Source organism: Chiloscyllium plagiosum, unplaced genomic scaffold (genome assembly GCF_037043375.1).
Source record: "Chiloscyllium plagiosum isolate Xiang-an unplaced genomic scaffold, Cpla_swu_hap1 HiC_scaffold_20, whole genome shotgun sequence".
NCBI classification, from domain to species: domain Eukaryota; kingdom Metazoa; phylum Chordata; class Chondrichthyes; order Orectolobiformes; family Hemiscylliidae; genus Chiloscyllium; species Chiloscyllium plagiosum.
Window position 1 is genome coordinate 79,351,868 of NW_028270158.1, and position 72,089 is coordinate 79,423,956.

Genomic DNA, 72,089 nt, shown 5'->3' on the forward strand with positions numbered 1-72,089 from the left:
GAGAATGAGATGATAAAGAGCGAACAGAAAATGATAGTGTTCAGATGAACTCGAATATCACGAAATAAACTTTAAGAAATGTTACCGTTCACAGATAAATGGTCATCAGCAAAGTCACAAAAAGAGAAATTGCTGGAGAAACCCATTAGGTCTGACAGCATCTGGAAGCAGTAAAGAAGGTAACTTTTCTCCTTCTGAACTGTTTCGAATGAGAAACGCAATATTTGATCAGCCTTTACAGAAACTTCACAAATGTATAAGATTGTCTGTCTGAGCAAATTCTGGTCTATTTCGACCACTGGTTTTTCTGGCATGTTATTTGTGTTGATGTTGTGCTGTTGCTCTTCTACCCAATTGTGTCTGTCAGTTGCCTTCTGGACCGGGTGATACGTTGACATTGTGTATCAGGGAGAGCTTTCCAAAAGATTTTACAAAGAAAGGACTCAGTAAAAGTTATTTTTTTTCGCAATATCACCAACAAGCAGCAGTGCAAGCAATTCAGATCGCAGAGTGGCACAGCGGGAGTGTGTTGGGCCTTTAACCCAGAGAGGAGAAAGTGAGGACTGCAGGTGCTGGAGATCAGAGCTGAAAAATGTGTTGCTGGAAAAGCGCAGCACGTCAGGCAGCATCCAAGGAGCAGGAGAATCGACGTTTCGGGCATAAGCCCTTCTTCAGGAATGAGGACAGTGTGCCAAGCAGGCTAAGATAAAGAGTAGGGAGGAAGGACTTGGGGAGGGGCGTTGGGAATGCGATAAGTGGAAGGAGGTTAAGGTGAGGGTGATAGGCCAGAGACGGGGTGGGGCGGAGAGGTCGGGAAGAAGATTGCAGGTCAAGAAGGCGGTGCTGAGTCCGAGGGTAGGGACTGAAATAAGGAGTGGGGAGGGGAAATGAGCAAGCTCGAGCTATCACACTGCAAAGAACACTAGATGTAAGAAATCTAGAAAAGAAATAAAGAGGGAGAAGATTAAATATAAGGGTAAGCTGGCCAGTAATATAATAGAAGACTGCAACAGGTTCATTAGATATATAAAGCGGAAAAGAGTAAAAGTGGATATCGGGCCACTGGAAAATAACTCTGGAGAGATCGTAGTGGAAACAAGGAAATGGCTGAGGAACTCGTGTCAGCCTTCATGTTGGAAGACACTAGATATATCCCAAAAAATCAACAATGTTAGAGGGCTGACCTGAGTATGGTGGCAATAACCAAGGAGAAGGCGCTAGAAAAATTGAATGGCTGTAAGGTGGATAAATTACCTGGCATAGATTCACTACACACCAGAGTCTGAAGGGAAATTGCTGAATTGCTGAGGCAGTGGAGTCCTCCGTGGTGAATTCTTCAGAAATCTGTCGAATCAGGCAGGATCCCAGAGGACTGGAAAGTCGCTAACGAGACTCTGTTGTTTAAGAATTGAGTAAGGCACAAGATTGAATATTTCAGGCCGATTAACCGAACCTTGGTCACAGAATCGATTGTGAAGATTGAGATTTCTGAATGCTTGGAAGTGCAAGGTTTTATCAAGGGGACGTGATGTCTCAAAGCTTCTACAATTCTCTGAGGAACCACCGAGCAGCTTAGACCAATTGCAGTCAAGGCATGGACTTCAAGAAGGACCCAAAAAGGAGACCACTGAGTAAGATGAAAATCCTATGGAATAACAGACAAATTGCTAGTATGGATAGACGATTGGCTGTCAGGCAGAGAGCAGAGAGTGGGGTTAAAAGTGTTTTTTCTCAGAATGATTGCAGTTGACTGGTGGTGTCCTGCAAGTCTCAGTGTCAGTACCGCATCTTTTTACTTAATACATCAACAATCCAGATGAAGCAGTTTAGGGAATTCTGGCGATGTTTGCAGAAGATATATCTTTTAACCACTTAAATCACCTTGGAGGGAGTTGCGAATCCAGCTACCTCAGCTTGTAGAACAAGAGATTTTCAATTTCACCTCTCATGTTTCACACAATGTTCCTATGAAACTTTGCTTTTTGAACTGAACCTTGGTTCCTCATTCCAGCAGCAGGGTTATCACATTAAAAGACGTTCTCCTCTTCGTTTTGACTAATGTTGCAAAGGTGATTCAATATACTGAAAAATCAACATCCAACAACAGGAGTGGTGTCATTTGTCATTTTGCATGGCATAACGTGCACTGTTAGCAATTTTGGGAACAACAGCTGAATTGTTGTTTGCTTTAAAGTTTGGACACAGATAGGAAATGGAACTCCGTGGTGGATAAAAAGTAACACAACGAGCTAAATTTAAATTAATAAACAAAAATCGATATGGGAGCATGAGACAAAATTTGAAGTCAACGTATATTGATTTATTAAAATTGTTCAAATGGATTAAGGTGGCACATTATCAACTTCAAGATATTGAAATTAAATAAATATATGCTGTGAAAAACATAAATACGTGAACAATTCTCTTTTGCATTGTAATCCGTGCAATCTTGCTTGCTATATTTGATGATGAATAGAGTTTCTGCCATTTTGCATTCAAAACGATGTAATGTGACAAGCAAGCGAATAGATGCAATGGTTAACGTTAGTAAGATGTGTATTTAGAATTTCATGACTTCACATTTGGTCCATAGGTACAGGAAAACAAATTAATAAAATACGCTTCAATCCTTCACGGGCTACATGTAAACCCAACGTACTGGTGAACGTCTGCTATCTACATGACAGGGAAACAGCGTGCAGGAGTAATGTTGACGTATAGAGGGACCATGCGCAGAAAGATGAATGACAATAGAGGGATGATCAAATTTTTTCATTTACGAGTGGTAAAAAGTATGGCTTGGTGGAGAGAGTGGTGAATCTGGAGAATGTTCAGCAGGCTGTTGCAAACATGTTGCATAAGTCTCTTTCAAACCCTAATCAAGAACTTGTCTCTCCCTTACTCGAAGTATAGTGAGCGGGATCTCATTATCAATGTTGGGCCTTTGATAATGCCAGCCATCCTTCTGAGGGGCAAAGATGTGCGATGAGCATATAACGCCACCATTTTGGCAGCAAACGGTTTGGAAGAATCACAAACAACTGAATTGTTCAGAATAGTCAGATCTTCTAAACCTAACTGAAGATGTCTCACATCTTCTTGATTAGGCAGCACTGTAGGAAAGACTGAATGATAAAGTAACACATTTTGCGAGAGAAACAATGTCTTCTCGAGTGAAGTTAAAGTCCGATACAGTCTATGGATAAAAGGCAGGTACAGATTAACGTCTAGTGAACCTTCCTAAATATTGTACTCCCATTCCCTCTGCCATCCAGACGTATGTGTTCATTGATCTGCGGCTCTGTTAAGTCACAGCTGAAACTCAAGACTTTGAACAAACACTATCCTCAAATAAAGGATCAACCAATAGCAAAGAGGGACAATATTCAGCAGTTCAATTCGTGTGGCCATCGTGAACTAGCTCACAGGAGGAGAAAATGTTGTCAACTCTGTGTTCAAAATGATGGTCCCCCAAGAAAGCTTACCCCAAAGCGTAACAACTGTACCATAACCTTTTTTGAATCAACTAATAGGAAGAAGGTTTAAAAGTCTGCCTTATCCAAAACTATCAGAAGCGTGTCCAACTCTTACATTTTGCATGTTTGTGCAATATGTGTGAGCATCAGATGCTAAACAAAGAGAGAGAGAGATTAAATGATTTTGGAGTGAAGTTATAGAAATTTAGAAGTGGATGGCACACACGTCAGTTAAGTGTGTAACTTCGAAATTAATTTGGTGATAACGCCACAACAGGTATTATCGTTCCTTCCCTGAAGGATATTCATGGGCCAATTAGACAGCTTTCGGACTCAAATGTTTTATCTCCAGCAATTATAAGAGTGACAGACCTTACACTGAAATTTCTGGTTTGGCGGGACTTCCCTTGCACTTCTTTCTCTTTTCAGTCAAGTTCGCAGGATTTTCGAAGGGGACAATTTAACATCAGAAAATTCACATCGCAAAACATCACATCAGAATCTCATAGTTTCACACATTTTTGGTAACCTGAATATTTTTTGAATTTTAAACATGGAAATTAAAATCACCATTTACAGTGGGGAGAAACCTTCTTTTTTTCCCTGTGTGGACGAGACTCCGCCGATGGCCAGACACAAGTGCAGTTATATTCGAGAGCGTGGTGCTGGATAATCAAAGAGGTTAGACAGCATCCAGGAAACGGGAAAATCGACATTTCAGGCATATGCCCTTCACTTGGAAGGGATTGTGCCCGAAACGTCGATTCTCCTGCCCCTCCAATGCTGCCTGACCAGCCTTGTTTTTCCAGCACCCCACTCTTGACGCTGATCTGCCGTCTGCAGTCCTCACTTTCTCCACATGTTCTGTCGTAATTGGGTAAAAGTATGGAAATATATTGGTTGTGGAAAGCGAATCAATACTCCTCCGACCCGGGCACATATTGGTACAATCACACTGAACAGAGGCAGTTCACCTGTGCAGAACATGAGAAGGTTTTCAGTGACTTTTCCCACCTGATGGCAAATTAGGAAGTTCACACTGAGGACAGATCAGTCACTCAATTAGAATGTGGGAAAAGAAGCACTCAAGCAACACACTCACTAAAATATCAGCGAATTCACATTATCGAGAAATCATTCATGTGTTCTGAATGATGCAAGGGATTCACTCAGCCATCCACCTGCTGAAACACGAACAGGTTCACAGTGATGCAATACAATTCCCACGGCGGAATTGTGGGAAATAATTTAAATATACTGCAAAACTGGTCAGTCATCATAGTGTTCACACTGATGAGAAACCGTTTACACGCTTTCACTTGGTCTGGCTTCACCAACAAATCTCATCGGGGAGATGCCATTCAGCTGTCCCTAATACAGAAAGAAGTTGATACTTTCTTTCTAATCTGCGAAAGCACCAGCGTATTCACATCAGGGAGAAGTCATCACCTGCTCCAAGTGTGGGAAGGGCTTTTCTTTGTCATCAATCTGTTCAGACATAAACAACTTCACAAGTAATTACCGTGATTGAGTTTTGTTACTCGCAAACTGGATTGAATCCTGCTAACCTGGATCTGTCTCTGCTGCTGATTACTGCTTCCAGCCCAGCTATTGGGGCTCAAATTCTGGGCAATGAGAAATCAATCCGCTTTGTTTTAAAGTCACGCAGATCTTCGAGGCCAGAAAGAAAACCAGCTTGCTGGAGAAACTCGACAAGTCTGACACACCTGCGGGGAGAGAAGAGTAATAACTGTTTTGAGTCTGATCTGAATCTGCTTTGGCGCTGAAGTGGACTGGAAATAATTAGTATGTCGGAAAGGAGTAGGAAGAGGACGTGAACTATTGTTAACCTGTCCAGAGAACTCGTGGTGGTATGGTGATGTATAGATTTATAGGCCGTGCGAGTGTTATGTTTAAAAAGAGAAATTATGTTAGTTGAGTTGAGAGCATGGCTAATAACCAAGACACTGGTTAGCTGCCAGGTGGAATGGAGGGAGGGGGCATCAGTCGGGGGAAGATGTCGAGAGGGAGCGTTGGAGGAGAGGTTCGTGGGTAACGGAAACAGGGTAATTCCGAATAGAGGACAGAGTTCCTGGTGTTTAGTTGGTGAACTCAGTATTGAGACCTGAGGACTGTTGCTCCAGCTTGTACGTTAACTGTGAAAAATGCAGAGTTTTTTTGGTATCTCAGATGTCAAGTAGTCATTTTGAATTTCTCGCCCTGTCCCCGCCATCCTCATCTCCAACAACAAGAGCGAGGAGGTTTTCTGGTCGTGAAATAGAAGCGATCTGATTCAGCTGCCTCCCTCCCATCCACCCATGACTGAACAAATCTTTAAATTACCATTAAAACATACGAGGTCCTGTGAAAGGTACCAAGTCCAACAGCATATGTGGAGTAATATAATTCCAAAGAAAATTCATACTCAACTCAAAATGCTCACTCTGTTTCTCTATTCAGAGATTCTGTAACACCTGCCGATTGTATTTTAGATTTTCACTATTTGCAGCATGCTGCTGTCATTTGAGTCTCTAGAGTTTATTCTTTTCAACGTTCTGCTCATGTAACTTTACCCAGCCATGGAAGACCCCATCTCGTACAAATGTATTGATATAGCCTTCTTCTCATGAAACTGCCAATGGTTCAGTTCCCCCATGTTCACTGTATCTGCAATTGTCCTCTCTCCACCTTTTGGTACCGTCCTTCACTCTTCTATATTCGCGGTTAGCATCTATCCTCAGAAATAACCGCGTACTCTCTTGTCCACACAGACTACTTACCCATTTGCGACCCTCCTTTCCAGTACTTGTAAGTGGTGTCACCAAGGGTTAATCTTTGTTTTGTCCTGTTTCTCATCAACACGCTTCTACTGTTTGAATCAGCAAAAAGCAGTGAAGCTCATGTTCACATTTCTACTGAGAGGACCCAGACATGCGTCACCATCCTCGCTCTCCTTTGCGCTATTTCATGAATATCTTCTACGTCAAACTCACCCTGATATCCAAGACCTCCCCCAACCCGAAAACTGTCTAAAGCTGAATCATTTTGTTCACAATCTTGCTGTTGTATTTTATACCGGGATCAGTCAGTGTTCATATATTCCAAAGAGGAAAGGTGAGGACAGCAGTTGCTGAAGATCGGAGTGGAGCACATGGTGCTGGAAAATCACAACAGCGTAGGCTGCCTATGAGGAGCAGGAGTACCGACGTTTCGAGCATAAGCCTGCCCTCCTGATGAAGGGCTGTTGCCCACAACGTTGATCTTTCTGCTCCTTGGATGCCTCCTGACTTGCTGTGCATTTGCAGCACCACATTCTCGACACTGTCCCCAATAGCAGACACAGCCCAGATTGCCTTCTGGCTTACAGACACTATGGCTCTATTTTCTTCTACCCCCTTGATATGGAGGTCAGAGGGATTAGTGCAGTTCCAGCAATTTCCCCCAGTACAGTCACCCTTCCCTATGCATGTGATGCGAGGAATCGAGGGGTGAATACATCACATGCAGTATAATCCCACGGTCCCAACTCTCACTGACCCTGTGTTTGGGGGAATGAGGGATCGAGTCTCCATGTTGTATTTTTGTGTGGTCTTTACGTAACACGAGCCATTGACGGATTTCAATGACAGCACTTACCAAATGTAAACAAAATTGAGCACCAAATCGAGGATTGAGGGGAGCGGAGCGGATGCTGCTCTTACATGTTTCTGAAGTTAAACTTAGTTTCAAATATTAGGATCAGCATGACAAACATAAACTGCTCAGAGAACTTTTGAATCAAGGATCTTAAATTAGAATAGAACTCATGTCGAAAATTCCCGAATTGGTGTATTTGGCAGATAAGAAGCAAACAATGTTCAATGCAGCGAAGTAAGAACACTGAAAGGTAATCTAAAATAGGAGGTACAGTTCCAACGATGGTGCAGGAGTGGAAGAACGTGGGCGCATACGTATATCACTGAAGGTGACAGGGCAATTCGAGAAGTTCACAGGGACGTAGAGTTCAAGAGCAGGGGGTAATGTTGAACTTGTCCAAGATATTTGCAAGACCTCAGCTGGCATAGTTGTGGGCAGGCACTATACTATAGAAAAGATGTGAATACATTGGTTTGAATGCTGAAGTTTTTAGATTACATTATTTTATTTTTAGATTACATTACAGTGTGGAAACAGGCCCTTCGGCCCAACAAGTCCACACCGACCCGCCGAAGCGAAACCCACCCATACCCCTACATTTACCCCTTACCTAACACGACAGGCAATTTAGTATGGCCAATTCACCTGACCCTGCACATCTTTGGACTGTGGGAGGAAACCGGAGCACCCGGAGGAAACCCACGCAGACACAGGGAGAACGTGCAAACTCCACACAGTCAGCCGCCTGAGGCGGGAAGTGAACCCGGGTCTCAGGCGCTGTGAGGCAGCAGTGCTAACCACTGTGCCACCGTGCCGGCCAGTTATTTACAGGAAAGATGACATGAATGAGAAACTTCAGTTCCAGTAATAACATTAAACAGTCAGGAACTGTTTTTCTCAGACAGAAGAAAGCTGAGTGGAGATTGATGGGAATTTTAAATATCAAAAGCATGCTTAATAGGCTTGATAAGAAGAGGCTGTTTTCACTCATCAACGTAAAAAATGAGGAGGGATGGAATTAAAGTAACACGCAAAAGAAACAAGGGCGATATGAAAACAGTGTTTTGTCACAGAACGAATAGTAAAATATGGAATGTACTGCCTGGAATTGTGGAGGAGGCAAGTTCAATTGAGGCATTCCTAGAGGTTACTGCATGATTATTTGGATTCAATGGTACTGTAGAGAGATGTGAAGAAAAGGCAATTGGTTGTCACTAGAGAAGAGAGTCATGCAGGCATGATGGAACAAATCGCCTCTTAATGAGATTTAATAGTTCACTGACTGTGTAAAGTGAACCTAGAAATTAGAATGATATTGTGATATGCTCGAGCAGAACTGAAAAATAGTTGCTGGAACATCAGAAGAGGGAAATGCACTGAAACTAGTGAAATAGTACGACAGCGATTGTGAATCCTGAACAGTTCCAGACAGGAATTGATGAGTTCGAACAGTCTGGAATAAGTTGATTTTTTTTCTTCACATTTGGAAAATGTGGCGTTGGAAAAGCACAGCCAGTCAGGCAGCATCTGAGAAGCAGGAAAGTCGAAATTTCGAGCATAAGCTCATCATCATGTCTGATGAAGAGCTTATTCTCGAAATATCGACTCTCCTGCTCCTCGAATGCGGACACACTGGCTATGCCTTTCCAGCACCATGCGTTTTGAAAGTGATCTACAGTCCTCAATTTCTCCATTGTGTGTTTACAACTGAACAAGAGTGTAATACTAATTAGGACATTAATTATGAAACTGAAGTGCAGGTCGGCAAGAAAGTGCAGGTGCACTGTGTAATACAGTATTAAACAAGGGAAACAAAACAAGAAACTCCTGTCATCAAACTCATGACTAGAGATGAGCATAAATTAAGTTAAGAAAAAGCAAGAAGTGAGAAAATGAAACATTAGTCTCTCTTCGTTTCGCTGGAATCAGAGAATGTCAGGTAAAAAGTCTCAATGAATAGTGAGTCGCTATGCCTGCTGTCTACAAATCATGCGACATTGGAGTCTTTTGAACCAACACAGTTCAGAGTTCTCCTGTCTCTGCTCTGCCTCCCATATGTGAAAATAATCATTCATGTGTGCAGATACAGTAGCTCAGGCCTGAGGACAGACAAAATGAATGATTTGCGTGAGTGGTGAATATCGTCCCACCATATTCAGTGAAGCTCACAATATGTCTCAGGTCTTTCCCCCCACTGACATTGTGGTTTGAAAGAAAACAAGTGATAATTTTGAAATCATAAAAAGCCAAAGAGCTCTCATGGAGAATCCATGTGTGCTCTCAAACAGATTTCATAGCTGCTGCTGTAAGACCAAAGAGGGGAAAGACAAGGATGGTAATTATGGAGGCCATCTATTAATAATATAAGTGGGCTCCGATCTCTCCACCAATAACATCATGGATCCTTAACTTAACTCTAAGAATGACGTTCTTGACTAACCTGAGAAAAAAGGAGAAAGTGAGCACTGCAGATGCAGGAGATCAGAGACGAGAGTGTGGTACTGGAAAGTCACAGAAGGTCATGCAGCATCCGAGGAGGAGAAGAAGTGACGTTTCAGGCATAAGCCCTTCTTCATGAATCGCTGATCAGGAATAATCTCAGAAATTCCCATATATTTGAGTCAATTAACTGTGAAGCAGGCTGTAACGCACAAACATCAAATAATCATGAAATTGTTTTGTGCGGTCATCTACAAATTTTGGAACCAATTGACGTTAAGACTGTGGAACTGCTTCAATATCTTTCCACAGTCTGTTCATTGGAAAACAGTCACTCAGTGTCTATGTGTCAGTGACTTTCCAGTCGGGTGGCATGTAGCCTCAGTGGTTAGCATTGCTGCCACATAGCACAAAGGATCTTGAGCCAATTTTAACTGCAGGCGACTCTCCCTGTGGTGTTGTCACACAAAATGTTAGCATAACGTGAGATCTGCCAGAGTGTTGGAAGTTATCCATTGTTTTGGTAGAGGTTTGACGAAACAACAAAAATCTTGGGAAAATGATTTTACGTTTCTGTTCGGGAAAGAGTGGAGTGCCACATTGATCAGTCCTCAGGCCCCCATCGATTTAAAATCTACATCGATGCCTTGTACATCCAGATAGATGTACTATAGAGACATTTGCAGACAAGATTAAAAATAATTGGGAGAAGAAAATGCGATCCAAACATAAAGTTGCAAATTGATGTGGGTCCGTTGGGTGAATCAGCCAAAATTTGGCAGGTGAAGACTAACGTGGCTAACTCTGAGTTATTGGATCTGGTTGAAAGATTAGAACGGCAACTTACGATCGACGAGAAATGGGCAACACATTCAGTATACTTTGAAGCAGAGCGATCTCAGTGTTCTTGTGCATTAAACACTGAACGTTTGCACGCAGATAGAGCAGTTAGTCAGAAAGGCAAAGAAAATTGAGTATTTCTTGCTAAACGGGTAGAGTAAAAGTAGGGAAGTGTTGATGCAAAGGCAAACGGAATTAATCAGACAGCACCTGCAGAAATGTATATATGTACAATTCCTTTACTTCAGAAGGGATATATTTCGAGGCAGTTCAGAGAAGTTTCAGAGATTCGGAGCAGGCAGATGTACAGCACAGAAAGAGATCATTTGGTCCAATGCGTCTATGCCAACCAGATATCTTAAGCTGATCTCGACCCAATTAGCGACATTTGGCCAATATTCTTCTAAACCCTTCCTGTTTATAAACCCGTCCATTTGCCTTTTAATTTCTGTAATTATATCCACCTCTACAACTTTATCTGGTAGCTCGTTCCATGCACACAATGCCCTTTTTGTGAACAGGTTAGCCCCTCAGTTTCATTTTAAAATTTCCAACTCTCACTTTCAACATATGCCCTCCAGTGCTGGATTCACCAGCCACGAAAAAAAAGCCTTAGCTGTTCACATTATTCATGCCATACATGCATTTGCAAACCTCTGTAGGGTGACCCCTCAGCCACGTACCATTAACAGCTACATAAAAAAAAGCTCAGCATATTCAGGCTTTCTGTGTAGCTAAAGCCTGCAATGTCCGCCAAAATTCTTGACAATCTTTTCTGCATCCTCTCAAGTTATGAACTTCTTACTTGCAACACGTAGACCGGCATGAAACGCAATATTCTGACCATGACACCCCAACTTTCGTCCACTATTTTGTGACCAGTGGAGCGAAGAGTCCCAATTGCTTTCTTCACCACCCTGTCCACCTGCAACTCAAATTTCGTGGAAATATGTACCGGCACTCCAAGATCCCATTGTTTGGTAATGCATCCCATGTTCCTACCATTATCTGTAAACGTCCTGAACTGATTTGCCTTACCAAAACACCTCAAATGCATCTAAATTAGATTTCATCTGCAACGACTCGGCCCATTGGCCCATGTTATTAAGTTCCCGTTGTTCTCTCAGATAATCTTTTTCGCTGTGCTCTGCACCACCTATTTTGATGTCATCTGGAAACTTACTAACAATACCTCCAATCTTCACATCCATGTCATTTGTATAAGTTATGAAAGCGATTGATCCAGCACTATCCTTGTAACATAGGACTGGTTCCAGGCTGTGAGTCCAAATCCCAATCCTCCACAACCACCATCTCCATTCTGCCGACAAGATAATTATGTTTCCAATTTGATTGCTCCTTCTGGACCTCATGAGGTCTGAGGTAACTAATCGGTCAACCATGCAGAACCTTATTGATCACTTTGCTGAAATCAATACAGATAATGTCTATAACTATGCCGTTTCAAACAGAATTGTTACATTTTTAAATAAGTCCGTCAAGTTAAGAAGATGAGATTTCTTAAGGACAAAGCCATGCTGGCCATCCCCAATCAGTCTTTGCCTTTCAAAATGTATGACATTCCTATCTCTCAAATACCTCTCTGACAAGTTACACACCATTGGTGTTCGGCTCACCGGTTGAAGGTTCTGTACCTCTTCCTCACTACATATTCCAAATAATAGCATCAGATTAGCCAAAGTCCAGGCTTTTGGACGCTCACCAGTGTCTATTGCTTTAAAAAAAACTGCCTCACAAGAGCTCCCAACTATCTCCGAGCTTGAACTTGCAGAATTAGGATTCATTTTATCAGATAAATTTGGTAAATGCTTGGAACTGTTCTTTCCCAGCACCATTGTACGTCTACTCAACGTTAATTCAAAATCTGATGCTGATGAATCTTTGTTAACTTAAGGCATTCGGGGACAAGGGGCTCGGATGATTCTGACAGATCAAGATTTCCAAGTCTCAACAACTCTCTCTGATGGTCCAGAAACATCTGAGCTCATTGTTGAGTCCAAAGTTTAAGATTTCTGTGTAAAAATATGAGCTGATGTTCTGCTAGCTCTGAGTGAGGTTCATTGGAATAATGCTGGAGGTCGAGGATAAACAGGTCACAGTGAGAGTGCCAGGGATTTAAATGACAAGGATAGAGAAGGTGAAGCTCATTCCTGACGAAAGTCTTGTGCCTTAAACATCGATAATGTTGCTGCTGGGTAGCTGCCTGACCTCCTGCGCTTTTCCAGCTAACAATACCGACTCTGATCACCAGCATCTGCAGTCCTCACTTTCACCCAGCTGATTTCAATCCGACTGCGAAGCTTTTTACAAGAATGCTTATCTTGAAGGAATTCTCCTCCTTTATCTACAAGGAGATTCCTAATGAAGGGTTTATGCCCTAAACGTCGATACTGCTTCTCAGTGAATGTTCCCTGACCTACTATAATTTTCTATCATCTCTCTCACTCGACCAGAAGCTAAGGGTCAGTTGTAGAATAAATGTACTTTTTCTACAAAGTGATCTTCCTTTCCCTAATTGATTTTCCCAAGGTAGATCATGAGCCTTAAACATGGGCACTAAATTATAAGAAGTACAATTAAATCACGCATTTCTTTCATCTCAAAAATTACGGGGAAATGCCTTAGGAAATTCAATTATTCAGAGGGTGGGTTACATAAGTTTGTCAAAAATTGTTACACTTCAGGAATAATATCATACAAGTTAAAGAAAAAAACAATTGCCAAAATGGTAAATTCTGCCAGTTAGTTTTGTTTTATTATCAGCAGAAGAAAAGGTGCAACTCTCAATGAGACCTTGATTCAGTCATAGATGTGAATTGTAGTAAAATCTAACTCTGCAGTCACTGCAGAATATCAGTGGCGTCTCCCGGAGTCGCATGTTTGATTAACCTGCTTCACAAATGCTCTGACCAAACGAAGAGCCTCTCTCCAACGTGAAATCGTTGGTCAATATCCTGGGAAATATTGTTTTTTCCCATGTACCAGTTGCTGTTGCCCTTCTCGCAGTTGAGGATGTGGGAGATGGAAAGGCTACAAGAACAATCCAAACTACAGGCACATCACTGCATCCACAATGGGGACAGGCCGTTGTCCTGCTACTTGTGTTGTAGAAGATTAGCAATTCATCAGACCGAATGATTCACCAGTGGTTTCTCACTGGGGAGAAGCGGTACACTGTTCCATATGCGGAAATGAATTTCCTAAGTCATCCCACTTTCAGACGTGTCATCATGTTCATACTGATCTGCGACATTTTCAGTGCTCTAACTGTGAGAAGAGATTTGAAATTAAAAAATAAATCTGCTGACATCAGCGATATTGCGCTGGGGTGAGATCCTTCTACCGCTCTGTGTGTGGGAAATATTTCATGCAGTCACCGTCCTGCCTGATACACCAGAGAGTTCACATGTGGTCACAGGGGCTTGCTGCAGTGGCTGTTGTCATGATCGTCATGTTATGGATTGGACTCCTTCAATCTTACAGGCTAGGTTCATATGTATTGATTGTGAAATAGAAATACGAGTTGGTGCTTAGTATTATGGATAACTGTCGAACAGAATGGCAACTTTTATTTCAAACGCATTGATATTAATTTGTAACTCTTCGACCAGAGTGTTTAACATCACCAGGATGGAGATCAGGAAAGACAAATTGTGGATGGATCATACACGAAGAACAGAAATTCAACCTGGTCATACACTGACTGTGCCATCAGCATTTTATGAGGATAAAATGTATGATAGCCACGTGTGCACAATAGATTCTAAGGTTGTTCAAAGTCAAGCTGCGTGATGTGAAAGGGTTGAATGGCTAATACTGATAATCCAAATTCTCTGTGAATCAGTATCTGGTTTCTGTTCTGTAATCATCACCCTGTTCCAATCTCCATGTAACAACAGAGATGCGTCACAGGTGTATTTCTCGGCAAGAAGAGTAGATACAATCTGTAAATTCATAGATTCGTGCAAAGGTGTGCTTTGTTCTTTACAAGATGTCCAAATGGCATATGAGCAGAATTAGGCCAATTGGCCCATCACGTCTTATCCACGATTCCATGGTGGCTGATATGTTTCCCAACACTGTACTTTTGCCTTCCTATGATAGCTATTGACTTCCATAATAATCAATAAGTATCTGAGTCTGCACTGAGTATCCTGAATGACTTGATTTAGACAGCTTTCTGTCACAGTCAGTTCCACTGTTCTATCAGGCTCTGACTTGCTTTGTTAAGCATCATCTGCTGGTTGCAAAGGCCTCCTAATCTTCTGCCTTCCCCTGACCGTCACCAAATGTTATGCTTTATCTTTTGCTTTTTTGTTGCCCCCGAATTTTCTTGTTAGCCATGTTTTCCTCATCCTCCTGTTAGCATATTTCTTCTTCTGTGGTATGAATTTCTACAATGTGTCTTCAATTATTGCAGAAACCACTCCTATTTATGTTCCATTCTCTTCCATGCTAGGCGCCTCTTGCAATTAACTCTCGTCAGCGCCTCGCTCATGTCCATCCATTATGTCTGATGCAATAATTTCTCCCAAACCGCAAGATGATTTCTGCCATTTTATGGTAACTGCCCCTTCGGACTTCCTGCACCTTTATTTCCCAAATCAAATCAACCTCCTTAAAATCAGTCAATTCAGAATTGCGTGTTCCCTTGAGAGCTCGAATACAAGCTGCTCTGAAAATACCACCTCGTGCACATTCAACAAATTCTATTTCCTGTTACCTGATTAAGAACGTAATTTCCTCAATTCACATGCATTTTGAAGATCCTCAGAATTGTTGCAAAGATGACTCTGCCTGAATTGTCAAAATACAATTTGTAGCTTTAACATGGCAGTGATTATTTTTGTGAAAATTTTAACATGCTTTTGTGGCAATCCAGAGCATCCACCTTTAGCAACCGTCATAAACTACGTATACAGCACTTTAACAAGAAGAAATAACTGGTCAGTGACTGGGAATTCTACAATGAGTAACTTATCACCAAACCTGCGACATCGACCTTCTAGAAGAGCAATGGCATTAGATGCATGCAACCTCAGCACCTATAACTTTCACTGCAAAAATTCACAATCCTGAGTTCGAAATGCATTGTCATTCCTTCACTGACGCTGTGTTGAAATCCCTGGAACTCATTCCCGATCAGCATTGAGGGTGTCAATATGCTGCACGGACTTCAGAAAAACAGCACATCGTCACACTCTGCAGGCCAATTATGGATGTACACTAAATACTGGCTGAGCTATATTGCCCAAATCTGGTGAATAATTAAGAACACTTGACTACTCAATACACGTAAATCGTCAATTGAAGAGTTTAGTCGATCTGTGAACTGCTGGTACAATTGCAACAAATTTTTGCTGTCCAAATAAGACGGGATCTGCAGCTTGTTACGAGGAATTCCCAGTTTCACTGATGTGTGCGTGTCAGTTACCAATACTTTGCTGTAGTCCTTCTTTACCTTTCAATTTGGTCATCACTCCATCGCGAAATAAAGCAGCTTGCGACTTCCTCATTACTTGTTCAGTCAGCAAATGTTTTATAGACTTAATGTGCTACTCGAACATGTTTTGCAAATTTTTTTGCTTCTATTTGCAGTTTACTGGAAATCTGTCCCAAATGTCAAAATTGAGAATTCCAATTTCTAATAACCAGGCTATTGTAATTCTTAAGAACAGTGGGTTCAGGTTTACTCCATGTAGAACGTCTTTTCCTCACATTTAAACGTCTTGACTAGCTGCTCTTGATTGCCCAACTATGATTTCTGTATTGTATCACACTTGCCATCCATCACAGTATGACTAATCTGCGGGTAAAATATAATCAGGCTGTGTCAACTGAAGAGCCAGACTGCAGATTTAATGGAAAGCTCAATAAAAAAAAACACAGAATTGTTGCGGTGCTGAAGGAGCCCATCCCGCCCGTTGCATCTGCCTGGCTTTCGAAATCAGCAACATGTGTTGGTGTCATTCTCTTGCCTTCCAACTCAGCCTGCACATTGCTCCTGTTCTCAAGATTACCTGATCCAGTCTTGAAAATTTCATTAAGATCCTGCCAAAACACTTTCAGACATCGCATTCATAAGTATCTGCTGTCAGAACGTTTCTCTCAAATTACATGGATTCATTCCTTTACATTTTAGTCTAAAGTTATTCTATTTGGTTCTCAATCATCATATGAACAGAAAACGTTCCCCCATATCCTGTGTGTGGACCCCTCATGGTGTTGGATGTTTTTTAAAAAAATCTCCGTTCAGCCATGCCTTCTATAATGAAAACAAATCAAGTTTCTTCACAGTATCTGTGTAACGAGTTCCTCGTCCCTTGAATCATTCCTGTAAAAACAATCGTCAGTCTCTGTCATGAGGTCTCATTCGTCCTGAGTTATGGTACCTCGAACTGGACACAATATTCCATCTAAAGTCTTTGTGACTTATATAAGCTCAGCATAATCTCTTCTAATCTATGCCACTAATAGCAAAGTCTAGAATTTTGTTGGCTTCTCCAATGACTCTCTCTACCTGCCCTGCCAGATTTAACAGCTTGTGTAAATCTACATCCAGGTCTCTCTGCACATGCTGTCTTTACAGTAGTCAGCCGTTATTTTATACTTCGAACATTCGTTCTGAAATTCATCTGTTATCTATCCGACTAGATCTCCAGCTTGTCAGTGTCGTCATGGCTTCTGCAGTCAAAAACAGTCACACAGCATACAAGTAGAGTATCTGAACCAGCCAGTCTATTTCGACCATATTCCCAAACGGAACTCGTTTTGCTGCTTCTGCTTCTCCAGTACCCTTCCAAACATTTCCTGTTCATGAACTTATCGAAATGTCTACTAAACACTATAACTTTACCCGCATCCATCGCTTTCGCTCGAAACTGTACCTTCGCCCGCAAGCTCTACATTATTTTGGATAGCTGACATCTACTTAACAATTCCTGGGGTACCACAGACATTTATCAACGCAAAACATTGATCTGATTGATTCTCCCTGTACAGAATAACAAATGATAACCTGATGTTCCTAACTCACATTGCAGCAATTCAATGAGCAAGTGCAAAACACCGACTTAAGAAAGCACAGAAGCGGGTCATGCAGTTCTATAAATGGACTTTCCGACATTTTTCCATTCAACTGAATATTCCTTGCAATCTTGCATACTGTTTATTTTCAAATAATTGTCTAATGACCTTTATTGAAACTGCCAAATTCACAGTTCCATGCTTTGTCTTCCGGAGTTATCTGCTTACTTTATGAAGTCTCTTTCTTATCATATATTTCCTTGTATTGTAATTTATTTTAAATCTTATTCTCAACTTTTTTACTGGGGTTAATAGTTTCTCACTGCCCACACTGTATAGAACGATCCTGATTTTAAAAGGTTTTTTTTATTTATTCCTTCTCGATTTTAACATTCGTCCACTGCTGGAGACATGCATATTAAGGTGATTTCTACAAACTTCAAGCGCTCACCTTTTTTGCTCCTGTCCAGATGAAAATAACTTAAGACTGCAGTAGGGCCTTTGATGGATCTGGAGTCTTTTTGTGCGGAAGAGTTAACTTCAATTAAACATTGAAAAGAAATAAACAAAAGCTTCCAGTCACTGCTTCAATCTTCATTAATGATCTACTGCCTCCATCCCGTTCTTTTAACTCATTGAGATTTAGCGAGGTAGTCCACAATTTGGTGCTATGTTTGACTCAGACGAGAGCTTCTCATCTCCAGTCTCTGTCAAAACTAAGACCGCCTTTATCCACCTCTGTCACCGGGTGGCACGTGGCTTTGTAGTTAGCACTGCTGTCGGAAGTGACAATGATCCAGGTCCGATCACAGCCTCGGGCGACTACCTGTGTGGAGTTTGCACAATTTCCCCGTGTCTGCGTGGGTTTCCTCTGGGTGCTCTGGTTTCCTCCGACAGTCCAAAGATGTGCGGATCAGATGAGTTGGCCATTCTTAATTGCTCATTGCGTTAGGCGAATTAATCAGAGTGAAATGGGTCTCGGTGGGTTACTTTTTGGAGTGTCAGTGTGGGCTTATTGGGCCGAAGGACCTGATCTCACAATGTAAGTGATTTAACCTCATTGAAGTCCGCCCTCTCAGTGTATCTGCTGCAGAAACGCAGATTCATCCTTTCATAAACTCCGGACTTGACAGCTTATTTTCTGTCCTCAATGATCTTCCCCGTTTTACCTTCTAACCTTGTTGTTGTCTAAAACAGCGCGGTTGTTACATTCCAACTATTCTCATGCCTGTGCAAATGCCATGCAGATTACACTTTCGTCCATTCAAGCAGCATCTCGTTTTTAAAACCCTCATGCTTGTGGTCACATTTCTCCAATGGACCCTCCCAACTTAATCTCTGTAATGTTTCGATCTGATATATGTGGTCGTCTCTAATTCTGGCCTTTTACTAATTTCCTACTTTCATTGTTCCAACATTAGTGACTGCCCCTTAACTTGCCTCAGCCCTGAGGTCTGGAATTCCCTCTCTCTTTCTCACTTTCGTGTTTGATACCTATTTCTTTTCGAAAGTGTTTGATAATCGATCCTGCTCTGACCTCATGTCATCTCCATGCAAGGACTCGTTTACCTGCTCCCTCTGAAATGTGCAAGGCCTTTGTTTAAGGTCATGGGCAGTATGCAATTGAAAGTGTTGCTAAATGCATCCATGGCCTCCTGCATGAATTCCCCCAACAAACTGCCTTACTTATTTTTCCAGTCGGTACGTCAGCCGGATTTGTTCGCTCCCTGTGTCCTCACCAACAATGCTGGTAGCAGACAAGAGAAAAAACCTGCGAATGCTAGAATCTTAAATATACAGGCAGGAGGCTGGAAGAACACAGCAAGCCAGCCAGCATCAGCAGCTGGAGAAGTCGACGATTCACGTGTAATCCTTTTTCGGCACGGAGGGTGGATGTGGCGTGAGCTGCAAATAAATGGGTTTGGGGGGCACAGTTGGATAGGTGAATTCAGGTTGAGCGTATGATCTGGTTGGCCAATTGAGGAATGAATCCAGTTGTCGGCAGGGACAGTGGGATGGATGGAGACTGAGTTAGAGGAAGAGGAAGGAAATTATTTGAAATTGGCGAAGTCCATGCGGAGTCCTCCATGCAGCAGGCTACTAGCGCGAAGATGAGGTGTTCTTCCTCAATTTGCATTGTGTTTCGTTTTGGCAATAGAGTAGGCCAAGGATTGTCATTGGAAATGGAGTCATGGGGGATCTGAAATGGGCGGTGACTGGAAGGTCTTGTCGCCCCCTGCGGAACTGGCTGCGACACTCGTCGATCTGTTCCCTAAGAGTACATTCAGTCTCCCCATGTACAGAATACCTCACCGGAGCACCTATTGCAATAAACTAGGTTGGGAAAGTGTCAAATGAACATCTGTATCACATGTAAGGACTGCTTGGGGCTCTGGATTGAGTTGATAGGGGAACATAGCGGGTTTAACATCTTTGATATTTGCAGGGAAATATACATTGGAGTTCAGGGATGTCTCTGAGGAGCGTTGTGCCAACCACAGACTGTCAAAGAGAACGGTCCTTCCGGAATGCGGGGTGGGGAGGGGAAGGGTTTAATTGAAGTTGGTGCAAGCGTGAAAGAATGATGCGTTGGATGTGGAGACTTGTGGGGTGGTAGCTGATGACTGAGGTGAATGTCTTTATTGAATTGGGAAAGGTGGGGTTCAGAGCAATGGAACAGGGAACAGAGGTGTGGTGGAGGGCTGACTGGATGACAGGAAGCAAGAAAACAATGTTGTTCAAAATATGTGGACATCTGGGATGTTCAGGAGTGCAATGTCTCCTTGTTCACACAGGTGTAGCGAGGGAAGAGGAATTTGGAGATTCAGGTGTAGCTTTTGCAGGTACAGAGTGGAAAGAGCTGCACTTCAGGTAATTATGCGAGTGTGTAAATTTGCAGAAAACGTCCGTTGGGAGAATGTCGCAGGAGATGGAAATGATAAGATCAACAAGGTTGAGTGAGGTGTCTGAAATGGACCAAGTGAATTTGGGTGCGGGTTGGAAATTGTGGGCGAAGTCAATGAACTGCTCCGATTCACGCTCAGTCCAGAGTACTTCACTGATGCAGTCATCGATGCACTGGCAGAAGAGGTGGGGCACAGTTCCTGTGCAGGTACTCAAGAGGGACTGCTCAATATAGGCAACAAAGAGACAGTCATAGCTGGAACCCATCCGGGCTTCCATGGCAACCACCTTGTTTTGAGCAAATTTTCGTCAGTTTAAGGACAAGTTACTGAGGATAGGATCAGTTCAGCGAGGCTGGGGAGGGTATTAGTGGAGGTGGAATGAATGGTTCTAATGGAGAGGATGAACCAGAGGGCCTGGATGCTATCCTTGTGAGGCATGGAAGTGTAAAAGGACTGCACGTCCATAGCGTATATAAAGCACTGGGGCAAGGGTACTGGAAGTTGCTGAATAGATGGAGAGTGTGGTTGGTATCACATATGTAGGTGGGAAGTGCCTGAGCCAAGAGGGACAGAATGGAGTCTAGGTGAGACGAGATGAATCTCGTGGGCATAAGCACGCCGAGACGGGAGGTCGGCCAGATTATTTGGGATTTTTAATCTTCGACAACAGATAAAACCGGGGAGTACATGGTTGGGGGATTATGAGCTTGAAGGCACAAGAGGGGTCATCACCAGGAGCAATGAGGGCATGGATCGTGCTTTCCCTTCTGGTCTGATAGGTTCTGGTGAGGTTGCATGTGAATGGGGCTGGGATGTGGTGTTGGAGAGATAGCGTTCAGCATTTGCGACAGAGGTGTCCATTCCCAAGATTCCCAAAAACGCGCCATATTTTTCAGCTCGTTTAAATAAGAACTGGTAGTTGTTCTGGAACAAATAGATTGCTGCGTGTTCAGAGGCGATGAGGTTGGAGTAGCTGAGTGTGTGGAGAAATTGGAGAGGCCCACATCACATTGTTAGTCTTCACTGAAGGGTTCTAGAGCGGTACAACGTCTTCAGGTGGCGGCCAGCAATGTGGCAACATTTGAGGTGTGCTCTCCCAATACGCGTGCAGCTGTTAACTTGAAGCAAGTTTTCTGAAGAAAACTTATAGTTAGCTCCCGCTCTGAGTTTCTTATACATGGTCTGAGTGTGACCCTGATGATTTCTGAAGCTTCCCATTGAAACTAACCGCCTGCTCCATCTTACTCACTAATTCAGCCGTCTGTGTCTCTGCCACCCTGAGCACCGTGTCTCACTTCACATCCATATGACGCAAGATCAGCTGTGTCTTGATTCTGACCATAAGGAAGAGGCAACATTAGGAAGAGGAAGCACAAAATGCAATGGCTGCTCCTTCAACTAAACAGAGTTCGTCTTGGGCGTGGCATGGGCTGTCTGATCACGTGGCCTCTGTGCTGTGACAATGCAGCTGCAATAACATGGATCTGAAATGCTTTACTGCACTGTAACTTCGATCTCTTTTACTCTGTTGTAAAGACAATATATTACTTCTAATTTATTTTAAACACTGTATGTAAGTTACTACTTTCACTTTTATTCCTCTTTTTTATCTGAGATGTGCAGCTTTAAATCCACCAATTCCAAACTTAGATGCAGCACCCGTGTGAAACTTCCTTTGTTATACGCCCTCATCGCTTCCCAGGCAGTGCTAATAACCTAAACATCTCTCGAAATAAAGAGATTTTCCCCCACATCTCACTCTTAGTTCTCTTGTTGCCAATCTTGAAACTGTGATATTCAAATATCCACTTGTGCTTTATTCGCATCAGTGTCGTTACACAGTGTACACGCCATTCAGCTGCTCCCAATGTGGGAAGGAATTAACTCGGTCGCCCATCTTCTTATAATCATTGAATTCTCACTGGGATGAAAGCTTTTAAATATCATGATTACAAAAAGTCTTTCAAAAGTTCTAAGGAAATGATATGCATTAAAAATGTTCACATGATCGTCAAACTTTTAAATGTTCTGACTGTGGGATATTTTATTTAAAAGTCCAGAAATGTGATGTCTCATCAATATGTTCAGACTGACAAGATGACGTTCAGGTGTTCTCTCTGTTGAGGTAGTCTGTGAGTATTAAAACCTTGGTCCCACTATCAAAGACAGTCTCTTCCGAGACTCAACAAATGGATCAGAAGAGCAGCCTCGACATTCGTCAGGCGAACAAAGACACCCTGCGAGAACAGAAAGATGATGATGCACACTAAAGTCGCATTCTACTGGACCTGCGGCATCAGCGCACCACTTTAATGCAGCGAGAACTGGAGCCTGTATTCCAGACAAGATCGTAGTCTCAACACCTTCCACCTTTGCAGCCAGTGAGGCATCCTGGATTGAGTGAATCAGTAACATGCGCCCAGAAACCCAGCCTCTTCACCCTGCTCGACCAACTCTCCATTGGTTGGTCCACGTACTCTGCATATCCGACGGGAGGATCCCTAAAGATCGAGAACATAGCGCATAGATCTATACTGTACAGGAGCGATGTTGTGCTGTGCATGGCCCCAAATCAAACGACTCAATAAGCACGTCTGCCTGCCCTTGGTCCATGCCACCCCCATTCCTTGAATTTTCATGCACTTGCACTTTTAAACAACCCTGTGTATCTGCCTCCAACACCCCACCTCAGCATTACATTCCAGAATCTTGTCACACCCTGTACAAGATAAAGCGTGTTCCTCAGATCTCCTGCGAGTTCACCACTCTGACCTTACATGCATGCCTATTAGGTTTCGACATATCAATTCTGGAGGAAAAAAGTTTATGGCCGTCAAGTCAATCTTTGCATCGCATAATGGTTTTGGCGTTTATCAAGGCTCTCCTCAGCCTCCATACTCCAGAGAAAACTATCCACGTTTTCTTTAGTCTTTCCTAATAGATGATACTCTCTTGTCCAGGCAACATCCTGGTAAACATCTTTTGCATCATCTCCAAAGCCCACACATCCTTCTTGCAATGTGGCGACCAGATATGGATGCAGTACCCCGAATGTGGCCTAACAAAGCAAAGTGAAATGAGGTAGCCTTGATCAGGCAGCGCGAAGCGAACGGACCTTTGGCGGCAGTGAAATAATGTATTAAGATTTCACTCGTCAACTTGAGAGGAAGAATTTTGAATCAAATGTAAAAGAATGGAAAGTGAAGGAGGAGCTGTCCAGAGTTGATTGCAAGTGTAGCCGAGCAGTGAAAACTACAGACCTGGAATCGCAGACTTTCATCGGATAATTCAAGAAGTGTAAATTTGTCAAGAAACAGGAAGCGTACTAAAGGGAGAACGAGGCAAAGATGATTGTCAAAAACTTCAGAGAACCATAAACATAAATGAAAACTTACACAATGTGTTGTAGACAGATGATGTGCAAGCCTTTAAACACCCGAAGACAATTAAGGAAACAACATGCAAGAGAAGATGAAATGATAAGCTATCCAGTAATATTTAAGAATATTGCAAGTGTTTTTCTTATGTGCGTTTAAACGTTGGGAGAGAAACGAGCGGACAATGTACAACTGAGAGATAATGCCGGGGAAGCAATAATGGATAACAGAGAAATTGTATATTGCAACAGTCTCCATGGTGATCAGCATTAGCAGCAGTTTATCAGAACTTCAAACATGTCACAGGGCAGAGCTGTGTGTCGTAGCTATCACTACGATCAATGTACTGGGCAAGCTGCAAGGTCTGAATATTGATACAATATTCGAACCAAATGGATTAGGCAAAAGCCTCGAAGAGGATATCTGTATAAATTGCAAAAGCACTTTTGGTCATGCACAAGAAATCACTGGAATAAGGGATGGAGTCCGAGGACTCAAATTGGCTAATGCAATATTCTTGTTTATGTAGGATGGGAAGCAGAAGACGCGGAAGTCAAGGCCAGTTAGCCTGAGTTCTGTTGTTGCCAAGATTTTAGGATCAGCACGACTTCCAGGAAAAGTCATGTCTGCGAAACCTGTTACATTTACTTGAAGAGGCAATGACAATTTTTGTCAAGTATAGCGTGGTGCTTTTACTCGAAGGGTTTTTGTCTAAAGTGTCAATTTTCCTGCTCCTCGGATTCTGCCTGGCCCGCTGTGGTATTCCACCACCACTCTAATCTTGACACTAATCTCCAATGTCTGCAGTACCAACTTCTGCCGATGACTTTTTTTTTGGATTACCAGAAGGCCATCGAATATCTTCCGCATGGTATCAGCTGAAAACAGATACCAGTGAAAGATACTCGGAGAATGGAACTGTCAAAGATAAAGGAAGAAGGTCCACTGTCCTGAGGAACAGTCACTGGACTCGAAACGTTAACGTCTTCACATATGCTGCAAAGACCTGCTGAGCTTTCCAATCAGCTGCTGCTTTTGGTATAACTCAAGCATTTGTTGACTGACAGATAAAGTTTTCCTTTTTTGGAAGTCAAAAGGTGATTACTCGAGTTTTGCAGGTATCCGTTAAACAGTAAGGATCTATACGGAGGAACAGATATGATTTATACTCAATTTGCTGATAACCCAACCGAAATATGGAGGAACGGGTAACATTAGTGAAGCGAGCAGTCTGCAGAATGACTGTAATGAAAGAAAAAAAAAACCTTGACAGGTGGAATAAATAATGGAAAGCCCAATTCAGTACTTTGGTCGGAAGAATAGAGGCACATACTTTTCCAAATTGACAACGACTTCTGTAATCTGAAGTTCAAAAGGGATTTAGCATTGTTTAATCTGGATTTTCCTATGGTTAACATGTAGGTTAGTTGTCAGTTCGGAATGCAAATCTAAAGCGAACATTCGTTTAGTGAGGGCCTACTTAGGTCAGATGTGACATATCGCTGAGACTGTATAAGGCTCTGGTTATAATATATTTCACATTTTTGTAAACAATTTTGAACTCTGCAACTAATGAAAGATGAGCTGGCCTTGGAGAATGTTCAAAGTAATTTCGTAGAATGAGCTCGTGAATGAAAGTGCTTTCATGTAAGGAATGGTTGAGGGCTCTGGGTCTGTACTCAAAGTAGCTTGATTTTTGTTTGTGGAATGCTGAGAAGTCTGGATGGAGTGAACTAGGCGAAGACAGTTTCACCAGTTGTACAGCCTGGAATGCAAGGGCAAAATGTCACAGTGAATGGACAACTCTTTACAACTGAGACCAAGAGGGCAGTGAATCTGTGGAACACGTCGCCATGAAATCCTGTACATAAGGACACATCATGTGTACTTAAGTGAGATGGAGTGGGTTATTGACGAGCAAAGAGGTCAGGACTTACACAGACGAGTCACCATCTTAAATCCTTGGTCTTGACGACTGGATACTGAAAGATTTGCCTCTTGGTTAGTAGCAGAATATACTGATCAATCGCACGAGAAATATAGATAATTCCACCATTTCAATGAACTCTGAAAACAGTCTGTCAGTGGTTTCAAGATACATATTGCTGCTCTGAAGACTCATTTTTGTCAACAGCAAGCAACTCTCCTACAATCAGAGCTTTCTTACTTCGAACTTTTCAGTGTTATCTTTCTGTTCCTAAATTTCCCCATTGTTTCAGAGCCGAGATGAAGTTTGAATGTCTGAGGTGATGGAATGAAAGTAGTTTCAATGCATCATAACACTTCATGACTCCCCAAACAGTAGATGCAATGGCTCAGGCTGTTAAAGAAGATCCTTTGAATGTCTCTGCCAAGTTGGTCAGTTGACCCCTCTATCTCCTCTGAATTCCCTTCCAAAAGAGTTTCTAAGTATTTAAGAAGTTGGTGTCTGGATGTTCCTTTTGTATTTCCTTAACATATTTCCATATTTTCGCAATATTTTCGCAAATTATCTTTGGAAATCTCTGTGTTGGACTACATCCAGATATGAAAAAAATGTAGTTTGGTGGCTAGAGTCTCCAGGCCAGAATTGTTTTCATTGGAGCAAAGTGTGTTAACTGTTGATCTTTTGGGTTGTTTATAATGATTGGGTGCGAGAGTTGATATAATAGGATGTTATAGAGTTACGCAACGTGGAAACAAGCACTTCCGTACAACTCCTTCCGCAGGGCTGCTATCAGAGAGGTGCAATTGGAGGTGTTGAATGAATGATGGAGAAACTCAGCATCTGTAGAGAGACAAACAACAGCAAGGTTTTGAGTCCAGTATGATTCTTCTTCAAATCCCGAGTTTCTTCAATGTGAGTAAATGAACGTTGAGAAAATCTGGGTGCAGTTTACAGGCATTTCTTGTGACTTAGCTTTGTCTAACTGAACTAGAACTCAGTTAAAAACTGCAAAGTAAATAAATGCAGTCACGAGGATTGAGGTGCGCTGGTAAACCTCAGTGTTTTGTTATGGAATTTTATTTTTCACAGCGTTTTATGAACACAGCAAAATGACACAGCAACACCTTCTTGAACTCCTCACGGAACTTGTTCTGGGATACTACATATTTGAATACGTTGTTGCAGGAGTTGAGTAATTGAAACAAGTTCGTTGTCTCTTGCAGGACGTAGGTTAAGTCTTTGAAATTCTCGTTGTTGAAGTATGCATCACCTTTAATACGCAAGTACAGGAAATGTCCAACTTCGGTGGCCCACAACAGCAGGAAGCTGAGGGAAATGGCAAAGAGCAGGACGATGGATCTTTTACGGTTTTCCATCTCTGGATCACTGCCATTTTCAGCACTGACAAGTTTCCTACGGAGTTTGCTGGCTGTGATGATGTGTTTTACGGTCAGGACATTGAGTAGCAAGATGAGGAGAAATGGGAGAAAGGAAGTTAAGATGTGATCCATCCAGTCATGGCCCTGCCAGATTGGTAACGTATAAAATATAGACTTTATACCACAGAACCAGGCGACCCCATCCAGGATGTAGAAGGTTCTGTAGATGATGTACAATGGGAAATTTTTAACACAACATAGGACGCAGATCATTCCTATGATGAACACCGCGGTTTTCTCGGTGCAGTATCTGATCTTCAGGCTCTGCAAGCAAATGAACATAAACGGTCGATGGTGAAGGCTGCAGTTTGCCAGACGGAGCCATCCCGGCTGCAGCGGACCAGAATTGTAGTCAGTCTGCATATGGGGTGGTGGACAGAACACTGTAGCTAAAGTAAATGCGGCTGAATCGGTTAAGTATGCATCCGGTGACAGTAACAAGGAACTCTGTCATTGCTATGGCCATCAAATAGTAGTTGATTCACCTGGAGAGTCCGCACCACCCTCGGAACAGAATTGCAATTGCCACCAAGTTGGCTGTGATGGACAAAAAAGTTAAAAAGTTTGTTGAAATACCAAGTATAAAGAATGGCATTACCTAGATGACAACAAGTGGATCGCAAGGAACATATACTGTCTCGCCCTATCTGACACTGAAACCCTTCTGATCCACGACAGTGGCACCTTCAGACGCGGGCTAACCAAAGTTCACAGGTAACTGTGAGTAAAATAGTCAGAATTATCCACAACTGGCATCTTAAAAATTGGGTATTAGGCCTCTGCTAACTTACAAATTAACACCACAGGTGGCAATTTATTCTCTTCAGTAAATAATTTCATTGTTCACTTTCGTTTTGCTACTCGTGACCGTTCAGTTTCCCATTTTTATCTGAGATGTAAATTTTTCTCCAATTATACCCTCCTGTATAATTATGGTATTTAACATTCCAGATGTGACGTTAATGGCTCAATTATCGAAATTGAATTCCCTTCTTCAAAGCGCACTTTCTCCCTCCTTCTCTATATCACTCCTCTTATCCAAACTTAAAGTCATAAAGTAATAGAGATGCACAGCATGGAAACAGACTCTTCGGTCCAACCCTTCCATGCCGACTAGATATCCCAGCCCAATCTCATAGAACCTTCCGGCACCCGGCTCATATCCCTCCAAATCCTTCCTATTCATCTGCTCATGCAAATGCCCTTTAAGTGTTGCTATTGTACCAGCCTCCACCACTTCCTCTGACAGCTCATTCCATACATGTACCGTCCTCTGTGTGAAACAAGTTGCCCCTTAGGTGTCTGTTATAACTTTCCCCTCTCACCCTAAACCTAAGCCATCTACTTCAGGACTCCCCGAACACAGAGAAAAGATTTTGTCTATTTATCCTATCCATGTCTCTCATTATTTTGCAAACTTGTATAAGGTCACCCCTCAGACTCCGACGTCCCGGCGAAAACAGCCCCAAACTCTTCAGTCTCTCCCTATAGCTAAAATCCTCCAACCCTGACAACATCCTTGTAAACATTATCTCGACCCTTTCAATTTCACCATCTTCTTAATCTTTTCCAGTTTCTCTTTGTGTAAAACCTGTTTACGCAACTTCCTTTGAAATACCACAACATTCATATTGCAGTATGTGCAAACTAAAGCAACTCCATGTTCAGATGTATGAGCAAGAGGTGAAAGAAATCCGTCAACTCGACAGTAAATAGATCGCTTACTGATGAATAACTAACCCAATTTTGCAAGATGAATGCCAAATGCAAACAAAAAGCCAAAATCCTTAATGAAACAAATTCCATTTTATTTTAATTCACCTCTGCAAAAAGTATCAAATATTAATTAGTTACACTATTCAACGTAGTTGATCCGTTGCAGCTTACGTAAATAACTACCCAATGAGATAGGATTGCAGACTTGTATTTCAATCCCTGCACACAACTGTTGATTTCATTACATCCAACACAATGCGTAACCTGCAGAAATTTATACGGCAATAGATTCAGCCATTCCACTGTCCCTTTCAATAACTTCATGGCTGATCTTCTTTATCAGCGTGGATGTATTAAGATCAGTGCAGGAAAATGCACTTTACCACCTGACTAAACTGCAAGCACATATGTCATTAAATTTCTGGAATCTATTTTAGTTTAAAGTTAAATTTAATTCTGAATAATACAACAGGTTACTGTTCAGGCAATGCTATTCATTAATTCATATTTGCACAGACTATTAACAGAAATGTGTTATATAAATCATTGAATATAGTCTTGCGTTGCTCAATGATACAAGTTGAAATAATGCACTAAAACTCTCCTTAATGGTGCAAAACATGCAATAAACAAAATGGCAATACTCTCTATATGTTCCTGGTTTATATCCCTTACATTTACAGAGGTGTCAACCTTAGAAAAATGGCCAAGGGAAAAAAGGAATTTTTGTGAAGATTTCCAAATAACTAAGTACTTTCTTTGCAATTCATTTCTTATCTGGGATTCCAACAACGGCAACAATGGGATAGGTAATGGCATAGAAGAGCCCTTTCACTGGCCCATGCACGACCGTTCGAAAGTAACACACTTTTCGAAGCTCAGCTGTTTAATTTGGAAAAGATTCAACGTTACCTTCATTTATTTTATCTGACAGTCTCGGGGAGCAATTAAACTGCATCATGCTCTCAATTTTAGATCAATGAACAAACAGAAAAAAACATTGTTTTACATTTGAAGCATTGACAAGGGAAGGGTTCTATTATATTTATTTCAGTGGCTCTCTTTCCCCATAATCACGCTGAGTATGCCCACCGAAGTGACTAATAGCAGATAACGACGAGAGGTAGTATTTCGAATACAATCTCTTCTCATTATTACAGCCAGGTTCCTCATGTTTTTGGCAGCTAAAACGTTAGAGTAAGTCGTGTATTTATTTGATTGCTGACGTTACCTTATTGTGTAGATTTCCAGTTAAACGGTTGGAAACAATTTGGTAAAGCAAGATGATTATTCAAAGGTAACAAAATGAGATCACCACAGCATCGTATAGTGAGGGCCGCGAAGAGGCAATTATGAAATCCAGGAACCAATGCTGAGGCAAACACATAATAATGTTTTGAACGAGTACAGCTCAGAAGTCGAGTTTTGGACCATAAGATACATGATGCGAATTAGTTCATTTGGCCCACTCAGTCTGCTCCACCATTAGATCTTCCTGATATGTTTCACAACCTGGTCCTCCTGCTTTGTCCATTTAATGTTTGATCCCCAAACTAATTCGTCGCATTTACGTCTGTAACTTAGGCACACTTAGCCTGTGCAGCCTACTATGGAAATGTGTTCCACATGTTCACTGACCAGAAGCAAATGGTAAATGTCGTTCAGTCATTTCTTAAGTTTCTTCCCTTCACGCCGAGACTCTGCCAATGGGTCACTGTTCCTCCTAAGAGCGAAAATGTTTTCTTCAAATCCACCCTCTTCAGACTTCTCAGAATTCTGTAAATTTCAATGAGCTTTCCCTTCATCCCGCTAAATTCCTAGATGTACTAACCCAACCACTCCTCACATGACAAACATTTCATTCCCGGGATCAATATTGTAATTGCCTTCTGAATCCACCCACCAAACAAAGACAGCATATCCTTCCCAAAATATAGAGAGCAAAACTGCTCATATGTTTCCAAATATAGTGTGATCAAAGATTTATACAATCTGAGCAGTGTATTCCTGTTCTTGTAACTTAGCCTTTTGAGAAATGAATATCAAAATAGTGTTTGCCTCCGTAACACAGAACTGATCTTGGATGTTATAGTAAGATAATCGTGAAGTAGAACTCTTAAGTCCATTTACACTTCACGTTTCCAAAGCCTGTCCCAGTTGACGAAATCGTCCGAACATCTATTCTTTCTAGCAAAATGCACAAGTCCATGTTTTCCTACAGTGTTTTACATCCACCAATTCTTTACCTATTATCCTAGCCTGTCCAAGTGTACTTCAGCCTCCCCGCTTCCCCAAAATTCCCTGACATTCCAAGCATGAATGCGCAATCTGCAAACTGAGCAGCAATACTGTTGGTGCTGTGCTCAGATCATCAAGATGCAATTTGCAAAGTTGGAGTTCTGACACTGACACTGTGGAATTCCACTACTCACTGATAGCCATTCTGAAATGAGATCCATTTTGACCAGTCTCTGCCTTCTGCTATTCAGCCAATCCAGTTCCTTGTACCATTGGATTTTGCTTTAAATTTGACAGACTTCTGTGTGGTCCATTTTCTCAAAAAAAGTTTGTGAACACTGGCTCTCATTTGTCTAATTTGGTTGCTATGACGTCAAAGTTTTCCAACAGATTTATCAGGCATGAACTTCCCTTGAAAAAGCTATTCTCTCTCAAACCCTATTTTACGACACATTTCCAAGTAATCTGCAATCTCACCTTTCACAATTGACTTTATAATCTTACAGGGGACGACGCCAGGCTAACCTAACAACAATTTTCCATCTTCTGCCTCACTTCCTTCCTGAACAGGGATGTGACGCTAGTCATTTTCTTGGCCACTGGTACCTCCCGAACTCATTGTTTGCCAAAAGGTCAACAATAGTATCTCGAATATCTCGACAGCTATGTCTATCAGAACCTTGGATTGGATCACTTCGGTCCAGGTGATTTATCTACGTTCCGAACTTTCAGTTTCCCGACCACCTTCATCTTAGTGATGTTCACTGCACTTATCACTGTCCCCTGACTATCGTTACTTTCTGGTATGCTAACTTTCCACCATGAAGGCTGATGAAAAGTATTGATTCAAGTCCTTCACCGTTTCTTGTTCATAACACTACTCTTCACGTGCCATTTTCAAATGGTCCAATGTCTACACTAAACTTTCCTTTCCTTGGTTACATGTCAAAAATAAAGTTTATGAAATCTTCTTTCATATTTCTAGATCGCTTACCCGTTTACATCTTATTGTTTTTTTTGTTCTTTTTAAATGGAAATTAGAGTGCCTCATGTAAGTTGATGTCACCGCCGCTCGTGAACTCTGGTGCAAAGTCTTTCCATGCAAACTCTTTGACATTGTGGACTTTAAATAGTTTGATAATCTGATTGACGTTCTATAATATCCAAATGCAGCAAGTGTACACGTTTTAAATTAAATAAATATGCTCCAGTGCAGATTCAATCAGGTGACATTGAGGATGATGCTATTTTGTATGTGTGCAGCTTTGTCCAGGACGGAGGTGAGAAGAATGAAAACGTTCTGAAAGCAAAGTATAAAACCAAGACAGGTTTCGACCGACTCGATCCAGGAAGAAAGTTCCCCATTATTGGAGAATCTTGAACAGTGCTTCGAATTTCAGTATATGCGGTCTGCCATTTCAGTGAAGAGTTAACATGTTTTCAGTCACTCTGAACTTTTCTAACACATCAGGCTATCATATTCTGTCACTGGTATCTTTAGAAAGTAACCCATAAATGCATTTTCTGAAGAAAAACACGACGAAGTTCATCAAGATGTTTGGAACGAATGTTGAATTATGGCGTTGATATGCAAGATCATAATGAATGGCTGAGCATGCTCGACTCGATTGTGGACTATTGCAGCATCCAGCATCCAGTTTCCATGTTTCTTTGCTCTAACATAACTAATTAATATCTTCTGACATCACTTTCTGAAACGTTAGCATTTAGAATGTCAATGACAGTACACCCATGGAAACACCAGCACTCGCAAATTCCTCGACACGTTTCTTCTGAGATGGAACTGCATCACCGGTCCTTCACTCAAACTACTGATAAACACTTCCAAGCAATCTCGTTGGTGCTCATACATCGGAATGACAGTTGTGATCGAAAAAAGTGAGCTTAGAACCCTCTTCTTCTGTTGCAGATATTAAAAACAAATGTTGGTGGACTCCAGACGTTGTGAATAATAAACAAAAAGAAGGGTGGGTTTCTGAATTTATTTTGACGGTAGAATGTTGCAAATTTTCGGCCGTGATTCTACTTAAATGATAAACAGGAGAGAAGGTGAAATGTCCTGCTGAGGTTCTATTGCTTATGTTCCGTTTGTAACTTATTCTACACCTGCGAAAGAATTTAATGACATTTAATCTGATTTGATGAGGTGAACCAGGCGGTTCCACATTCCCCAGAAAAAAAAGGAATAACGAGCCGATATCAAAACATTTTTAAATTGTGCATTGCATGATTGAGGTGTGATGCTGCTGTACCTTTAACAAAGTTAATTTTCCCTTTCTTTTTTTCTCAAGGAAGTTCGTAAAGGCAGAGGGGCCAATATATGCAAATCTTTAATGGCAGAAGAGTAGCGAGTTCTCCCAGTTCACATTTTGTCCATTTTGTTTGAGTTCTGGCAGAGAAGCTGCTGCAATGCACTGAAAGAAGGTTCCATGCTACAGCAGATGATTTTTGCCTAAATGTTCTCCCTGCGTTTCGACTACTTGTAAGTAATTGTGTCTGAACTCATCTTTTATCAAAGTGTATATTAATATTGCGAGAATTGGTAAAGATCCTTGGCTAAGTTCATCCATCGTGTCTGCTGGGTTTTCTATGAGTGAGGTTATTCTAATTTACATTTGCATTTTTTTTTCGTGTTTTCGCTGTAGTTTTAAAATAAATTCTGTTTTGCTTGAGGCCGCGTGATCTGCTCAACTGTAGCAAAAAAGAAATGGAACAATCACTTCACATCTGTTTTTGAAACGAAAATCAACTTGCAAGAAAGTGATCACTGTAGACGCTGGAGATCGGAGTCGAAATGTGTGTTGCTGGAAAAGCATAACCTGTCAGACAGTATCAGAAGACCAGGAGAATCGATTTTGTGGCCATAAGCCCTTCCTTCCTGATGAATGGCACTTTTTAAAAGAAGGTCTTGTGCCAGAAATGTCGATTGTTCAGTTTCTCCGACGCTGATCCTGATCGGTTATGCTTTTCCAGTTTCACACATTTCGAGAAAAAAAAACTTAAAATACAGAACATATAGCATAGAACAGCAGAGCACAGGACAGGCCCTTCATCCCATGGTGTTGTGCCAAACAGTTAATTTCATCTAAGGTCAAGCTTTCTACCCCTCAATTTATTACCGTTCATCTGCTTGTCCAGCAGTCGATTACATGTTACTAGTGTCTCTGACTGTACTAAGACTGCTGGCAACGCATTCCACCAACCCATTAATCTCTGCGTAAAGAACCTACCTCTGACATCTCCCTTATACCTTCCTTCAGTCAATTTAAGTTTATGACCCCTCGTGACAGGCCTTTCAGCCCTGGAGAAAAATCTCTGTCTCTCTCCTCTATCTATTCCTTCCACTGCTTGTACAATTCTATCAAGTCACCTCTCTTCTTTCTTCGCTGCAGTGTGAAAAGCCCGAGCTCACTCACTGTCAATTCGTCAGACGAGCCGTCCAATCCAAGCAACATCCTCGTAAATTTCCTCTTCACGCTATCTAAATCATCTAAATCCTTCCTATAATGAGGCGATCAGACCTGGGCACAATATTCCAAGAGTGGTCTGAACAGATTATACAGAGCTGCAGCAAAAGCTCGCGGCTTTTATACTCAATCACCCTGCTAATGAAAGGAAAAAGAACATGTCTTCTTACCAACTACATCAACTTGAATGAAAAGTGTGAGCGATCTAAGTACATGGACCCCAAGTTACGGCTGTTCCTGCGCACTGCCCAGAATCCTGCCTTTAACGCTGTGTTCAACATCGACCAGCCTCAATGAATGCAACAAGTAGGCACCGCTGGGAGTGGAACCCAGGATCTCCTGCTTATGAGGCAAGCGCTTAAACCAACTAAGCCACGGCGCCACAGCGCTTTACCTACCTAAGCTACGGCTTAGACCCGAAACGTCGATTCTCCTGTTCCCTGGATGCGGCCTGACCTGCTGCGCTTTTCCAGCAACACATTTTCAGCTCTTCCTCAATGAATCACTTGGCATTAATATAGATTGAATGTCAACTGCCGCTACTCACCTCAACTCTGTATCGATTCCATACCATGCTGTAACCTGGAAAAACCCTCATGAATATCTCTAATTCCACTGACTTTGTGTCATCGACAGCACAAGAAGAGATCCCAGCAGGAGTCCACTGGTCACCGACCTGCAGGTGGAATACTTTCCATCCACTACCACGGCCAGAGACCTACAATACATCTTTTCACTTCTTTATCCAAATCATTGATGAAAACAACAAAGAACAGAATCCCAAGAACAGATCCCAGCAGGAGACAACTGGTCACCGAGCTGCAGGTGGAATACTTTCCATCCACTACCACTCACAGACTTTTTCCAGATCGTCAATTCTGTATTCAGGCAGCCACATTTCCTTATATCCCATAACTCCTTACTTTCTGAATGATAATGAGGCTCTGGGCTATCTTCGTACATTTTTGTCTGTCTCTGGCCATAAAGTATTGCGGGCTGTTTTCTTGGCCTATTGAATAATTCCAATTCGGGTTTAGTGTTGTTGGACTGAAAGTCGGCGATTGAATGGTGTTGGGTGTTTTGTTCAGGTGTTGAATAAAGTTGGTATAAACAGTGCTTGTTGTACTAATGGCTCTTTCTTAAACCAGTAGTTTTCTGGGGGGAAGAATCGTCCTGCAAGATGTGAACAAGGTAAAGCTGCTTGAGTTGTTAAACAAGCTGGAGTTGATGTTGTCTTTATTCTGAGAAATGAAAGATAATTACAGCAATAGCTCGGCATTTAAACATACTGGAAACACCATCACAATCTTTGAAAATGGCCTGAATCGAATTACAGATATGGCGGTTGAACATGAAAATGAAACTAAACAGTGTGGATTGCGATTAAAGGCAAACAGAAAAATGAAAAAAAAAATCGCCCTCGCAGAACAAAAAAAGAAGAGAAATAATCACTTTAGTAAAACAAAAAAAAAAGGAGCTTTACGCACCAGCAGAGCAAATGGTGAAAAGAGATAAGAAGGATAGAAAGAAAGGGAAGAAAGTGGAAAAAAGAGCAAAGGAAAAGAGGAAAAAAGAGAGAGACAGAGGAAAGCATCAATGTGAGAGAGTTGAACTTCCGAAATTGGAGATTCGACGGGAAAGTTGGCTTAAAAAAAGCAGGTGAAGATATAAGGGAGGATTACTGAGGAAGGTCGTGACGATGAGCAAAACCATCACAGCCAAAGACCAGATGGCGATCCTGATAAATATATTCAAAAATACATAATGTGCTTCGAAAGGTGTTGAAGCCATTTTCATCTCATTTTAGAATGTGGCTAAACAAAGGACGAGGCCAATGAACATATTGTTTTGGTTGACCTAAAAAGCTGGTCCGTCGAACTCATGAGGTATTTGGATTCCTAACAGAAGATGTATCTCAGGATTATGAGGAGGTGAAGAAAGCCGAATGAAGTGCTTGTGAGCTTGTGCCAGAAGCCGAGACACATTTTTTCAGAAATTCAAAGCAGGACACTGGTCAAACACACATTGAGCTTAAAAGGATTATCCATGTCATTTCCTGGATCTGCTGCTGCCGATTCGTTCTCTTCTACATTGGGGAGACAGGACGTCTACCTGCAGACCGCTTCACAGACATCACCAATATACCCACACCAACGAGCCCCACCACCACCCCCATGGCCGAACATTTCAACTCCCTCTCCCACTCCGTCAAGGACACCCAGGTTCTGGGCCTCCTCCATTGCCATTTCCTAACTAAACGACGCCTGGAGGAGGAATGGCGGATCTTCCACCTCAGGACCCACCAAATATACACATCAATGCGGCTTTCATCAGTTCCCTAATATTCCTTCGCTACATCATATCCTAGTTCCCGCCTTCCAACTCATTACTGCACTCATGACTGTTCTTACCTGTCCATATTCCATCCCACCTATCCTCTCCATCCTCCTCTCAGAACAATCACAATTAGCCTCCTCTGCATCTAACTCTCATGCCCTCACCTCCCTTCCCCCAGACCAACCCGTGTCCCATTTATCTTTCCAACACCTCCGCTCACAGCTTTATACCTCGATAAGGGATTTTGCTAGAAACATCGATTTCCCTGCTCCTCGGATACTCCCTGACCTGTTGTGTTTTTCCAGCTCTACACCTTGACTGCAATTTCCAGCATCTGCAGTCCTCACTTTCACCTAGCTAATTTACCCTCACCACAAAGCATTTTTCAAGGATGCCTGCATTGAAGAAGTTCTCCCCTCTCTCCAAGCACCTCAGTGCGTCTGTCTCTCACTACAAACAGCAGATTGCCTCCACTGCCCTGAAGCTCCTCAGCCACATCCTGAAGCAAACTCGCTACCACAGCTACATTTCCTCCCTCAGTGCCTGCCTATGAAACCGACTGATCCAACATGGACTACGAACTATATTCAGACCAAGTCAATTTGGGTCAGAACGGGACAGCCAGTGCCTACTACAAATTCAAAAACTCCAGAAATGGCTGTTCTTCTAGATGCCCTACTCCTCACCTGCAGCTATACATCATCACCTTATCTCTCAGCTTGCCTCAGCTGAGGGCCACACTTTCTCAGAACTGCAAAGGATCTCTGTTGTTTCACCTCAACAGAAGAATTCATACCTTTACTTTTTTTCTACAACAATTCAGATATCAAAAACTGCAAGGAGAATCATTTTTCATGTGAAGGCCATGATAGTCGGGATTATTCGATCATTTCAGAAGCATTCCACAGCCTCCAGAACTGCTCGACCTCCATCAGCCATCTGGCCCCTTCAGCCACCAACTTGGAGACAAACTATCATGTCATGTCAGTCCCCGCTGACCGACAGCCCACAGCCACGGCTGAACATGCCACCTCCACGACCATTAGCCAGTCACTCCTGTCGCCACCACTACAAGATCACCCGCTGCCGCAACCGCTACAAGATCCACCGCCGCCTAAATCAGAGTGAGACCGACCAAGAACATTACCTCTGTACCCGTTGTTGCTGCGGCCGCAGTCACTTCTGAACCACTAACATAACTCCAAAACGAATTCTGCCACTTCTGCCTCCATAACTGCCGGAGTCACAATCATTTCTGTCCCCACTGATGCCACTCACCTGAACACCGCCAATACTAAGCCATCTGCAGATCCCACAGTCACCACTTCTGCCCTTGACGCCCTGGGTGATCCACACTTCTGCAAAAAGCGCCAAGCTGGTGCCTCTATTACCACACCCACTCCAGTTCCAGTCTTCACTCCCACTCCAACTTCCAGTCCTATACCTGATCCTAGCTCCCAGTCCTGCTGTATTTTCACCTTCCCCCCAAGACCTCCCCCTTACTGAGGACAAACGATCATTTCTCAGCAAAGGCCTTACTTTCATCCCCATCTTGTTCCAGATCACTAAATTCAAAGTGCATTGCGACATCAAGCAGTTCTTCTGCCGTCCTTGTCTCGATGCTTACGTTTTCAAATAAAACACTCGACCACCTTTCAAGGACTGCTTCTCTCGCCTCCAACATACCCATCCACCTCGATAATCCGTGCTGGTCTGTTCGCTGCCCTCAGTTATTTGTTTCCAACTTCTGCTGGGACACGAACTGCCTCAATCTGTCCACCCACCTCAAAACCTCCAAACTCTTATCCTCGCAATGTGCATCCCTCCACTCACTCAGCTCGAGCTCCAAACTCACCATGAAACCGACGAACAAGGGGGCACAGTGGTAGTTTGGCGCACTACTTTCTACAAAGCTGAAGCCAGGTGCCAAATCAAAAACAACTCTTCCTATTATTCCCACGGCCACGAACTCACCTGCAGTCAACAATGCATCATCTTCCAGACCATACAGAACCTCATCACATCAGGGCATGTCCCATGCACAGGTTCCAAACTCATAGTTCAGAAACCCCACACTGCCGGGTTCAACCTTCGACCTAAGTTCCACAAGCCAAAGCTGATCCATCATTTCGGGCCTGCTCCTACCCCACAGAACTCGTCACCATATATTCCGCTGCATTGATGACTATATTGGCGCCACCTCGTGTTCCAAAAATGAGGTTGAACAGTTCATCAACTTCACCAACACATTTGACCCCGACCTTAAGTTCACTCAAATCTTCTCAGACACCTCATTCCCCTTTCTGGACCTCTCCAATTCTATCAACGGTGACTGACTCAATACTGGCACCTGGTGTGCAGAGAGGGGATGGGTGTGTAAGGGTTTGGGGGCTGGGCGGGGAGCAGAGGTAGACAAAGTTGGGAGTGAGGGGTTTTAGGGATGGTGGGCAGTGTTGAATGGGTCTGGGGTGGGGGCGGGGGCGGTAATGGATGGGGTTCGGGCTGGGGGGTGGTGTTGCATGGGGTTGGGAGTTTGGGGAGGGAGACGATGTTGCACGGGGTTGGGGCGGGGGTGGGGCCTCACACGCTGTGTGCTGCTGGTCGACCCCTGAACGGGAAGCAGTCTTTAATAACTCCGAGTCCCAGAGGAAAGGTATTTATTCGATTACCCGAATAATTGATTATCTGAACGAAATAGTGCCAGCCCATTGTGTTCAGATAATCGAGGTTACCCTGTTTTCCACTCACCACTTCTCAAGAGATATGTCATAGCATCTCTGAACTGGTTAAAGGGTATTATAGCTAGTCATGTGGATTAACACAGTTACTGGATTTTCCATTGACCCTGTTTTGCAGTGAGTCCCGTCTCAGCAAATACTTAATTCAACATAACATGTGGCAAACAGACAGATGGCTTTGAACTAGTTGCTTTTCTGTTTTGATAAAATGATGGTTAAAGAAATTGCTTAGTCACATTTTTGATAAGATATTCACTCGTATTTGGTTTCCCCTTCATAACAATGGTCTCATCTGAATATTCACATCAAACCTAGTGACAATTATAATCTTATCCCGAGGTCGATGTGGTCTCTCTCTGTGCATCACCTATTACCTCTTGGCGACAGCAGTAATCGATTTTCTCATCATCATCACTGCTGTCAGACTTAATCAATTTAGTGATATGCACTTCGTGTATATTCTCCTGTCAACCACTCCCGTGTGCAAGCTCAACGTTGTGGTGGTATGTGTGACACGAGATGGTTCCGTGTGGACGACAGTGGCCTTCACTATCGACCGTTTTGTGGCCATCTGCTGTCACAGACTTAAGGCCAAATACTGCACTGAAAAAACTGCTTTGCTGGTCATAGCCATTGTCTACAACTTGAGCTTTTTCAAGAATATCCCATTCTACTTCACTGACAAATTCTTTACATTTTTGGTGGAATGTCATGGCTCTGTGAGATCAAGCCAACCTATTACACTTCCCCAGTTTGGAAGGCCCACGACTGGTTAGATCACATCTTGACGCCCTTTGTCCCATTCCTCCTAATTCTGCTGCTCAATGCTCTCACTGCCAGACACATCCTAATAGCCAGCAGGGCTCGCAAGAGGCTCCGTGGAACTGAGACACATGGAGAGCAGGAAATATTCAACCCACAAGAAGTCATTTATCCTGCTATTTGTCAAATCACTCAGCTTCCTACTCCTGTGGGTAAACCTATGTGGGTCATTTTCTCTATGTTAGGATTCCTGGTGAGGCGTTTTTCACGGGCCTGGATTTCAATGACCCAGACTGCATTCTTCAAAGACCTGTTCCAGTTACTCAGTTCCTGCAACAACGTATTCATCTACGCTGTCGCCCAAAGCAAGTTCTGTGAGGATGTCAAGAAGGTGTTGATGTAGACTCACGACCCTCAACTGTTTCATTAAAAGGTGAAAGCTGTAAAGCTACCTCATGTACCTTATTCTACTGCAGAACTGTAGATCACTGTGTGGAACATTCCCTGCCAAACCAGAAAACATCATTGAAATCCCGACATTGTGCTTAGCTCACATAGAAGTTTTCATGTCAGGACTTAAATGACTTGATTGAGGACAACAAGGAAACTTTTAAACCTTTGCTTTGTGCTCTTAAACGTGGTGTTTGAATGAATGCTCGATTGCGCAATGAATGGCAACATTCGAACGCGTATTTAACAAAAAATGGAACACAGTAGAATTGCAAAATCAACAAAAGCATCTATTGATCTCGTACACTTTCAGAGACCCAGTTAAACTGATGTAACTGTTTATCCTTCCGCTATGTTGGATAGTAACAGGAATCTAACCTGTGCTTTACAATGACTGAAGCAATTTTCCATGAAATATTGCAAGCAATATTAGCAATGAAGTCCCTAAACCGCTCTGGGTCTCCAACGAATATTTATGTTAGAAAAGAGCATCCTTAATTTTGACGTTGTACTCCAAGTAAAGTAGAGTCAAATGTTTGTACCATCGCCATACATCGGCATCATTCTCATTATCTTAGAATAAAATAAGTAAAAGTAAATTAAAGGCAATCCAAGGTTTTCTTCCACACTGCTGCAGCATGCCACTGCCAAAGTCCAACTCCGGGCTTCACAGCCCAGTCCATGCCGCCAGCAGTCGTCCAGTTCCTGGAAAAACGATAATCCTTCTGTAGGTTTCACAGACCCTCTGGCCAACTTTGAGGCTGCAATGCGCCTCCAGATTCCGTTGGCACCTTGGAACCCTTCGAATGAATCTATTGATTTAGAGCTGTCTTTATCAGATAATTTTGATTTCCAAAGAAGTCGAAGAAGAAAAAGAAAGAGAAAAAGATGTGGACAAAGAGGGTAAACCTTGGTACTGGAGTCCATATGCTGCCTACTCCTCCGCTACCAGCGTTACTACTACAGAATTAGAATTATCCTTTATTGTCACATATAATCAATGAACATGGTGAAAAGTTTACATATAGATACATCCAGTGTCGTATCTCGGTGCAGATTATTGAGTAAAACGATCTTAAAGAATAGAGAAACAAAATGTGCAGCATTGAAGAAATTAAAGTTCAGAACAGTAGATCACACAGGAACCTACCTTCTCGTTCACACGGGATCCTGGCTCCAAAGTGTGACAGTCTTCACTCTGAGGATCATTGGGGTGGGAGATCGCTTTAGACCGCCAAGCTAGGCCGAAGCTGCCACAACTGGAGGACGTTAATCTAAGATGCCTTTCGGTGCGCCCTTCAGCCACTTGTTTGCCATGCTACACCTGGATGCGTGAAAAGCTGTAATGTTGCCGTACCACATTGAGAGGCAGCTGCACTAGTTTGGGAGAAATTGGAAGAGGCTGAAAGTGATCACTGGGGCGCGGGAGTCATCAGCAGAAGCGGGATCCATCACCAGATGGTCTGAAAGCATTACACTTGAGGTTGCGAGAAATGTCGCCAGACGGCGTGAATCATAAATCGGCAGAGGCAAGGCATCTGTCTCACTGGAGGTGGCGAACGTACGCTGGAAGGTGGCGAATTGTCTCTTAGTGTCGGATGGGAATTATAGCCAAATGGCAGGGCATCCTTATTCACTGGATTTTGAGAATTCTCACCGGATCCAGTACGTGACTCTCACCAGGAGCACGAAATCATTGGCAGAGGCTCAGGATTTATCGCTGGAGGGCTAGAAATAATCGCTCTCCCGAGACTGGGAAACACCACTGGAGGCGAAGAGTTGAGAGAAGATATAAGAAAAAAGACATTAAGAGGAAGGAAACAGAAGAGTCAGAAGAAATGAGAGGAAACCGTTTGACGTGGTGTATATGGATTTCAGCAAGGCGTTCGATAAAGTTCCCCACAGAAGGCCATTGTTCAAAATGTGGAGGAATGGGATTGTGGGAGATATAACAGTTTGTATCAGTAATTGGCTTGCTGAAAAAAGACAGAGTGTGGTGGTTGATGGGAAATGTTCATCCTGGATTCCAGTTACTAGTGGTGTACAGCAAGGGTCGGTTTTGGATCCGCTGCTATTCGTTATATTTTTAAATGACCTGGATGAGGGCGTAGAATGGTGAGTTAGTAAATTTGCAGACGACACTAAGGTCAGTGGAGTTGTGGATAGTGACGAAGGATGTTGTAGGTTACAGAGAGACATAGTTAAGCTGCAGAGCTGGGCATTGAGGTGGAAAATGGAGTATAATGCGGATAAATGTGAGGTGATTCACTTTGGTCAGAGTTAATGGAATGCAAAGTATTGGGCGAATGGTAAGATTCTTGGTAGTGTAGATGAGCAGGGAGATCTCGGTGTCCAGGTACACAGATTATTGAAGGTTGCCACCCAGGTTGACAGGGTTGTTAAGAAGGCATATAGTGCTTTAGCTTTTATTAATAGAGGAATCGTGTTCCAGAACCAGCAAGTTATGTAACAGCTGTACAGAACTCTGGCGCTGCCACATTTGGAGTATTGTGTACAGTTCTGGTCACCATATTATAAGAAGGATGTGGAAGCTTTGGAAAGGCTGCAGAGGAGAGTTATTAGGATGTTGCGTGGTATGGAGGGAAGGCCTTACCAGGTAAGGCTATTTTCGTTGGAGAGAAGAAGGTTGAGAGGTGACTAAACAGAGACATATAAGATAATCAGAGGGTTAGATAGGGTGGACAGGGAGAGCATTCATCCAAGTATGGTGACGGCGAGCTCGACGGGGCAGTGCTTTAAACTGAGAGGTGATAGATATAGGACAGATATCAGAGGTAGTTTCTTTACCCAGAGAGTAGTAAGAGTATGCAATGCTCTGCCTGCAACGGAAGTAGATTCGCCAACTTTAAGTATATTTAAGTCGTCATTGGACAAGCATATGAACGTACATGGAATAATGTAGGTTAGATGGGCTTCAGTTGGTATGAATAGTCGGCGCAACATCGTGGGCCTGTATTGCGTTGCAATTTCCTATGTTCTATGTTCTATGAAATGAAGAAGAACTAGCGGAGTAGACGAGCTCTGGCTGCACTTTCCATTCTGCCACGATTTTGCAATTTGTTGACATGTTGTGGCTACCTGTGGAGAATCTAAAGTCGATTAACAAAGTTATGATCTCACTTCGAATTCACAAGAATTTGAGTTGGTTCAGTTTGATAGACACAGCAGAATTTTCTTCTGTAGTAAAAGAAGAATGAATAATGGTCAATGGTTGTGCTCAGTGTTCAAGGATAAATATGGAACCAAATTTCGATCTTTTATAGCAAATGAACTTCGCTGGCCAAGCGCAGCAATTGTCGCCAATTATTTGACAACAGGGCAGTTAAGACACAATCACGTTGCTGTAGGTATGCAATCACCAGGCAGTTAAAATGGCTGATATCATTCCCCGAATACATCACTGAACCATATGAGATTGTATGCCAATTTTCAGCATGTACGTGGTCAGTGTTCGGTCAGCTTTTATTCAGAGTTTTGTTCCTTTCTATTTTCATTAGCTGTCACTGTTCTATTCCAAATCAGACCATTGACTTGTGGTTCTGGATAATACAGAATCAAGTGACATTCCACTGCTGCCTTTTCCTCGTTCACCAGGAAGAATTCCCTTTTGGTTTTCCAAATAGCATCCTGGGTACATTTCTGCAGAGATGATTTTGTTTTAAAAAAAAACGGGAAATGGGGGTGGGACACACCGTTTCTTCCAGAATGTTGGAAAAGAAAGAATAGGAGCTGAATACATCGCCCATCCCCTGGATTTCCTGTTGATAAAGTGTTGTTGCTCTGTTACCTCTTTGCTCGTTTACCTACACTGACAAAAACTCAAGCATTGTACTTATTTTCTAATTATCACCCTTGATTTGATTTCCTCTCTGAGCTCAATCCTTTATATTTCCGTAATTTCTTGGACATTCAAGGCCTCTGAACTCCAAACAATTCGTTCTCATGTGGATTTACTGTTCAATTGTTCGACAATGGTGTCTTCAGTTTGTGAGTTTCCACTCAGTGGAATTCACTCCCTGATTCTCTTGCCCTCTCTTACGCATTTTCACCTTTAAGACATGCTGTAGCATTCCCGAGTTCGATCAAACCTTTACTGAAATAAGCTAATATGTGTTTGGCTGCAATACCTTGTTACGAAAAAGTCCTTGTGAATTGCCTTGGGGTGCAACACCTCCCGAAGTGCTCTCTGTAAATAGAAATGGGTGCAGTGCTGAAATCGAAAATGTCTAATTTTTAAACACGCTTTTCTGTTCCTTCGCACCATTTCAATTTGAAGGTTCAGAAAAAGAAACATGTGAGTACTTTGAGATAGCGAAACCGTGAAATTATGTGTCGATCTATGAGGAAAAAAGGAAGCATACATAAATCCTGGGCGAGTGAAAACAGATGAAGCTTTGAAACTATAGCGGGGAAATAGAGAGCTGAAAGCGGTCATGAGATATCTTCAGAGTTAAGGAATATCCTGAAGCGTTTCGTTCGTATATAAGGAACAAGCGGGCAACTCAATAAAGGATTGATTCATTCATGGACAACGACGAAAGTCTTGCATGGAGTCAGAGAAAATGGGTGAGATTCTTAATAAGTACTTTCCATTGGCATTCACCGAGAGGTGAGACCGGTCAAATGTTGAGCTGAAGGATAAATGTTTGATTAGTTTCGGACACGTTGGCATAAGGAGGGGGGAAGCATTCGGTATTCTGAAGGTGATTAAGGGGACAAGTCCCCATATCCAGATGGGCTCTATCCCACGTTTCTGCCGAAAGTAAGGGAGGAAATAGGTTGAGCCTTAACAGTTATTTGTGCAGCATCTTTGAACACAGGTGAAGTCCCAGAGGGCTGGAGAATTGCTAATGTTCTCCCCTTGATTAAAAATTGTCGCAGGGACAATAGAGGAAATGATCGACTAATGAGCCTGATGTCAAGGTAGGAAAACCGCTGGATAAAATACTGCGGGACAGAATCTACTTACATTTGGAAGAAAATGGGCTTACCAGTGATAGGCAACGTGGTTTGGCGCATGGAAATTCATTTCTTGCCTACTTAATAGAATTCCATGATGAGGTGAACAAGTACATTAATGAGATAAGTGGTGCAGATGTCATATGCATGGATGTCAGTAAGGCATTTGATAAGGTTCCCACCGGAATCTGATGGAGAAAGTGAAGACTCATGTGTTCCATGTTGTAATGGCTAGATTTATAGAGATCAGATTGGCCAGCTGGAGACGGAGAGTAGTATGAAGGAGCGTCTGAAAATGGAGAACTGTGGCAGTGGTGTTCCACAGGGACCCATGTTGCGAAACCTCTTGCTTGTGATATATAGAAATGATCTGGAGGAAGTATTCGGTCTTCTTATAAGCAAATTTGCAGAAGAAACAGATAGTGAAGGGGACTGTCAGAAAATGCATTATTTTACAGATGGACTGGAGAGTTGGGTAGAGAAATGACAGATGGAGTTCAGCAAGGGCAAATACGATGAGATACATTTTGGAAGATCCGGTTCAAGTGCGAACTGTACAGAAAATGGAAAAGGCCTGGAGAACATCGATCTACAGAGAGATCTGGGTGGTCAGGTCCATTGCATCCAGAAGGGGTAAACGTCAGTAGAGAGGGTGGTCAAGGAAGCGTAGAACATGCTTTTCTACATCAGGCTGGGTATTTAGTACAAGAGTTAGCAGGTCAAGTTGTGTCGGACTTTGTTTCGGCCAGCATTTGGTATACTGTGTACATTACCAACTGGATGTGGATGGTCTGGAAAGCGTATCGAGGATGGTCACCAGGATGCTTCCTTGTACAGAGGGCGCTCGCTATGAAGAGAAGTTGAGTAGATTTTAATTTTTCTGATTACAAAAACGGAGGTAGTGGAGGGGTGCTGATTATGGTCGACAAAATTGTTGGAATAAAGGACAGAATGAATAGCAAGAATCATTTTTCCTGGAGTGGGTGAATCATTAACTCGGGGATACGATTGCAAGCTGTGAGGGGGAAAGTTTAAAACAGATATGTGTGGAAATATGTTCGTGCAGACGGTGCTGGGTATTTTGAAAGTGTTGACAGTGGAAGTTGTAGAGGCAGGCACGATATCGTCATTAAAGATTTATCGAGACAGATACATGAATGGGCAGGGATCAGAAGGATGTAGATCCTGAAAAAATAGGCAGTAGCTTAAAGTAGAGGATCTGGATCAGTGAAGGCATGGAGAATGAAAGGGTGTGTTCCTGTGCAGTAATATTCTTTGTTCTTTGTTCTCCCCTTTCACGAACTGTACTGCATTAACACACAAGGCTGTGATATTCAGCAAGTAGGGGTGCAAGAAAATCATTTCAATGTTGTAATTTAGATCTGAACATAGATTTTATGAATGAGTGTGAAAACGTCTTGCAGGCGGCGTATACTGTTAAAAAATGCGAAGTCATCCATATTAGTAGGAACAGCAGTAACACGTGCGAATATTTGAAAATAAAATCAGTATGCTGCAGTGCAGAAGGAACGGGGTGCCCCTGAGCATGAATCATAGAATGCTGTTCTGCAGGTGCAGTAAGAGACTAAGGAAGAAAATGTATTTTGTCCTTCATTGCTAAAGAGACTGACATTAAAAACAGGGAGGTTATCTGACAGATATATAGTGTGCTAGTGAGGCCACACATGCGGTACCGTACGCAGTTTTGTTCTCCTTCATTGATAAATGATAAAGCAGCACTAGAGGGTTGAAGAGGAGGTTGATAAGTTGATTCTGGAGTTGAGGGCTTTTGCTTATGTGGAAAGACAGATGAGACAGTGATTGTAGTCATTGGAATTTAAAAGAATGAAATGGGATCTTATAGAAACATTCATCTTGTCTAATCCATTCAAAATTTTATATCTTATTGAATCCACTCATAAAGTTCTAAGTAAAATGATGTTCTCACTGGCAGACGAAACTAAGACAAGAGGACATAGCCTCAGTGTTCGAGGATGTCGGTCCATTACTGAACTGAGAAGGAATTTCGACACTAATAGAGTTGTGAAACTGTGGAATTCCCGGCCAAATGCAATAGCTGAGGCTTCCTCACTGAATGTTTTTACAACTAAGATAGATAACTTTTGAAATAGTAAAGGAATTAAGGTTTACAGCAAGAGAGCTGGTAAGTAGAGCTCAGGCTATGAAAAGCCTGATCATGATCTTATTGAATGGAGGAGCAGGTTTTAAAAGTCAGATAGTTTACTCCTGCTTGATGTTATTCCGTTCTTATGTTCGATTGCAGAACGCAAATATTCTGAATATAGATTAAATAAAACCGTTATTAGAAAACAGACGTGTCTTCGTGATTTTTCTCTTGAAGCAGAACCCCATTTAAAAACGAAACCACGAGTAGACATGGTCAGCATGACTAAAACCTGAGCAGGATAAACCGCAAGCGATTTTTTAACTAATGCCCTTAAATATTCGGCCAGACCCACAGCAATAGGCGTTTCTACAATATTTGGCTATTTCCGTTCATCCTGTCCACACTATCATCAGAATACATTGCATTCTCAAAGCAATTTCTCCCTTCTCTTAATGATCGTTCTGCTAAACTGGGAATGATGGTGGGAGAAAATTATTCATGAAAAAATAATTGGGTGAAACTACAGAGGAGTGCAACCTTTTGTTTTTGACCTTGATTACTCATAAAACTTCAAAACTTTATTATTAATCGCCCTTGTATGTAAATCTGCAATCGTGACTAAGGCGAGTGCATCCTTTAAAATAAAGCTGTGATCTCTCTCTTGAATAACTCCTAATATTAAGAGTTGTAATTAAGTTATTCCAGAGCATGTTTTTGAACAGTAAGACTGTCCAACCGTTGCATTTAGAGCAAAGTATACTGTGTTTATTTTCGGGTAGTTTTGGTTCTGTAAATTGTTCGTGGGGAAAAACGCTTTTAGCAGTGTGTTGTGCCCTTCCTGTTAGGCGTGACAGATCAAGGAAAAGTTTAATGATCCTGGAGATGAATTCTTCAGGAAGTATGTGTGGAATCACATAGATCGTTTGGAATGACATTTAGATGCAGTAAGAAATATAAAAACAGCAACGGGATGTGATGGATAGCATTTTCCGGGAGGTGGAGGCACCACGGACGCAGTCAGCTAAATGGTTGACAGCTCGGATTGGTAGGATAGGTAGTCAGATAGTGTAGGGAAAAATTGAGCACTGCAGATACTGTACATCAGAGTCATACAATGTGGTGCTGGAAAAACACAGCCGATCAGGCAGCATCGGAGGATCAGAAGAATCAACGTTTCTAACATAAACCTTCGACAGTTAGCAGCAAAAATGGAAAGCAAACACGTGATGGTTGGGGATTTTAGATTTCCAGATATGCAGGAAGGGTATGGTCGTGTCAAGGACTTGGATGCAGATGAATTCTTTAAGAGTGTACAAGAGTTATTATTTTTTCCCTTTTACTCAGATTATAGATGTAACTACCAGTGAAGTAGGAATACTTGACATTCTGTTGAGACATAAGCTTAGGCAAGTGATTCAAGTGTTAGTGACGGAGCACTTTAGAGCACCTCGTCAGAATTAGAGGTGTACACAATGTTCAGAGGTATAGAGTGGATAGGCAAAGACGTGTTCCTTCGCAGAAATATCTAGCACGACGGGGTATAATCTTTGGAGGAATGTTTGCGGGATATGTCAGAGTGAGGTTCTTTACTGAGGACTTGGTAGTTGCGTGGATTGCATCGCCAGCATTGGTAGTAAAGTCAGTTACACGAGAGACATATTAACGTTAATTACGTTAGTCTGATCTCATGTTAAGTTATAAGGCCGGCGAAACATGGATGGTCGAACGGCTTGTATTGTGCTGGACTGTTCTGTCTTCTATGCTCTACAGTTATATTAGTTTTAAAAGAACGATGTTGAAGAATGGAACAGAGCAAATAAAATAACGTTCTAAATGTGATTAAAACCAATTTTTATGGTATTAAACTGGAACTTTCACAAGTAGAATGTGGGAGGCTGTTCGCCCGTGAGATGCCGTTTCAAAAATTGGAAACCTTGAAGAATGAGATGACGGGTATTCAGAAACAGAAAGGTAATGTTAATTGAAGGCAAGGGTATTAGAGAGAGGAAATGCTGGATGACCAGAGAAATTCCGTCTCTTTTCAGGAAAAATGAGGCATTAATTAGGTATTGCAGTTTGCATCAATTGAATCCTGCAAGCGTGTCACGGCAATTGGCGTACACTGAAGGTGGAAATCAGATAGTGTTGTGAACTCGAATTAAGGTCAACCCAAAGAGATTGAATAAATCCATTAAAGACAAAAGACTAACTATAGACAAAATAGTGACTCCTGAAATTCAACGAGGTCATTTAAGTGTGGAACGACTGGAAATGGGTGAGATACTAAACAAGCAACTTGCATCAATATTTACAGTAGAGGACAACATGTAAGCTAGACAACTTCTGTAAATTAGGAATGATGTATTGAAACGTATCCATATTAAAGAAGAGGATTCGCTGAAGTTATTAATACTCATTAAGATAGACAAATCTCCAAGATCTGAGAAGGTGTTACCCACAATTTTGTATTTAGCTGCAGAAGAGATTGCTGGGCCCCTTGCCAAAATATTTGTGTTCTGGACAACCACGTATGAAGTGTCAAAAGCATGGAGTTTGTGTCATGTGTTTCCATTGTTTAAAGAAGGCTGGAAGTAAAATCCATAGAAATATTGGTGATTGAGCCTTATTTAAGTCACGTGTAGTTGGAGATTCCGAGGGATAAAATATACATGTATTTCGAGAGTCAATGACTGATTAGTTAGCGTTCACATGTCATTGTGCATGGGAAATCGTGTTTCACTCGCCCGATTGAAGTTTTTTTTTGAAGTAAGCCAAAGAAGATTCAGCAAGTCACAGAGTTAGACGATTCAATATAGATCTCATGAAAGAGTTTGACAAGGTTCTGCATAGCAAACCTGTTAGTAAGACGAGTTCAGAAAGGTTTACCGCGTGGCACGGTGGAACAGTGGTTAGCACTGCTGCCTCACAGTGCCAGAGACCTGGATTCCCTTCCCGCCTCGAGCAAATGTCTGTGCAGAGATTGCGCATTCTGCGTGTGTTTCCTCTGGTTGCTGCGGTTTCCTCCTACAGTCCAAAAGATGTGCAGGTTAGGTGAATTGTCCATGCTAAATTGCCCGAGAATTTCACGTAGCAGTTGAGATTTGATATTGTGGTCGCACAAGACATTGATCACTTTTGGAACATTGCATAAAAAATTGAATGCTCCTCTACAACTGGGATGTTGTTAAGTTTGGAAGGATGCATAAAATATCTACAAGGGTGTTGCAAGGACTGGAGCATTTGAGCAACAGGAAAAAGCTCAATAGAATGAGTATTTTTTTTTACTCTGGCATATCAGAGAATAGAGGACTATAACATCAGGAGGGGCATGGACATGGTGAGTAACCAAGATCTTTTTCGAAGGTGGAGGAGTCAAAAACTAGAGGATGTAGTTTTAATATGAGACGGGAAAGATAAAAAAAAAAACGATCTGAGGGGTAACTTGATCACCCAGTTTATGATGCAAGTTTGCAATCAGGTAACAGAAGAATTGGTGAAGGCAGGTAAAATTATAAAATTGGTAAGACATCTGGATGTGATAAAAATACGAATGGTTTCGAGAGAAATGAGGCAAATGTTCGCAAATGAAACTAGGTTGGTTTGGGATATCTGGTCAGAAGGGACGACATGCACCAAAGTGTCGTTTCTGCCCTTTCTGGCTGAGTCATTCTGTGATGATTTAATAACACTTTTGAGCAGCTGAGCGCTTTCAGGGCTATTGCACATGGACTTTCTTCCCAACTGTTCCCTTGCTTGAAGCAAGTGCCCGTTGCACCACTAGTGTCGGCGCATGTCCTGCAGAAAAATTATACAACGATGCTGAAGATCAAAACCAGAGTCGTTTGATTCGAAACGATAACTCTGTTCCTTTCCCCACAGATGCAGCCATCCAAGAACAAATATGGGCTCTCTTGCAACTAATATATCTATTTTCTTTTATTTTCAAGTGTTTTTTCAATATGGCGCCACAGCATGGCAGCAATTGAAGTTTTTCACTGTATTTACCCTTACGTAGAAATGACTAATTCATTCATAGGTGTTGAATTCAAACACCAATTCCTGTTTATGATTCATAACCATAGTATCCAAAGTAAATTGTTTCATTTATATCTCTCGATAACACTTTGGAAGTACGATCTCTTTAGTAGGCAGATGTAGCAGCGTTTTAGGCCTCGAGGGACAGAATGAAGCTAACTCTTTGCAAAAATGATTGAATTTGATGAAATTCCATTTCACCTTGTTCAGTTTTTAACATTGAGCACGTAGCCACGGAGCCAAATAAACTGGCAGCACGACAGCTATAGGCATAGAAAGTAATCATGGCCGAATGGCTAAGGCCATTTACAATCTATTAGGGTGTCCTAAGGTTGCCAATCAAAGCGGGTAAAATGTGTAGATGGACAACTTTAACCAGTGGCCATATGTATTTGGGGGTATTTCTGATCAAAGAAGTTAACTGCTTGTGAGCAGCAAAATGAAAAGGGGTCTCCAGCCGCAACTGTAACTAGGACAATTACATGCCAAACATCATGCCATGATACGTATATGTTGGATTCTTTATTTCAGTTCTGTACAATAATGAACTGACGTTGACGTTTAGGGGTGCAATGGACAGCAATGTGGAAGATCTTCACAATTAATTGAATTCGCTTCATCCTAAGTTTACAAAGTAGGATGTACCATTCGAAATCAAAAAATATGAAATTCCTTGCGAGCAGAAAACAGCAGAACGTTTATACAAATTGAATAAAACGAGCCGTAGCCACATTATGTCTGCCCAAATAATATATTTCGTACTGATTAATCGTAGAGCACGTTTAGTCGACACTGTGACATATGGTGACTGTAGTCTATAATTTCGACTGGATAAAAATCGATATGGAGCTAGAAGTATCGAGATTTGATGACTGATTAGACTTTGATTAACAGCTATGAAACAGTAAGTCATAACATTCCCAGAGCAAATTTTCCATTGATTGTCACTCTTCGCTATCTCATGCGAGTTCTCCTTGCGATGAAACCATTTTTATCGGGAATGTACGTCAATCAGTTTTAACAAAATACATAATAAGAATAATAAAAATACAAATAGCATGATGAATAAAGATGCCTTTTTCGTAATGTATCTCGCTTCAGCGCCTGCAATATTATCATTATGATTAATAATGGAATTGGAGAGCATCAGACAGAAATATCAGTGCAGCAAACAGACAATTCCCAAAGTTGTTGTGGTTCTGTTCGCCGAGCTGGAAGTTTTTGTTGCAAACGTTTCGTCCCCTGGCTAGGCGACATCCTCAGTGCTTGGGAGCCTCCTGCGAACCGTTTCTTTGATGTTTCCTCCGGTGTTTATAGTGGTCTGTCCCTGCCGCTTCCGGTTGTCAGTTTCAGCTGTCCGCTGTAGTGGTTGGTATATTGGGTCCAGGTCGATGTGTTTGTTGATGGAGTTTGTGGATGAATGCCATGCCTCTAGGAATTCCCTGGCTGATCTCTGTCTGGCTTGCCCTATGATAGTAGTGTTGTCCCAGTCGAATTCATGTTGCTTGTTGTCTGCGTGTGTGGCTACTAAGGATAGCTGGTCGTGTCATTTCGAAACGACATTATTACACTCGACGGTTTCATACTGAATGTGATTCGAGCTGTAATAGATGAATCACCACAGTTGTCATGCATTTGTGCAGCAGATCTTCAGAATCATATAACTGGACACAAAATCTGCAGACATCCCATCAATGCCCATCCTTCCAGCATCAGTTCCAAAGTCGAAAACCATGCTAGCTATTGTTCAGCACTATTTACGTCACCTGAGATGTTGAAAGAGTGTGTGTTCATACACTGTAAGAAAGCATCTGGCTTGTACTGATAATTGACATATAACACTCATACCTGACGGAGTCAGGCATTGGCCATTACAAATTGTGGCAATCAACCAGTTTCCCAGTGCCTTGCTGTGAATTTGCCATCTCCGAATGCCTGTGTATCAAAAACCTGACCCAAACATTGAGAGGAAAATGTACTGTTTCATCAGTGCTAGAAATTCTGCGCGTCTGTACAATTTAGGTCCAATATTCTAATAGTGTGGCTCTCGGGCAGAATGGAAATCCATCCATTTGCCTGGACAACTGTACCTCCAGTAACACTGAAGAATCTCGAAGTTGTGCTGGGTAAGTAACTCATTCGACTTGCAACATATTCACTCCCTTCACCAATGCCACATATGACAAGTGATGAACGCTAACTACAAGATGCAAAACAGCAACGCATCAAGTCTGTTTTGACAGGAAGTCACAAATATTCACAATGATCGTCGTCCTTTACTATCATTTAGGCGAATAGAAGTGAACAACCACTATAGCGATCAAAGATCACATTTCACGAGCTATTTTAAAATAATAACCACCTCCAAATCGGATAAAAACAGTATCTCTGAATGCTCTGTTGCTTGATATTATAGTGAGAGTCCCGTGTATGGAAGAAAAAGGCTGTATTTCGAAATGATAAGTGAGTCCTTGTTTCTCAGATCTTATCAATTTCATGGCGTCAGCTATCCCACACAGTAGTCCTTAGCCATCAAAGTTATGTATAAACTAGATGAAATTTGTTGCTGCTTACCGCAATAAAACATCGAGTAATGGCTGTGTTTCTGGGACTAATCTGCTGCTCATGGTCTCCCTTATTGTTTTTTACTTTAAGTGCAAATCTTTCATTTCGTGATGGTTTGCTTTTGTGGTTCAGATTCTTTGAACTTGGGCTAACAAGAACAGAGATAATGTTTTTGTTGAAATCCATCAATATATTTCAGGCATAGACAACGTTTTATCAGTAACTTCAGGTTTCTTTTATTTGTTTCTCTCTTGCAGTTAATCTAGCAGCGATTGTATTCCTATCTAATGGCAAGTGTGATCTTTCTAAATGTACCTTACGCTATCTGGTGGCCATGGCAGTATCGGATATCCTGTTCATTATCTACGATCTAATACACGATCGGTTTAGCTACTATTATTACCCAATATCTTTCCTGGACATCACACCTGTTTGCAGTCTTATCTTTGCCCTGAACCGCTTATGAATGGATTGTTCTGTCTGGTTCACTGTCGCATTTTCATTTGATCGTTTTGTTGCAATTTGTTTTGATGAAATGAAAACTAAATATTGCACAGAGACAACTGCGATAAGAGTTGTCGCCACAATATGCATTTTCTTCATTTTAAAAAATATTCCTATTTACTTTCGTTTTGAGCCTCATGAAGTCATCAAACAATATTCCATGGTTCTGTTCTACCAAGCGAAGTTATCTTAAACACCCTCAATGGGTTAGTTTTAGATATTTTGGGAAGTCTTTAACAACAATCTTCCCATTCGCTTTTATTGTCCTGCTCAACATTGTGACAGTTAGATATATGTTTCAGGCAATTAAAGTGCGTAAGGGACTGCAGAGCCACAGAAAGTTAGAGAATGACCAGAGGTAGAGAACAGAAAGAAATCTGTGACTTTCCTGTTTGCTGTGTCGGGAAGCTTCATTCTTCTCTTGTTGATATATATTTTGTATTACTTTCAAGTGTCTTATCACTTGGATGAGTGTGTTTTTGATCTCGTTGAACAAATAGCATATATGCTGCGGAACTTAAGTTGTTGCACTGACGCCTTTGTTTATGTGGTGACACAGAAAGACTTCAGAGACCAGATAAAGTACTCTGTGAAATATCCGATTGTAAAAATTATTCAAATCATTGGTAAATGTAATGACTGAGCATCAAGATCAAATGCAGCTGATAATAGAACGAGGAAACCATTTGAGGAAGTGAAATGAATAGAAAAGGTGGACGAGCGACAGGATAACATTCATTTTTCAATCGAGCAAGGAACAAATTTGAGGGGAAAGAGACTGAAGGACGTAGTAGACAAACCGGTTATAGCAATGAGCAACAGTCAGTCGAAAGCTGGAGTCCTGCAGCTGGCATAACTGACTGTGTAAATAATCGTTCCACAGCAAACAATCGGTTCTCAGCCAGTGAACAGGATACAGACACGAGGAAGACCTGCAGCAAAGTAGCATTGTACGGCCATAATTAAAGAAACAACAATGACTGACTCCACTGCTCTCTTCCTCGCTAAAATCAATTTGTTAAATGTCTGCTCAAAAGTAAAAAGGAAAGCACGAGACAGTCATCACTCTATGTCTTATATTTGTAAATTAAATTTCAGAATGAATCTATCTATTTGTTTCTATTTACTTCACCCTGAGTGAATGTGTGATAACATTAGCTTTCATTAGCTTATTTCCACCGTATCGGGTGATGCGTTGCTGTGAAAAATACAAGCCAGTTGGAGGATTGAAGCGAGATGAATTCAACCTTGAAGATGAGGCTGAATATCACAGGTGAACCACCAACGTTAGGGTCTTTGTTAAACTATTATTTTGCTCTCACAGAATGCTTGAATTCCAGGTGAATTCATAAGGACTTCCAGACCATAACCAAGACGTGCTGTTGTAATATTTAAATGCCTCCATTCTTTCCTCAGTACATAGTAGTCAAACTGTCGTTCACTGGAGCTGCCTTAAAGCTGCCTTTGTACCAAACCCACTTCCTGTGAAGCTCAATCGTATTGACTTGGAGCGTTTTGCCTCTTTATTTCAATCCTGCCCCAGTGGAGTTTCCTACAGCTGTTCTCTGACACCACGGACACAAACATGAAGGGAGGTGGACAGAATGTGCAAGTACTGCTCATAGACTCGTCTTCCAACCATAGAACAAAATAAGCTGAACATTGGATGTTGGACTTCAAAACACGAAACCGAAACTGCTGATTTAGCGACCCTAACTCCAGTTCTGAGAAAAGGTAACTTGATGTGATTTGTTTGCTCTGGTAATTCTTCACAAAAGATGACAGACTTGTTGAGTTCGTCCATCAATTTCTGTTCTTGTTTCCTCTTATCTTCCTAATCAGTTGTGACGACATGGCGTCATTGGCATGAATCTGTCTTCATTCTTCTGGTGAGCTGTTATGGGTGATTCCAACTTTCAAAATATTGACTGTGAACGCTGCAGCTCGTATACTTCAGATGGTCATTTTTTGGCCAAGATCTTTGCTCCAGTCCAGGCAACATCCTGGTAAATCTCCTGTTCAACTTTTCCAATGCTTCCACACCTTTCCTGTAATGGGGAGACCAGAACTGTACACAATATTACAAGTGTACAGTTGCAGCATGACATCACGTCTCCAGAACTCAATCCATCGACCAATAAAACCTTACACACCGTATGCTTTCTTAACAGTACTATCAACAATGGTGGCAAATTTCAGTGATCTATGTACATGGAAACCAAGACCCCTCTGTACATCCACACTACTGAGAAACTTGCCATTGACACAGTATTCTTACTTCCTGTTGTTCTTCCCAAAGTGAATCACCTCACATTTATCTGCAATGATCTCCATTTGCCACGTCTCAGCCCAATGCTGTAGTTTATCCAGGTCCCTCTGAAATCTGCAACATTCTTCTACACTGTCCACCATTCCGCGGACTTTAGTGTCATCTGCAATCGTACTAAGCCATCCACTGATGCCTGTGTCCAAGTCACTTATAAAAATAACAAACAGCCGTGGTCCATATACAGATCCTTCTGTCATATCCCAGTAACCGGACTACAGGCCGAATATTTTCCATCAACCAGCTCTCTCTGCCTTCATACGGAAATTCACTTTCAAATCCAGATGCTAAATCAGTCTTAATCCCATGCCTCCGCATTTTCTCCATCAGTCTGCCATGTTGAAGCTTATGAAAGGTTTTACTGATGTCCATGTACAGCATGTCAAATGAACTACCCTCATCTACATGCTTGGTCACCTTCTCATAAAACTCAATAAGGTTTGTGAAACACAACCTACCTTTGACGAAACCATGCTGACTATCTCCAATCAAATTGTTTCTTGCAAGATGTAAATAAATCCTATCTCTTATACTCTTTACCAAAACCTATCCTATAAAATACGTAAGGCTCATTGGTATATAATTACCTTGGTCATCTCCACTGCCTTTCTTGAACAAGAGCACAATATTTGCAATCCTCCCGTCCTCTGGAACTCAACCTGTAGACAATTACGACTCCAAAGTTCAAGCCAAAGTCTTGGCATTCACCTCAACAGCTTCTCAGAGAATCCTCGAATATAACCCATCTGACTCAGGTGACTTACCTACTTTCACACGTTCTGGATTGAAAAAACCTTCTCCGCACAAACTCAGTCTTTGCTAGGCTAATAGCCCGCATCGCAGTCTTCTCCTCCACAATATCCTTCTATTCCTGAGTGAAAGCAGATGATAAATATTCACTTAGCACCGCTGCAATCTCCACAGAGTCCACACAGAACTTCCCACTTATCTCTTTGACTGGCCCTATTGCTACCCCAGTTATCCTTTTATTCCTCACATACCAATATAAAGCTTTAGTGTTCTCATTCTACCTGCTAACGTCTGTTTTTGTTCCCTCCTTTGCTCTTCTTAACTCTCTCTCTTTGAATCCTTCCGAGCTAACATGTAACTCGCCATTGCCTCATCTGAATCCGCTAAACAAGAGATACAATTTCTTCAGTAAACCACGGTTCCCTTACACTATCACTTCCTCCCTGTCTGACAGGGAAATACTTATGAAGAGCACGCAATGTCCCTTCCTTCAACCAGCTCCACTTTTCCATTGTCCCCATTCTGCATTTTTCTACCGCATTCTAGACCTCCTAAGTCTTGCCTAATCGTTTTAATATTACCCTTGCCCATCTATAACTCCTGCCCTGTGTCATGTCCCTATCCCTTTCAATCGCTAAACTAAACATAACTGAATGATTGTAACTCAAACCAAAAGTGTTCGCCTCCACTGAATGAAACACCTGGCCTCGTTTATTACCAAGCACCAAATCAAGTCTGCGCCCAGCCCTCTTGTCGGCCCTTCGACACACTGCATCAAGCAACCCTCCTGCACTCACTGTTCGAAAACAGATCCGTCTGACGTCCTAGAGTTATTCCATTTCCAGTGTATCTTGGGAACGTAAAGCCCCAATAATGACAACTCAGTTTCTTCCACTCCTACGCAGAATCGTTTTGCTCATCCTCTCTTCCACATCCCTGGAACTTTGCGGAGCCTTAGGAAAAACTCCCAGCAGTGTGAACTCGCCTGTTTCTAACTTCAGCGTATCTCACCTCAGCAGACGAGTCCACGTCAAAAGTTAATTCTGCCATCGTTAGAATGTCCTTCACGAACAAAGCCACCCCTCCCCCATTGTAACACCTTCCGTGAACTTAATGAAAGATTTAATCCCTGGAACCAGCAACCTGCTCTCTCCATGTCTCCGATTTGGCTAAAAGATCAATGTCCCAGGTATCTGTCCATGCTGTAAGCTCAGCTACCTTATTCTGGACACTCCCAGCGCTGAAGTAGACACACTTCAAACCAGCTTACAAGCTGCCAGCACACTCTTGTGACTGTGAAATCCTGTCCATGTCCTCCCAACACTCAGCCTCCTGTGCAGTTAAACTACACCACAGGTTCCCATCCCTCTGATGAGCTAGTTTCAACCCACCTAAATAACACTAGCAAATTTCCAACCAGGATATTAGTACTCCTCTGGTTGAGTTGAAGACCGACCAGATTGTAGAGGACCCAAGTTGCCCAGAATGAGACCCAATTATGCATATACTTGAAACACTCCCTCATGCAGTATCCCTCGAACCACGTGTTCAATTCCGCCTCGCTTTCATGTGGCAAGGGTAACAAGCCAGAGATAATAGCTTTTTTCGTTCTATGTTCTATGGTCCATGATTTTTTGAAGATATTAGTAGGAAAGTATAAAGCAGACGTCAGAGGTAGGTTCTTTACGCATTGAGTAGTGAATGCATGGAATGCTTTGCCAGCTGTGGTGGTGGAAGCAGAGTCATTGGGGATATTTAACCGACTGCTAGACATGCACATGGATAGCAATGAGTTGAGAGGTGTGTAGGTTAAGTTACTATACTTCACGTTCGGTTAAAATATCAGCACAACATCGTGGGGCCAACGGGCCAGTTCTGTGCTGTACTTTTCTATGTTCTATGTTCTATTTATGAACCCGCAATCAATGGTTCAGATCCATCTCTGTGGTCCTGCCACATGTAGTATTCAAAGATCTTGGACAATAAAAGAGAGCATTGGAGGAGCAGGCTGCTCTCCAACAATGACGTCCCCTTTTTACGGGGAATCCCAGCACATCAGGGAAAATTTAAAGCTGCTGCATTTGTACCAATATTCAGCCAGAAGAGCAGGACAGCTGATCCATTTCGTCTCCTTCAAATAGGCGACCAACTTCAGACATTCGATTCAGTCCACACATTGTCAAGAAATGGCTGGAGACACTGAAAACTGTGATTTAAGTCCAGAGATTGTCACATCTCCAGCCAAGCAGTTTAATTCCAGCAAGAACACTGACAGTTACTAAAAATATGATAAACTGCCTAGGTATGACCTCTAAACAAAAACCAGGATTACAGGCAGACACTGACCCATCCTTTTCGTTCTGCAATTTAAATGCGAAGCAAGTGTCAGCAATAATGTGATCAATCAGCAATAAGCTGCTCAGGGTCATTCAGGCAGTGTCCCGTCAGGCTCATACAGCGCCTGACCACATTGCAAGTTCAGTTCGAAAGGGTTGAATTGCAAAGGGACATTGAGAGTAATTGTACTTAATATGAAGGGACCATGTAATTGTGTGTGACAATATGAGCCAAAGTCAAGTTATATCTTATGGCAAACTGGCGGAGGTACACTCCTGGAAATAATTATCATGAGCAAAAATATTCAAATGCAACAATACTTTCAAAACCTCCAGGCTTAGTCTGATAAAGAGCAAGTCATGGTCATGCCGCACAAATATTAGACAAATACGTCAATAAAGAACCAAACCGTCAGCCGTCCAGTTTCATTGCTATCATTGCCGAGAAATTGTCCTTGCATAGCCACATAAATAATACCATCTTCGAGAGAATTTCAGAGGCCTACTGACTCTCTAAAACCTGTGAGAGATTGCATCTCAGGAATAATTCAGGACAAAACAAGCCCAATTAATTGCTGTCACCATCTTTCCCCTGTGCCTCTGATGCTCAGTAGTAGCAGTGTCAAACATCGACAAGATTCACTGCATTAATGCTTATTAGACAACACCTTTTAAATCCGCTGTCATCTAGAAGAACAAAGGCAACAGGTACTTTGGAAAAACAGTTATCTGCAAGCTCACTTCCTCATTTGGTCAGAAGTAGTGACGTTTGCTCGTGATTTGATGATTCTCAACTCCTCAGATCACAAACTCAGTCCAAACGCAGCAAGACCTATACAAAATTCAGGTTTGGGCTGACTTTTGACAAGTAATATTCGTACCACACAAATGTCAGACAATAAACATCATACACCATATCGTCATCACGATTCAAATTCCAAAGATAGTACCTTTGCTGAATCCATTGGCACTAACATTCTCAGGTTCATCCAAGACCATCAAGAGGTGTTTATGCCCGAAGCGCCGATTCTTCTGCTCCTCGGATGCTGACTGCCCTGCTGTGCTTTTCCATCACCACACTCTCGACGTAAGTAAATTTTCTCCTGTTCGGCCAAACCATGGCCGCCATCTTGGAGTTCAAGTCAGGAATATGATGAAATAATCTCCACTTGTCTGAATGACTTTGGCTCCAATAGTACGCAAACTCTTTGACACGATTAAAGACTATGCAGCCAATTGAATGGTCCCCATCAACCATCATTCCCTCCCTCCACCACCAACAATTACCCGCAGGTGTGAGTACCATAACAGTCTTTAAAGAGCACCATCCATACTCATTATCACTGTCATCTGGAAGAAAAAGAGCAGCATTTACGAAATAGTGATTATCATGCATTTGATTCTAACGTAAGTATTGTAAAAAACAAAGCTAGAATAAGAATTAGATTCTTAATATGTCCAAATCTCCTTTTATTAAGCTGGGATGAGATTCCATTCAAGTGAACAGGAAACAATAACGCGACGATAAATCCGGATCAGAGAAGTAGCAGGTATTCTGACGGAATAGCACAATGTTTCTAAGAAAATATGTGCTCAAACAGTAGGAATGGTCAGGCTATTATATCCAGACCTCTGTGGAAGTCTAGAAAAGCACAGACAGAACACGAGAGCTTACATCAGATTGTGGGAACTCAAAACTACAGAAAGCTATGTGGAATGTGGAATATGAAGGGGTGAGATCCCCAAAAAAATTAAAGAGCAAATACTGTGTATGATATGATGCTGGCAAGAAACGTCAAGCAATTTTTAGCAAATTTCGTCTAAATGCAGAGAACGAAAATATGTAAGAATCATAATCAGCAAACAGGAGAAACCACTTGCCAGCAGGTGTGTGGTTGTAAAGTTTGTCGATGACAGGCAACATGAGTTCGACTGGGACAACACTTCTATTATAGGACAAGCCAAACAGAGAACAGCCAGGTAATTACTAGAGGCATGGCACTCATCCACAGATTCTATCAACAAACACATCGACCTGGTCCCAATATACCGGCCACTGCAGTGGACAGCTGGAAATGACAACAGGAAGCGGCAGAGACAAACCACTAGAAATGCCGGAGGAAACAGCACAGAAGCTCTTCACAGGAGGCACCTAGACAGGGAACGAAATGTCTGCAACACAAATTCCCAGCTCGGCGAACAGCACCACAACAACGAGCACCCGAGCTACAAATCTTCTCACAAACTTTGAACACCTACAGGCGCGAGATGCGAAGACAAACCAGGAAACGGGAATCCTGTGCCAACCGCCTAAGCGCCACATACAAACAACTCCGGTTCCTGCACGAATGCTGAAAGTATTGAATCCTACCACCATGTGTCAGATACAGATCACCAGTCAACAACCCACATGCCAGAGACACAGACAGACAGAACGGATTCAGGATGATCCAAGTAATGATTACAGACGTCCACAACAGACTATACAAATACAGACTAGAAATTGCGCGCCAAAAATCGTTAATTTCAAAAATCACCAATCAGGAATGGATCCGGATTGTAGAACAGGCCGTCACCATCGGACAGAACAGGACCACACACCGCAAAAAACGGCACTAAAATAAAAAATGGCCAAACTCACACACAACAGAGAGGACACCACAACACATAACTGGGTTAGAAACTTCTCCTACAGACAGCTCAAAGAGACGGAAGGAACAATACTGGCCAAGGGACTCAACTATATCCACAAGGACGCCAAGACAACAGACTTCCTAGCAGCACTAGAATGCACACTCAGAAACAATGGACTGACAGAAGCGACACAACAAACAGTGGGACAAAGTATCGTACCCCTGATAACAAGGAAAAGACAAACACACAGCTTCAACAACAGGAGAGGGAAGCACTAAAAACACTAAGAAATGATAAGAACATAATCATACTACCAGCAGACAAAGGCAGAATGAGGTCATCCTGGACAAAGCAGAGTACCTCCAGAAAGCGCAACAACTACTTGCAGATACCAACACCTACCAAATGATAGAGTTTGACCTCACCCCACAGCTTACCAATAGGATAAACAACACACTGAGGAACCTGCAAAAAACGGTCAAATTACCAGGTTTGACCTACAGAGAATGAAACCTGAAAGCAACACCACCCCCAGATTCTACGGACTACCTAAAGTGCACAAACCAGAAATCCCACTCAGACCCATCGTATCGCTACCAGGGACACCTTCACACAAACTGGCTAAACAACTACAACAGAAACTGAAACACCTGATCGGCGGATCCGGACAACACAGGAATTCTTGGACATCATCAGAAAGACACACATAGACAAGGAAGACGCCATGGTCTCATTCGATGTAACGGCACCGTTCAGTTATCGACAAAACCCGAGCCAGAGAAACAATAGCCAACCTACTGGACATACAGAACAGACAACAAGACGGGGAAAGTATCAACAAAGACTGCATACTCAAACTACTGGACCTATGCATCACAACACACTTCACATTCAACAACCAAATATATGAGCAAATCAACGGCAAACCCTGGGCTCACCCATCTGTAGACTCATAGCGGAAGCTGTAACGCAAAGATTAGAACAAACAGTCTTACCGCAAATTCAACCCAAACTCTGCGTTAGATATGTGGATGAAACCTTTGTAATAATTAAAAACACAGAAATAGAAAACACACACCGGATCATCAAAGCCACACTCACAGGAATCGGATTCACGTGAGAGGAAGAAAAGGACAACCAACTCCCATTCCTAGACGTGATGGTACAGAGAACACCTAACGGAGAATTTACTACAAAGCTATACAGGAAAGCCACACACACAGGCCAAGTCCTGAACTACGAAAGCAACCACCCCAACACACACAAAAGAAAGTGCATCAGGACACTGTTCAAAAGGGCCACAACACACTGCAGCACACCAGAACTGCAAAAAGAGGAAGAAGAACACCTCTACAATGTATTCGTCAAAAACGGATACCCCGGCAATTTCATCAACAGATGCCTAAGGGAAAGACAACGGAATGAGGACATGCCACAACCCATAGGACTAGCCACATTACCCTACATCAAGAACATTTCTGAACTCTCAACCAGACTACTACCACCACTAGGACTCATAACAGCACACAAACCAACAGCCAGTCTCAGACAACAACTCACCAGGCCAAAGTTTCTGATAACCAACATGAGCCAAAACCAACGTAGTGTACAAATTCCCATGCAAGGACTGCACAAAACACTACATAGGACAAACAGGAAGAAGCTAACGACCCGTACACATGAACACCAACTAGCCACGAAACGACACAACCAGCCATCCTTAGTAGCCACACACGCAGATAACAGGCAACATGAGTTCGACTGGGACACCACTACTATTATAGGACAAGCCAAATAGAGAACAGCCAGGGAATTCCTAGAGGAATGGCAGTCATCCACAGATTCTATCAACAAACACATCGACCTGGACCCAATATACCGGCCACTGCAGCGGACAGCTGGAACTGACAACCGGAAGCGGCAGAGAAGAACCACGAGAAAGGCCAGAGGAAACAACACAGAAGCTCTTCACAGGAGGCTCCCAAGCACTGAGGATGTCACCTAGACAGGGGACGAAACGTGTGCAACACAAATTCCCAGCTCGGCGAGCTACAAATCTTATCACAAACTTTCAATTTGTATCTGATTCTGAATTTGAATTCAACCTTAAAGGTACTTCACCAATGTGGGCGATGTGAGGAATCAGGAAGAATTTTTTGACAACCCACCAGACATTTCTTGATGTTACTGCATTTATGAATATAAGATCTCGTCATCAAGGCAGGGTGGTAACAATGTCAATATTTGGAAATCCCTGATGACAAGATAAATTATGAGCTCTGTCAAAAACAGCAAGGAAGTACATCTAAAAGTTATAGAAACCGACAGTTGAAGGCCTCGAAAAACATTTAAAACAAATACTCAGCACAAGCATAACAAGTAGTTAGAAGGGCTAAAAGACAACGTGATATGTCTTTGGCAAACAGGATTAAGGCAAATCCAAAATCAGATAATTAGGATTAAGAGGGGAGCCAGGAAAAATGCATTCGACTCAACCATACAGGAGGGAGTTATTGCATGTAGCTGGAGGAAGTGTGTGAAGTCCTTTACGAATTCTTTGCATCTGCATTGAAAAAAGATTAACGACATGGTGCATGGTCAGTCATGAAAAAGATATGTGTGCATTCCAGAGCTTTTCGACATGAAAAAACAAGAGGGTGTGCTGGGCGTTTCAAAAAAGTATTAATGTAGATAAATCTCCAGGATATAATGGGTTCAATCCAAGAATACTGAGGGAAGTGAGAGAATAAATTACTGGGGTCTTATGCACACTCGTTGTATGTATGGCCGTCAGTCACAAGAGAGGTTCCAGAGAACTGGAGAAAGGCTAATATTGTTTCCTTAGTTGAAGAAGGCCAACAGTATTATTGAAAGAAATTTCCAAAGAAAAAAAAACAAAAAGCCTTACGTCAGTGAAAGTGAAATTATTGGAGATTCTTAGAAAATGTACTGACTCACATTTGGAAAAAAAATATGGACTTATTAGCGAAAGTCAACATGGCATTGTGTGGGGAAGATTGTGTCTCATACGTTTGATGCATTATTTTTAAAAAGTCAGAAAAGGTAATTGATGAGGGCATGGAAATGGATGTTGGCCATATTGAACATAGCAAGGCCTTTTATATGGTTCATATTGGCAGATTTATACAGAAGGTGAACTCAAATAATAACAGTTGTCATTCGGTAAGATGGATACAGATCTGCTTGGTCATCGAAGATGGAAGAATATTGAAAGGGTGTTTGGAGATCCTGGAGATCTGTGGATAGATTTGGGGAGTTGTGGATCGTCGGTATGACTGGCAGAGTTACAGCAAGATATTGGTAGGCTGGAGACTTGCATGGAGAGAATGCATATGTAATTTAATCTGGACAATTGCGAGGTAATGCATTGTCGAAGGTCTGCTGCAGAAGAGAAATATACAATAAATGGTGTAACTCTAAGTTGCTTCAAAATCCGAAGGGATTAAGGCATGCAAGCTACAGTTCTCTGAAACTGAAAATGAGTTCACCAGTGTTAACAGTGTGAACATTTTGGATTTGATGCTCGACAATGAGCCGGAGCAGGTGTCAGATCTTCAACTCTCCTGAACAACTTGAACAAACCTTCCACCCAGGGGAGAGCATTTTGGTGATAGTGACCACAACTGCCTCACATTCTACATATCTACGAAGAAGGAGAGAATCAGGCGGAATGGGAGGGTATTTAATTGGGGAAAAGGAAACTACGATGCTATCAAACGTGAGTTGGGAAGCATAGACTGGTAGCAATTGTTCCATGGAAAGGGCACTATCGACATGTGGAGACTGTTTAAGGAACAGTTGTTGTAAGTAATGAACAAATGTGTTCCTCTGAGACAGGCAAGAATGGGTAAGATAAAGGAACGTTGGATGACGAGAGCGGAGGAGCTTCTCACCAAAAGAAAGAATGGAACTTACATAAGGTGGAGGTAGCAAGGGTCTTGCTCAGCTCTCGAGGATTACAGGTAGGCGAGGAAGGAGCTCAAAAATTGTCTGAGGAGACCCAGGAGGGGTCAAGAAAAAGGCTTGGCAGGAAGGATTAGGGGTAATCCAAAGGCATTTTACACGTATGTGAGGAATAAGAAAATGATCAAAGAAAGAGTAGGGACGATCAGGGATAGCATAGAGAACTTGTGTATAGAGTCTGAGGAGGCAGTGGAAGACCTAAATGAGTTTTTTTGCTTCCAAGTTCAAAGAAATGGACCTTGTAGTGAATGAAACCATTGAGGTGCAGGTAAGCATGCTGAAACAGATATATTGAGGCAGCTGATGCGCTGAAAATTTTGACAAACATTAAGATTGACAAGTCGCCTGGGCCAGGCCAGATTTGTCCTCGGCTGCTTTGGGAAACGAGAAATCTGATTGCTTCGCCGCTTTCGAAGATCTTTGCATCCTCGCTCTCCACCGGAGTCGCACCTGAGGACTGGAGAGAGGCAAATGTAATTCCTGTCTTCAAGAAAGGAAATAGGGAAATCCCCGCCAATTACAGACCAGTCAGTCTCACGTCTGTAGTCTGGAAGGTGTTAGAAAGGATTCTGAGGGATAGGATTTATGACCATTTGGAAGAGCATGGCTTGATTAAATGCAGCCAGCACGGCTTTGTGAGGGGCAGGTCATGCCTCACAAATCTTATTGGGTTATTTGAGGATGTTATGAGACACATTGATGAGGGTCGAGCGCTCTATGTAGTGTGTATGGAATTCAGTAAGGCATTTGATAAGTTTCCCCATCGTCAGGAGGGATGGGATACAGCGAATTGTAGGTGTCTGGACACAGAATTGGTTGTCGACAGAAGACAGCGAGTGGTAGTGGAAGGAAAGTATTCTGCCTGGAAGTCAGTGGTGAGTGGTGTTCCACAGGGCTATGTTCTCGGGCCTCTACTCTTTGTAATTTTTATTAATGACTTGGATGAGGTAATTGAAGGATGTGTTAGCACGTTTGCAGACGACACAAAGGTTGTAGGTGTCGTTGACAATATAGAGGACTGTTGTATGTTGCAGAATAACATTGACAGTATACAGAGATGGCTGAGAGTTGGTAGATGGAGTTCAACCTGGATCAATGTGAAGTGATGCATTTTGGAAGGTCAAACTTGAAAGTTGAGTACAGGATTAAAGACACGATTCTTCGTAGTGTGGAGGAACAGCGGGATCTTGGTGGGCAGGTACATAGATCCCTTAAAATTGCCACCCAGGTGGACAGGGTTGCTAAGAAAGCATACGGTGTTTTGGCTTTCATTAACAGGGCGATTGAGTTTCAGAGCCATGAGATTTTGTTGCAGCTCTATAAAACTTTGGTTAGACCGCATTTGGAACACTGGGTCCAGTTCTGGTCGTCCTATTATAGGCAAGATGTGGATGCTTTGGAGAGGGTTCAGAGGAAGTTTACCAGGATGCTGCCTGGAATGGAGGGCTTATCTTACGAAGAAAGTTTGACTGAGCTCGGAGTTTGTTCGGTGGAAAAAAGAAGGAAGAGAGGGGCCTAATTGAGGTGTACAAGATAATGAGAGGCATAGATAGAACTGATAGCCAGAGACTTTTTCCCAGGGCAGAAATTGTTAACACGAGGGGTCATAGTTTTAGGCTGTTTGGCGGAAAGTATAGAGGGGATGCCAGAGGCGGGTTCTTTACACAGAGAGAAATGAGAGCATGGAATGCGTTGCCAGCAGCAGTTGGGGAAGCGAGGTCATTGGGGATATTTAAGAGACTGCTGAACATGCATGTGGTTACAGAAATTTGAGGGTTCGTACATTAGGTTTACCTTACATGTTGATCAATGGTCGGCACAACATCGTGGGCTGAAGGGCCTGTTCTGTGCCGTACTGTTCTATGTTCTATGTTCTAAATAGGACAACAACTATGTTGATTGGATTACCGTTACAATCAGCAAGCATCAACAGTAAATATTAAGCCATCTAGCGTTATGCAACGAATGTTCTTAACCTTGTTAACAGGCTTCTCATAATGAATGCTTTTCATATTGTTAACTGTTTAACATACTGAATGCTTTTACACCTTGTTAACTGGCTTTACATTAGGAATTATGAATTCCCCTTGTTACCTAGCTTATCATGATGTGTTTTTTCACCTCGTTGACCCGGTACCCTTGCCTCCAGCCCCTCATTGTTTGTTGCAAGTTCTTACCAGGTCAAAGTCATGCTAGCTGAGCCTTTGTCTCACACAACTCAAAACGCGTTCCCTACCTGCTCATACCGTTGACAGTTTCTCGTACCCCCCTTTCGCAATTTCGTGATAATCACCGCGATGACGTTACTAGTTATCATGAGAGTCTGACAGTCAGCATTTAACCAAGTTATTGACACACAGCACACAATGATTATCACAACAACATTCATTCGTCCGTTACTTTGAATCGAATTTGAAGAATTCTGCTTCACCAGATAAAGTTCTTAATTTCACATTCCTTAATGACCACTCCATCCTCCCTAAGTCGAGAGGAAACGAACTTGTTCTCCAAACCCTGCCTCACTAAAGTTAATCCGAAAAACGAAATTCAGTCTGTCCTTGCATCATTGCTCGGAGCCATCTTAATTTTGGATAAGGGCAGTTAAATACTTAACAAAACTGACGATCTTCCGTGCTTCCGAGATGCTTCAGAGGGTGTATATGTGAGTGCGCAGTGCAGCAACTGCAGCTGTAGACTGGGTGAATGCAGCATTCTTTGCTGTGTCTGCTACCGCTCGGCTGTTAAATGGAAAAGAGCCAACTGGCTGTTGTAATGTTAGCTTGAACACTGATCCTTCATATCCCTTCAAAAATCAAGAGAGAAGATAAAACTCACGTTGTTTATTGCCCAGAGGAAGACAACGGACAAAAAAACGTAAAGACCTTCGCTTCATTGTTACTACGTTCTTCAATTTTCGTGTGCATGGCTGGGGATCTGATTGAAGTCATTGGATCAGGCTGTGGAGGAGTGGGCGGTGACCTGAAGGCGGGCTTAACATGTGAATGGAGAAACTCTAGAGACGATGTTAACTGCTGAAAATATATTTGAATTTCCTCTCTCATTCCTTCCTTACCAAGGTCATTGTCATTCTGAAGACAGTCACACATGTAACTGCACTAATTCACGTCTGCCTATTTCAACATGTTCTGAATTCTATCTAGCCATTACACACTATCTATGTTTAGTCACAAACAGTCTATTCACCCCTCAGCCCGATCATTATCGATGAGTTTGTCCAATTCTTCTTCTCTCTCTTTGAATTCTATACCCACCTACTGTTTCCTTCTTATCCGAACACCACCACCCAATCTTCTTCATTTCGGCCAACACTTTCTTGGTGCCATCAGCTCTGAGGAAGGGTCACTGGACCCGAAACGCTAGCTCTCATTTCTCTTCTCAGATGCTGCCAGACCTGCTAAGCTGTTCCAGCACCTTCTGCTTTGCCCTGTTCCTTGGCGCACATCTCTGTCTCAGACCTTCTGATACTGTGAATGATCGAGGAAGAAAGGTTGTGCTTGTGCCGTGTTGTCTGAGATTGTCCATGCTCAGTGATCCCCTGCACCGAAGACAGTACTCTGTTCCTATTGAAAACTTCGCTTGTGGATTGATCCTATTGCAATTCGAGTCATAGGCATCAACGTCTTAGGTCTATTAATACAGCAATCATGTGCATGTACCGCAGTTCTATCTTGGACTCGATGGACAACAGAGAGTGAGAAAAAGAACCTCATGTCAAACCTGAACTGACAGGAGTTTCCGCAGGAAGAAGCATTCAGTGACTTCTTTTTCAGATAGATAACACTTAAACCCTTGCTCACTGTGAAAATGTGCCATTGGTTATCAAAGCTAAAGGATTTATAGTCGCAAAGGCTGAAACAGCGTTTTCCACTGATATTACCTGAATTATCTCCCTTCAGTGTCATAGTACATTTGCATCAGTAAATGGGATAACCGAGGGAATCACCTTACATGTGCAGCTGGGGAACAGTACTTGTTTGGTAATATATAGGTACAGAATGCAGGACGACGGACTGAGGTTTTTTTTAGCCGTTTCACATCGCGACTGAGACGGTATTGGAGGTTTTGACAGGCTAAAAGTGGGCAAATCCCCAGCTCGGGATGGAGTTGCGTCTTCAGTTGCTTTTTGAGATAAGAGATAACATTACACGTTCTCTGACCATTGGTTTACATTACATTTTGGCCACCTGGGAGTAGTTAGATGACTGCAGGACGACTGATGTGATTCCTGTTTTCAATCAGGCTTGCAGATATAACGCAGCGAATTACAGAACTGTGAGACGAAACTGTTGGAGGAGCCTCTTAAGGATAGAATTAATTACAACTTTTCCAGACAAAGTTTGACCAGAGAGAGTTAGCATGGTTTTGTCAGAGGCGGTAATACCTGACAGATCAGATTAAGTATTTTTCAGGAAGTGATAAGATGTGTAAACGAGGGTAGTGAAGTTGATTTATGTTATGAGGACATTAGAAAGCCTTTGATAAGATCCCACACAGGTTGCTGGTAACAGGGTTAAAATAAAAGGGATTCATAGTCAAGTGGTAAGTTCGATCCAAGCTTATTTGGGTGGTTGGAGAAAGGATGGTGCTATTTCTGTGACGTGGAGTTGGTATTCAGTGGTGTACCACATGGATCAATGCTGTGTACCTTCATGTTTGTGATTCCACGAAACAATATAGAAATAATGTGGGGGAAATGATAAGAAAGTGTGAGGAGGATATGAAGGTTGGCAAAGTGGTTAACAGTGAGTAAGAAGGTCTGAGGTTCCAGGATTTCAGAGGTGGATTTATCAAATGGGAAGATAGTGGGAGCTGAAAATAACAATAAAAACATCAGGCAATGCAGTTTGTAAGGAACACGTCATGAGAGCACTCAAAGAACGGTAGTGCACTGGGAAACCCAAAGGAACATTGTGACCTTGCATGTGGGTCTACAGATTCGTGAAGGCAGCAAAATATAGTGATTAAGAAGACAAGCACGACTTTATAAGATAATGCAAAGATTACGAGAGC

At 42.2% G+C, this 72,089-nt stretch overlaps 1 non-coding gene and 1 pseudogene across 1 annotated transcript; both read right to left on the reverse strand.

Annotated features, from left to right (window-relative positions):
- Positions 1-26,724: 26,724 nt before the first annotated feature.
- On the reverse strand, positions 26,725-34,517 carry LOC148146699 (putative G protein-coupled receptor 139; annotated as a pseudogene).
- A 320-nt stretch (positions 34,518-34,837) lies between these two features.
- On the reverse strand, positions 34,838-34,911 carry trnam-cau (transfer RNA methionine (anticodon CAU)). The gene has a single exon. It is a non-coding gene; the product is annotated as a tRNA-Met (tRNA).
- Positions 34,912-72,089: the final 37,178 nt, after the last annotated feature.